Here is a 72,089-nt window from a genome sequence, read left to right as displayed (position 1 = left end):
TCAGGTTTTCCATGGCTGGGGAACTTTCCTCTGTGCTGAGAGACACAAGTTATAGAAGATTGCTGTTTTCACAGACCTCCTGGACTGGTAGTAACATCTTCCTCTAGTGACACAGAATTATTTGTTTCTCCTGCCCACAAAATAAAGGCTTTCTAGAAAAGTGCTCCTACCTATAAAATTGGAAAGCAGGAGGGTGAGGGGGAGGGAGCAAGTAAGTTAAGTTCTCCTGCTGCTGTGTTTTGGAAGAGATAAAAGCCCTGTCTAGCAAAGGGAGCACTGAAATCCCACCTCTGCCACAGGTCTTGTGAATGTTTAAAACAAGTGATCCATCTCTTTGTGCCTCCTGCTAGGGCTGCAGGGGTTGTGCCACTGCTTTCCCTCAGGAATGTGGTGGTGGGGGTCAGCTGGAGTTAAGGATAGCTGGGTGCTCAGCTTTCCTGAAGGCAAGAGCCAATAAATAGCCCAGACAGGCAGAACCTCTCACTGCCCCCAGGGAAAGAGCAGTGAAAGTTAAGAAGTAGCTCTGAGGACTTCACAGGAGGATTTCTTTCTAGGATAGCATGGGTAATCTCCTCTGTAACAAAGGGTTAAGGAACTGGATTGCTATCCCAGTTTAGAGACTGGATTAAGTATCTATTTATTGATGATCACTGGTACTGCTAGTCATGGCTTGAACCTGGATAAAGCTATATAGAGAAATAGGAAAAAAAAATCAATGTTGTTTTTTGACTGAAACAATACAGATAAAGTATACAAAATAGAAAGAGAAAGTAGAAACATCTTTACTTAAAGTGGGATACTGCTGTCATGGTTAAGAGTAATAGATGAAGCATTTTTTGGTTTTCTGGACCTAGCCTTGTGGATATATAAAAGAGGGTGATGGATGAAGCGAGCACTTGTTGCAAGGCTCCAAGCTGACAAGGAGGGAGTGGGGAATATAGTTCAGACAAAGACTGTACATGCCAGTTCTGTCATCCATATTATTAATGTGCTGTGTTTGGTCCCTGCAGAGAGCTTAAACTGAGTCAGGGGCAGGATGTGCATGCAGTGAACATTTCCTATGATACTGGATTCATAAAGCTGTTTTTTTATAACAGTCTTGGAAGTTAACTCCCCTCTCCTCTTTATCTGTCTTCCCTTCCAGAGAAGTCCAAAATGTTTGATTTGCCTTGAATTAGTTCCAGCATCAGTCACCAAATGTTTCACTTCTACTGAAAGAATAAAGGCTCACAAGGAAAAGGCAAATGTGTACTATCAGAATTGGTGCTGGTTAAAGACTTGTGAATAGTTTTAGAGTTTGTTTTGAAGAAAAAAAAAAAAAAAGAGGAAAATGGAGGCTTGATGGGAAGGGACTCAGGAGTAAGTATTTTAAAGTTCTCTGCTTGGCTTTTTTATTTTGCAATCTCATTCCTGAACTAGCAATCCACTTTCAGTGTTCAACCTTCTTTTGCTGTTTTTTTTTGCTCTTTAAAAGTTTCTAGCCTTGGACTGGTGCTTAAATGAACTTACTGCTGACAAACCCAGGGTGCTGCCTTGTTTGGAGTGATAACACTGTGCATGTTGTGAGCTTTGTGAATATTTCAGTGCATGTGAGACACTGGCCACTTGACAAGCTGGAAGTGCAGCTCCAAATTACAGTGGGTCTTGGTGGTGGATGCCAAGGCTGGAGAGGCAGGAAAGTATCAGAACCACTTCAGTCAGGAAAAGCAGCAGTGACAGCTCTTTTCCTCTCTGTTTTTTGCACCCTACTAACACTTGCACCTCTCAGTCCCTCTCATGGGCTCTGTCTCTCCTAAGGTCATGCAGCCAGGATTATTCAGCTTGTAGAGTGCAGGAAAATGATTAAGATTTGGGTGTACAATTCACTTTTTAAAAGTGTGGATAGATTTTAGGAAAGGGAGATAACTACTTGCACTGCATCCCTATTGTATACTGGATGATACATGGATTTTTTTTTCCTGTTCACCTTTGGCAATCATTCCCTTCCCTCCTTATCAATGGCATTGATAGGATATGGCAACAGAAGAAATCTTCAGTTTGAGCAAAGAATTTGCTGGGAGAGCCTGTTTGATGTTTGAAGAGTGCCTTCATCTTATACAGCATTTCATCATTTCTGTGCCCTTATGTGTGGCTAGGTCATCTCAGCATAAACACAATCACACAACCTCTCCTCTATGGCTCTGTGATGCCAGAGCATCCTGCTTTACCTGTTTGTGGCTAAAGCCAGCACTGCTGGAGACACAGATGCTTCTTGGGCTGCAGATGGGCTGCAAGAAGAGACCAGCCTCCAGGTGTTCTTTGTCACCCTGAGGGATACAGTGTCCTCTGGGATGTGGCAGCTTGTGGCATTCTCCCTGAGCTGGTTCCACGGTGTGTGAGCCCAGAGCTGACACTGAGCTGTGGTGCTGCTCAGGTTGTCTTTGGCTCAGAGCAGCTTGTCTGGGAGGCTGGGGGCAGTGCCAGGGGGAGGGAAGCTGTGCTGGGACATGGGCTGGTGGCTCCTCTTCTGCTGACACTGCTGATGGAGAGAAAGAACTCGCAGGCACCACCTCCAGCCAGAGGAGTTCAGAGTGTGGTGAGAGCTGCAAACAGATTAAAACAGGTTTTAGAGGGCACTGAACCCTTTCCTGCCTAGAGAGATGCAATGTCTTGTTCCACATTTGGTCCTCCCAGCTTTGGCCCATCTCTTGTGCTCACTCAGCAATTGTAGTGGGTGGGGTGGTGCCTCCCCAGAGCTGCCCTGGGGAGGGAAGGCTCCTTCTGCAGCCAGCCTCAGAGAGGGGCAGGAGCCACTCTTTATCAGCAGCACTGAGGAATGTTTTATTACTGGGGAAATAAGCAATTTATTAAAATGAAATGAAAGAATGGGGAGAAATAGGGGCTGTGTAGGGTAAGAGGATGTATTTATCCAAGCTGGAACATAGCCAGGATGCTTAGATTAATTTCTGCATTCTTTCAGAATATTCCTTGGGATCAGTAATGAGAACATGTGGCCATTCCTGTCTAGGTTATCTCTTTCAGCCTCTATAGGAGGTGAAGAAAGAATCCATGTTGCACATGGGCTCCAGAGTTTTACTGTATTTGGAACATTTCAGCTCAGCTCCCAAAACAAAGAGCTGGCTATTTGAAAGTGTTTGCAGCTCTGATAAAACTATTACTGCTAACTGGTAAAAGTTAGTAATGGAGCAGCTCATTAGTCAACACTACCTCTTTCTGTGTATTAAATGAAGAATGTTTTTCAAGTAGCAGGAAGCACCTAACAGTATCTAATTATAGAGAGTAGTTGGTAACTATGTCACTTCTATTTTAATGGCACAATCAATTTTATAGATGAAAGTTTGAATTCAAACTTAAGGAAACTGTAGCTTTAGGCATTCAGCCAAAGCTTGAATTACTGTACTTAGTAACTTGAGGGGGGAAAAATTATTTATAGAAGGTTACACATGTCTATATTTTTTATAAAGAATTCTTGATTGCTTTTGTTTTATGTCTCTTTGGAACTGTTGACTAGAAATCATATAAGAAAAAATAATAAACTAGATAGCTCAAACTTAAGTGGTCAAAAACAGGAACATATGTGTATGGTCTCAGAATAAATATTAATCAGGACTGTGGCTGGATTTTGGAGTGAAGCTATCATGGTTTGACATGATGGAAACTATTCAACTTGCCTCTTAACAAGAATGATGTTTATGTTTTTGTCTTATTTAATCTGAAGCTGTTTACATTTTCCTCTTATTTATTCCAAAGATATACTTTTCACTGAGGTATAGCTGAAGGGTTATTTAGACTGAATAGTTTTGAAAAGCTGTGTGATCTCTGAAATTTTAGACAAAAAACCCTCTTAACTAGTGCTGAGGTGTGGAACTTGAATCTCTCTGAACCTCAGATTTTGTACATGGTTAAACAAATAGCCTTTCACTGGCCCTTTTTCTGGGGAGTGGTGAAGGTGTAGTTGAGGGGTTTTATGTCAAATAGGACAAGAGCTCATTATGAACCAAAATATCAGAACATTTTTGCATATGCTAATATGTGTTTATTCTCAAAAAGCCTCATAAATCAGAACTGATTTTTCCAGTCAACCTAAACTTTGTTTTTGTTATGTGTTTGGGTTTTTTTTAGGAAATTTTTCTTAAAACAAGTGAAACTGTAGAGTATTCTTAAAAACATTGTTCTAGAGTAATGTTAATCTCTCTAATTTGTATTTAAAACTAAAGCTGCTGAGGATTTACTCTTATATTGGGTAGAGGAAGAAATAATCTGAAAGAATTTTCTAAAAAACTGATAATTAATGGAGTGTGTGGAGGAATGTATGAAGGTGATTGTTTCCTCTCCTAAGCACTGGCTTTTCTAGCTAATACCTAAATAAGGGGACAAGGCTATCTCAACCAGGTTCAACAAAATTATTTCCAATCAATCTAAACAAAAATCAGGGATTTCTGTTTTTGCACAGTAACCAAAATGAAAATGCAATACTGATCTGGCAGCACTTGAATTAACTGTGCTTAAGTGCACCACAGAGACTCAAAGGTCTGCATGTATATTCTATAATATACATGTGCTGTAATTTTAGTGACTAAAGGGTTAATATACATTAAAATATTTGCTGTTCTGTACCTGCCAGTTTAATAATATTTTAGGATTATGAGCAGAGGTTTTTAAATACGTTCAAAGCTTGCAAGCTGTGCATTCCAGGCTTTCTGGTAACAGCTGGAAATCCTTAATTATAGTTCACAGGTTACACATTCATGGCAAAATCTGTAAATAAACCCTGAAAGGCGAGAATTCCACTTCCATAGTTAAATTCTGAATGCTGCAGACTCCATCACCAGGGAATGGGCAAATAACTCTCCAATAATATTACCTTTCAGCACACCAAAAGATTAAAACATCCACCCCATGCCAGATTAAGAAAGGATTATGATGTTAGTATTTATGAAATACACAGGTTGCTTGTATTTGAAAAATATTTGAAATACTTGGATAAACTTGCTGGTTTTGAAATACTTGGATAAACTTGCTGGTTTCTTGCTGATTTCACAACATGGATAAAAGATGGATTGAACTACATCAAGCTTCCACTTAATGGCAAATCTCTCTCTAAATCTGTGTATTTTTTGCACTTCCTTTTGTGGGACTGAAACCTTATTCACCCAAAATACTAGGTGGTGGATGCAGAGCAATTGTGGACTGAAGTTTTCTGTGGTCTCTGCCTCCTGCAGTGCAGAGGATGTCACACACATCTCCAGCTCCCCAACCACCTTCAGGCTCAGCATTGCCTGGTTTCTTGCTCAGGCTTGCTGGAGGAATGGTATTGCTCAGATTCTTCATAATCCAAGCATTTATGCCAGAAAATGTGATTAGAGAATCCCCTTTCAGCAAGAGGCAATAATGCAGCATCCCAGTTGTTGAGTCCTTGACCCAGACTAAAGCTGACTAGCCACTCTCTCCAGACATCTACTCTCCCAAACCACTATGAATTAAAGTAAGGAAAATGGTTAAGATTTAAGGGCTAGGAATAATTTCTCAAAACAATGGTGGTTTGCTCAGATTTCTCAGTAGTTTTTAAAGGTAAACACATACAAATAAATAGAGCCAGGTGACATAATTGTACCACTCAATGGCAATTAAAATGCAAGCTTCCATGGAGATGCACCCACCAGTTGGAGAAACCTATGTCAGTCTTTTTCATTTTTTTAGAACTTCTCTGTTTGCTTGGATAAGAAACATTTAAGCTATTTATTTATGCACTTAAGGCAATTAAAACAAAATAAACCAGCCAGGAAAAATTGCAATTTGCCTATGATTGTCACACATCAGCCTTACCAGCACCAGTCAGTCTGAGTGTCCTGAGGCACTAGCAGATGTAATGTCTGACAGAAAACTGTTTTACTGATTTCCTGTTCCAGCAAATATAGGTCTTACTGAGTAACACTCATCATTTAGTTGGCAATAAAGATAACGTGAGGATGTTTGCATTTATAAAAGTGTGATTGAAACTGCACCCATTGCTTTCCTTTTCTGGTCCATTTTTGGAAAAGGCTGTTCTTCTTTGCCTTCAGAATTTGTTCTCTCTTAGTGAGACTTAGAAAATATGTTCTGTCTGCATTTCTGATCCCTCCTATGCCACTGTAACCCACTGATTACAAGGGTCATGCAGGGTGTGGGGGTGTTTTGTGCTTAGAACTTCTGAAACTGAAACAGTTTGTGCCTCTGAAATACTGCATCCAACAATTAAAACACTGCAAATTCAAACTGCTTATGCAAATACATTTATCTTCTCTTGGCAAACTCCTGTGCAGAGTACTTGGAAAATGTCTGTGCACTGCTGATGTCTTCCATGTGTTTGCTCAAGTGTGAATGCATCACTCTACCTATTTCAAAAAACGAGATCAGTATTTACAAGACGTCCTTTTATCTCCTGTTCTTGATGGGGCTCTGTCTGCAAAGGCTCTGCTGTTCCTCTGTGCAGAGGTTGCAGTGCCCTTAGCAAGCAGTGACAGCTCCAGACAGCTCTGGGGGCACAAACCTGTCTGGGGTGACTGTGGGGCCAAGGCTGCAGAGATGTGCTCTCCCCCCACAGGGATGCACCAGCAGAAATGCCTACACTGACCCTGTAAAACCCAACAGGTTGCCCAAAGATTAATTTCCTCTCCAAAGCTTTGAGGGTTCTTTTATTTTTATTTTTTATTTGGCACTCTGATGTTGCTCATGCTCAGCACAGCACCAAAACCAGATGTGGTGAAGAACCAGAGCTCAGGTGAATGTGGGAGAACAGTGTATTCACATGCCAAACCTTGTTAGTGCTCATTCAGGGGTTGGCTGGTCCTTGTACACTCTTCACTGCTAAAGGGAATGTGATCCAGGTAGGTAATGCAAATAATCACCACAACTGATCCCTGTGGTCCCCTCTGTATCTACAGGCCTATTTTTGGGATGGATCTTCTTGTGTAGGCTCCACATGTGTCCAGCTGGCCAAACCCTGTTCAATCTTCCAACAACCACCAGCACCTGCACCTCTCTGTGTGTTAAAATAATCCCTTGAAGGATGAGCAGGGCTATTCCCAGCACAGCAGTCCTGGGCACAGCCCAGCTGGGATGGTGCCCTCCTTGCCCCACATGGTGCACTCATTTCCCAGTTAAACCCACAGGACCATCAAAACAAATCATTCTGAATCCTGAATAATACTTTTCTAAAAGGGAGGTAGGAGCTTATTGCTACCTTGAGCTGTGCTTAAGAGAAATGTTACAATAGAGAACAAGGAGTTATTGTTCTAGAAAACAAAGTGCTCATTCTGCCAATCATTTTTATGCATTTGCCATTTACTCATGCTGGAATTCATTCTATTATTTGGACCTTGTGCAACAGAACAGGAGCCAACATACTCAATTGATGGATATTTTCATCATTATTTGTTCTTAACACTGTGCTTCAGACATAAACCAATTTATATAACCATTCCTAACAACATTCTGAACATTCAGTGCTTCAAATGTGTGTTTTTAACTGTTTTTATTGCACCTGGGATCATATTCATTGCACAATTAGGAAAAGCTTATATTTTTTTTTTGTTACAGATGTGGTGTTTCATACTTTTGCATATGCAAATCCATACTGAAAGGAAATTTCTTAATTTGTTGTGGTCGGATATTGTTCAGAATATTGAAGTGTGCCTTACAATGTGTGACCCATTTGCTGCAATTTGGCTGGTTGCTATAAGGGATTTACTGATTAGTCAAGAGGAATGAGAGAAATGTGACATTTAATTATTCTGTGACGAAGGAATGCTTTATCACAGGACAAAGGTACCCATAATGAGAACAGGTGGAACATATGAAAGCACATGGGAAAGTTCTGCAAAGGAGAGAGGAAAAATGATTTTGTGAATGGAATTTATTGGCATCTGTGTAAAAAGCCTTTAAAGCCCTTTAATTTACAGCTGTAAAACCAGTTTACAAGTGGAGGTAGCCAATACTTACAGCTTTAGTGTATGCCACTTGATGTTTGTGTGTTTGAGACAATCATTTCCACCCAGAGAAAAATCAAAGCAATCTGGTTTGTAGCACATGCTCCAATGGGCAGTAAGCTGTGGAGACCTTTCTAGCTGGCACTTGGTAAGAGTGAGTTGTTCCTGTGGAACAGGCATATTCTCTTAATTATTTATGGAGTTACAGGAAGGAGTAACAGGTTGGGAAATGGCAGCTTTAGGAAAGCAGCCCACCTGTATTTCCTGGGTAATAACCCTGATGCTGAATTTAAGTTGCTCATGCATATGATAGTTGTAAAATATTAAACAGAGTTGCATAAAACCCCAAACAAAAAAAAAAATACATTTCTGTCAGAGAATTGTCCTTAAAACAAATTGGATTTTGCTGTTTTCTTCACCCTGTACTCAAGTTTCAACAACCTCTGATGGCTTTAGCAAAGCAAATTGCAATGATGCCTGGGAAGCACAACCTCTGAGCAAATACTTGTGAAAATGACCTTCAGTATCAGGGCTAATGGAACAAGATTTACTCTCTGTTATAGCAGTAAAAAGCCCCCCCAGCCCACACTGATTTTGATGTAATGTTCATCTTTGTGCAGGGCTCTAAACAATGTCATTTTCCTGTGGGGAGGGAATGTGTTAAAAGCTAGAGCATTAAGACCCTTGGATATTGCTAGACACAGTCTGTAGTGTCTTAAGTAATTGATTTTAATACTTGATTCTTACATGGCTGTGCCCAGCTGAACTGAGAATGAGAAGAGTTGCTGTGCTGTAGAGATAGCAGTTTCTCCTCTAGTGAGGAGTGCAAAAACGCTGAAAGAAGCAGAGAAGGAATGGGGGGCACTGGTATATTTAATTTTTGTTCCTGTCCTACTGAGAAATCCCATCTGAAGCTAAATTGCTTTAAGCTAAATGTAGCTTAAAGTGGGAGAAAGGGTACTGCACTGTAAACTTAAGAGCTCACACACTTCTGGTTTTATAATTTATTCTCTGAAGCAGAGGTGCACGTGAATCCAGTCTCTGCCATGCACAGATTCCCTCTGCTGCTCTGAGATGCTCTTATTGCCCTTCAACTGCAAAATTGCCCTCTCTGGAGAGGTGTAAAGGTATATTTGCTGTTAATAGTGCTCTAGAGGCAAAGAAGAATTATTATGTCAATTTCTACATTCAGCCTTATTGAAAAAAATTATAGATTTACATGTGCACTCAGACACATACATATGTGTAGCTGCAGCATTACAAATGGAAGGTACCTGCTGCTGAAAGGAAATTCCTCAGTGTCATGCAAGTAAAAATATTCACCTGGGCAAGAAAGGAAAAAAAAAAAAAGGGAATGTCACTGCTTCAGCTTTGATCCTGCAAATAACTGAACGTAGTTTTCTGTGCATGGAGATGATTTATTCTTGTCTGCTTTATACCCAGTCACCCTTTGCTGCAGACAAGAAGATGCCCTGACTCTTTGATATAATGATGTCCTATTAAGCCTTAAAACAGGGACCCAGAAGGGTTTTGGTTTTGTGTTTGGCTTTTTCCTGAAAACATAACAAAGCCTAACAATTATTATCCTGTATGTTGAGCTTGCATGCTGCAAATACTAAGTCATTAACAGAAGCCCTTGGATTACCTGCTATTCTGTGGTGAGGTAGGGTGAGTGACTCATGAAACATCTTCTCCCTGATGTCTTTGCAAACCAGAGGTTGTTTAGCTCCCCATCCAGTGTGCTGATTGTGTGGAAAAAATCAGCAGACCCTGATCAACATTGGCATAATTATATTTTATTTACAAAACCTAATGACCACTTTTTATATAGTGGGATGTTCACAAGGAAATAAGTGAACTTCAAAAAAATATATTCACATGACGGTTTTAGTAAGTTTTCCTGGATTTTTGCAGTTTGACTCTCCTGCTGTGTGGTAGCTTTGGAATCAAAGTGTGTCAAGCAATGAGGTCATGGTGGTCAGCAGAGACAGTACAACAGTCTGGGTCAATGACTCTCCATAGCTTTGAAATTTTAAATTCATCTCACTTGATAGGAAGGAATATTTGTAAAATGTTAAGGCTTGTTTTCCTCATTTTTCTTTTTTATTATTTTTTTTTAATGTGTAAAACGTGAGGTTAGGAGATTTGTAAACCAGGTAAGCTCAGGGTTTGTCTGTTTACTGTGCCCTGTGTGTGTGCTCACTCCCTGGATGGTTCATAGAGAGATGGGGGTACTGCCAGGAGGATATTCACCCCACTGCAATCTGACTCTTCTTCCATGGGTGTCTCCTGAAAGTGATGTGAAGATGGTCAGACTTCTAAATTAAGCTTCAATTAGTTTTTAATTCTCTCTGCATTAGGCACCTGATGAGTCTTGTACAGCACCCAATGCCACGGGGTTTTGCTCTCATTTACACAGCCTTTTAAGTTCTCTAACACAAACAATAAACTCCCACTTGTAACCCTGGGACACTGAGCAGTTTCTCCTGGTCTATGTGCAGTGTTTGGGCTCAAAGTCAGGCACCTGGAATTTGGGCTAAGGCTGCTGACAATCCACCAATTGTGCTCGCAGCTTTGGCTGTGTAAACACCTGTGTTTCCAAGGCACAGATAGGAAATTTGTTCATTTTATATAGGCTACCAGGCAGCCTTCAAACAGGAGTGATTTTTAGCCAGCCTGGTCTTGCCAGTTTGATATGGCTTTGTGCCATGTGCTCGATTTAAACTTGTAACTTAAGTAGCCATATCTCATTTCCGAGCACCTGAGCCATGCAGAGAGCTGGTTCTACTTTAAACTTAAATGGTTTTGCAAAGCTCTGCAGCAGAGTATCCACACATCACAAATGATGTAACCTGACAGACATAAAGTGGAATTAAAGTGAAATACATGTGCTGGTTAAAACGAAATCATCTCTGTCATGAATGAGAAAAACAAGCCAGATGGAACTATGTACTTGGTCATGCATCAGAAGATTCTCAGACTTTGTAATAAAGTGTAATTTAATATAGGGGAAAGCCCTTCAATATTCAAAATGCAATAAAGTGAAAAATGTGATTTTGTAATCATGCTGGAATTTAGTATCAATAACTGCAAAATAAAGAGTGCATTGATGAGATGACATTAGAGCTTAAGAAGAATATACACATTGATTTATGAATGATTGAGTTGATATACACTTCAATTGTAGCATCACCAGCATGCTGACAAAGTGGCTTTATATTAGCATACCCCACACTAAAAGGAAGATTATATTGTTAGTGAGTGGAGTTGTGGCTAAAAGAAAGAGCAGTGTCCCAAGGACTTGGGTCAGCCAGCTCTCCCCATCTGCAGAAGGGCTCAGAGCTCAGAAGGGGCTCCAAGCAGCAACCCTTCACACACCCTTTATTCCCACCACTGTGCAATGGTTTTACTGGAGCCACTGGGAAGCCAGCACTCCTCATGGCTGGGATGCAAAGGTTCAGTGTCCCTGGGAAAGCCTTACCCTTCCAGGGGCAGGGACAGTGCACACTGGTGGGCAGCTGGATGGGAGAATGTGCCTCAGGAATTATTCACTGTGAGGCACAGATTAAACAAGAGAAATAAAGCTACAGGCTTTACTACTCTGTGTGACAAAGGCTGTTTGAGGTGGCTTGCACAGAGGTGGCTGTCTGCAGACACTCCTACCCAGGGCTGATTACTGCACCTGACTAATTTCTGTGCTGTGTTATCTGCCTCATTCCATTGCTTTGCTGGGCAGGCAAAGCCTGTGCTACATGTACTACACCAAACCCTTCTCAGATCACAGTGACAGTGCAGAATGTAGGGAAGATAAATGCCTTTGAACTTATATTAAAGCTCAGAGTCACTTCAGGTACACCAGTGACCAATTTTATCCAGCTCTTGGTATACAAATATTTTCTGTGCTCTTTTTGTCTTGCAATAGTAAACACAACTAACAAAAGTTCTTTCTGTACCAGACAGTTTAATCACAGCAATATGGTCAGAATCCAGGAAGAGGAGGTCTTAGGTACCAGAAGTCCTTGGGGATTTTTATTACTGGAAATGGGATCTTTGCCAGAATCTGCAAACTGTCTTTCTAGAGAAGACAAGATAAAATGGCCTTGTAGTATAGGATTGTGCCAGACTTTTAGTTGTCAGGAATCTGTTTTTTTTCTTTTTCCTACTTAGAAGACAGTCAACTTAATTTGTAAATCAGTTGAAAAAGAAATTAAAAAAAAAAAAAGGAAGGGGAGGGATAAAACCAGTGACATTTTAAGCTATAGAAGCCTCTGTGGAAAACAAATTTCTCTTGGCAATCAAGATAGCTTAACAACCATACACATTGTCAAAGGGAAAAATTACATTTTCCCTTAACAGAGATCATATACAGATGACTGATTTCTCTTTCAAGTTCAGGCACAAAGGGGCTGTTTATTTATATTCAGAATCTGACCTAGCTCTTGAAGAGATGAGGAATGGTGGCTAACAGGCTTTCAAAATGCTTCTTGGCAAGGAGTGCAAGATAACAATCAGTGTAAGTATAAATAGCTCAGAATGGTGATAACAGGAGTGAAGTTGTTGCTCCAGATAATTTGCAATGCTTGCCCACTTAGATGCAATCAGAAAGGATTTTTTTTACAGTCCATATCAGTTTTGAAGCTGCTTTGGATACCTGCTACTTTTCCTCTGCTTGGGATGTGCTAGGAGCCTGTGTCTACAGAAACACAAAGCATCATCTTCTTCTCCCTTTAATTAGTATAGATAAAACTAAAGGGTAGCATGCTCAGTTTTAGTGATCTACTGCTCACCTGTGGCAGCTTGGTGTGTAATATACCCACCAGTTCCAGGTGGTTTGTATTGGATTGTTTAAGTTACAAAATCATGCAAAATCTGGATGTGGTCAGCAGAGTACAGCTTATACCAAGAGGAAAGTGATGATGGTAAAGAACTGCATAAGAATATTCTTCTAATATTCCAGTGGTGCTGTCCTGATAGGGTGTTTGCCCTGCTTTGACTGTGGAGTTTCCTTTTAGCTGTGTCCTTTGCTAAACTGGTGCAATTTGCTGTGCTAAATGGATTTTCCCATTTAATTTTGAGATGAGTAGAAAAGAAATATTTTCCTTGGTTGGTCCCACTGCTGTCCATACACTTTGCTTTACAGGATTGTGGGTTTTTTGGAGATTGATATATAGTACCCCCAAAATGACAGAGGAAATGGTGGCTGTGAGATTTAGGCTTGTGTCTCCCACAGAAGTGTGCAACTGTGTTCTTCAGCTCTAAAACCAGTATCACCCTGTCTCTCTAACCTTTTTATAGCCCTACTGATTTAAGAGGGATTGGGCAGCATGGATGTGAAACTGCTAATATTACTTAACTGCATTCAAAGAAATTTATAGTTGACAAATAATTTTTTTTAATATTGGGAAATCTGAGTTCTGTCTCCTGCTATTATGTTTATAGATATAAAGTGGCACTGCTCTAGCCTTGCTTTATTCCTCCTCCAGAGCTAACAAAGAGGGTGATAGACCTGAACTTTGGAAAGTGGAGCATGACCTGGAAACTCAAGTGAGATGAATAAAGGTGCACCTCTCAAGGAAATTGCAGGACCCTAAAGAGCAGGAGCCTTATTTCAAAGGGAGTCTTTACTAAACTGTTTTTTGGTTGTGTTTTAATGGTATGTAATCTAGGAGCCTAGGTTTTACTTGGTTGACACCAAGAAAACAAGCTTGAGATTTTCTGGTGCCCTGATCAATCTGTGTGACTTTGTGTGTTTCTGCTGTCAGCTACACTGCAGGAACATGTGGAACATGCTCTGCAAAAAGCACCATGAAGATTTAGTATTTCTAACTAGAGATGTCTTGCAGAACATTTGTAAAAGGCTCTCTGAAGGTTGTTGTTCAAGCTGAATACTTGAAAATGCAGGTTTCCTTCCCAGAACTTTTCAGTGTGCAAATTTTCACACTTTTCAAAGTGTGGGCAAAGGAGCTTATTGATGTCCTTTTGGAAAATATTACTTGGTAAGGGTAGGACGATGTAATGGATGTGTTTCTAAAGAAAGGCTGAAACAGGAAGGCTTCTGAGTACCCCAAAATTAATCTTCAGACACCTCTGAAGATTTGTGTTTTCAATACAACTCTGCTGATGAAATAGGAACAATAGAAAAAATAAACAATTTTGAAACCTAAGGCACATCCAACTGGGCTGCTTTTTCCAGGCCACTTCCTGACTTGAATTTTCTGTTAAAACTACTTACACCTCGTTTTTATCTTGCTAGATTAGAACTTTCTCTCCTGAAGCAGTTAATTAAATGCTGGTTTTACTGTTAGTTTAATACCATGTCCATTAGCAGTTTAAGAATGGAGAAAGAAGATTAAGCAACACCTCAGACTGAAAAAGTTGTCACAGCTTATCAAGACTCCGAAGAAAACAAGGTTTTTTAGCTTAAGAAAACCTGAGAACACATTAAAATGCCTGATCTGGTTTTTTTTTTTTTTTCTGTCAGTGCAGGATTTCTTAATTTACAATTTCATCAGTGTAGTGCTGGATGAATCAGCCACAGATTTCCAGTGAACAAAAAGTAAAGGAATGTTCTTTATTGTTAAGACAGCATTAAAGCCACTAACAATAGAAGCTGAGAGAACTTAAAAGCAAGTGTGAGTTTAATGAATTTGTAGTGTAGTCTTGCTGATGAGACATAAAATGAAGGGCCTGACTGCTTATGGTTATTAACAATCCAATGGCTCTTTTTGTAGGGCAGGGCATGGTAGCCCCAGTGTCCTGGCCCATTTCCAAATATGTGTTCATTCTCCTTCAAATCTCCCTGAAGTATCAATTTGATATGGTTTTCTCTCCTCTTTTTCCTCTCATAAACCAATATGTACTGGGGCTACTGTTTCCCAATCCAGGAACAGAACTTGGTGATTCTCCAAAACAAATAAATGCTAAAAGTTATTTTTGTTGTTGTACTGCAAGTACTTCCTGACATACTTTTCCTTGCATCTGTGCTAGGAAGTGCAGTCATTTCAGTGCTGGCCCCTCTGTGGGATCCCAGTGTAATGGAGAAAGTGGATTTGTTCTGAATCACAACCTTCTGTTTGTTCATGCTCCCCTTTTCTGGCAGTTTGATATATCATCTTGCTATGGCCAATGTTTAATTCAGTATGAAATACCCTGTTTGTGTGTAGCAATATTCCTCCCTCCTTTCTTGCTGTATGGATATTTATTACTGAAAACCCCAGGATCTCTCTCCTAAACCTGGAGACTGGTGTGTACAATTTTAGGGTTTATCTTGAGTGTTGAGATGGACATGGTGGAAGCTTCCAGGAGCTTTTCACAGGAGCCATCCTTGTGGCCCCTTGCTACCAAAACCTGGTATTGGCTGTGCAAAACTAATACAATATTAGGGATATTATCTTTGATGCACTTGACAGTCTAGCTGAAGGGAAAGGATGAGTCCTTTTAAACGTGCCTGTATATTAAAAATACCTAAATGTATAGAAAGATATATAACTTGTGTATTTTTGGTTGGGAATGCTGTCAGATCTGTTAGGCTGGGGCTGTCAGCAGATGAGCAGCAGGATCTGTGTAAGACCAGCACCAGCCTGGGATGTCCAATGGACATGCTGGGCTCAGTTCAGTGATCCAAAAGTAGTTCTTAGAGATATTTGAGGTGTGCCATGATCCAAGGATTCCCCATGAGGCTGCAGGTACAGCAGAGCTACAGGAAACTCAGGCACTCCCAGCTGCAGCTGGGTGGAGTCCCCCAGGGCATCTCACATGGCACCAGCAGCTGTGTTTGGGCAATGGACTGAGCCTTTCACTCATGTCAGAGGCAACATTTTTACTGACTTCCCTGGGACCCTGTTTTTCCTTTATAATAAGAATGCAATAGTTCCAAATTAAATCTCACCATTTTCTTCTGCTCATCCTGAGATTATCCCTGCATGCTGCTGGCTGGAGTTGTATTAAAAGAGGTAATGAGAAATCCCCTGAATCTTTCATTGTTTTCAGAATTTGTTTCATGAGTTGTTTCTTTTAATGCAATAACCTAACTTCAAATTTTATCAAGAAATAAGTAAAGAAAATCTCTGAGAAAAAAAAATGTGGCAAATGATACAACACTGTCATGTTCTTGTTTCTAATAGCTGTGAAAATATATTGTTGGGCTTTCTGAATTGCTATACTCAGTAAGCAGCAAACACAATTAAAGCCAGAATATACTGCATCACAACACGTAGTAAATTAATTTATCTTGACAAATTTCATGTAGTTTAAATAATTCATACTGTACTTTTATTAAAATCTGAAAGGAAAAGTAATGAATTCTTGGTTGCATGATGTCTTACTGTAAACCTCTTGCATTATTAAAATTATAAATGTAATCACTTGAAATGGTTGCTTTTTTTTTTAAATAAAACTGTCTGAGGTGACTTTTTGTAGAGAATGATGATATGAGGAAAGTTGGAGGTAAAAGGGAGTGTTTAAATGTGATATTGCACAGATCCCAGGGCAATGCCAGGGCAGTCAGCATTGTCTCCACTCTGCACAAACCAGGGACCAGAGAAGGGGAGAGGGGTCAAAGAACTTGCAAACAGCTGTCCACAGAAACAGTGGCACAAGTGGAAACAATACTCTGTTCTTTCTCAAATTCTTTTTCTTCCCCTGCACTAGCACCCCTAAATTCCTGGGCAATGATTTTTGTCAGTATACAATATTTCTTTCCATTATGATTTCTCTGTGGCTTTGTCTCCAGTGACTTTGTTGACCACCATTGTACATGTTTGTGATTAATGCCTTCATCCTGCTTTTTAATCTAGTTTTAGTTTATGGACCTTGGGAAAAAATAGGTATTTCCTGTAGGAAGAGATTTGAACTCTTGCTGCATGAAAACTTTACCCTCTCCTCTATAGAGTCTCCTGAGCATAAGGATGGGAACAGCAGATCATAACCTCAGGTGCAATAGAAAGCAGCTGGAGAAGATGATTCTTAACAAAGAAAAGCTTGGGTTTGTGCAAATTCTAATAGACTGATACAGTGTTAGCTGAAAACATGTCTTATAGCAACAGAACTGCTTCTGGAGAGTGTGTTTGACAGCCATCATTGAGCTTAGACTTGCTGGAAAATTCTTCTTAGAAGTTCTCTTTTCCTATTTGAGGAGTGTGATTGTGAAATAGGTGAACCATAATCATCATCATAACTACGATATAAAGCATTTTTTTGCCTCCTAACCTTTTCTGAGAGCTATTTTTTGGAAAGCATGCCCTGAATGGGAGGGCAGACTGTGTTCCTCTGAATTCCTGGAGCTGTAGCTCTGCTCCTTCCCAAGGCCCTTCTCAGCAGTTTACCATGGGTTTTTTTGCTATTCACTGTGACAGCACAGTCTCCTGACCTTCTAAATGACATTGTCCTCACTCTCTTTCCTCTCACCATGCCCCAGTTCCTTTGTCTTCTCCCCATTTAGTTTAGAGGTGTTGATTTTAGCCTCATTTCAAATCCATTACAGGATCCAGTGTCACTGGCAGGAATTCAAGAAAGGCTCCATAATGCAATAGTTGGCCATTTGCAGAGGAGTGTCATAAAGAGATGCTTCCCCAAAGACCAGTGGCTTCCAGCCTCTTTAATGCTCTGTTCATTCTAATGGATGCCAAATTCACATGCAGTGCTCAAACTGCAATAATAACATACATATAAAACATGACTAAAATATTTGTATGCTGTAAAATGTTGCAGATTCTACATTCAGCAATGTGAGCAAGCTGTGCTGTAGCTTCCCACTTAAATACAGAAAGTCTTTTAAGTGTTTTATCCTGGTTTTGAAGAGTTTTTGGAGGATTTTTGTGTCCTACAAGTATTTATGAGATTTTTCTTTCTCTCACATCCCTCCTTGAGAGGCTGACATTTATAAGACACCTAAAAATCAACTGGAATGTTGACACTGACATTATTCAGGCATTGTGGTAAACCAGAACCTTGCTAAGGAGGTCACATCTGCAAGAGCTGACAGGCAATTACAGACCCTGCAGATTGCAGGTAAGTGGGACACTTCAGATTTTGTCCTTATTAAGAACACCAACTAAAAATAGCTTTGTCTATCCTTAGGATCTTGGTTGTATGCACACACAGAGAAACACGAACTCATTTGTGCAGATGCTCCTCTTGCAGTTGTTTGTGCTCACAAATGTAGAACTGGGGATGTAGCTGGATCAGCAGGCTGGCAGAAAGGAGGTAATAATGCCATTGGGGAAGTCAAATATTGAAATCCAGAAGAACAGGATAGTCTTATTCTTCCTACTTTTTAAACCAAACATCTTTCAGATTTAACCATATTTCAGATTTCTTTTTGGCTCCAATGAATTTTATTATCTTTATGCCATCTGTAGGGAGCTGATTGACCTCTGATCTTCCAAATGTGTCACCACACACCTGGACAGACAAGTCCAGGAGAGACAACCTGAGGTTGTTTAGTTTCCACAGATACAGTGCTATAGCAGCTGAACTACATGAGCAGAGTGATACCCTGCTCTTCCTTCAAGTTTGGTTTTGTTGTTGGATTTTTTTTTTTTTTTTTTTTTTTTAAACGCTTTGGTGGTTTTCTTACTTACACTTTTAGAAAAGTTCAAATCATACCCTGAGTGTGTCTTTGAATGAGTTATAGCCTCTTCTTGAGAGACTTCTACTGTTTTAAATCACAGGAAGTCCATCTGGTTTAAAAATGCCCATACAGTTTGCAACATGTGGACTAGATAATGATTCTCCTTTGGGAATGTAGACACCATCATTCATTGGCAAGTTTTCAAAACTTTTAATATTCTCTTCTTAACCGTGCTGAGAAGAGGGAATGAAGAATCTATTTATTCCCTGTGGGCAGAAACATGTAGTTAAAGCTGTATTCATATGGTTTCCTTGGTTTGACCAAAAACTACCTAAATCCCAGTTCTATCAGTCAGCAGCTGCGTCACTTTAAGCTCTTCACACAAGACAAATCACTGAATCAGTGAAATGTTTGAGTGAATCTTGAATCAGGGTTTTAAATGCAGGCAAACATTTCCCTGGAAGGCAGGCATGGCTTGGGCAAGTGAATCAGACTAAATTACACCAAATTTGGTTGGTTTGCTAAAGAACTCACCAAAGCAGCAGACTGGGGATAAACCACCTAAAACAGCTTCTTTGAGCTATTGTGGTTCATTGTTCCTCATAGCATGCTCTTCCTAACCTAGCTTTGTCTTGTGTTAGCTTTTAAACATGTGAATTATTACATATTTATTTATGTAATCTCTTTTTGTTCTATCTCTGGTGGATTTTCTGTAGTGTGTCACCAGTCCATAAGGATTTGATCTTCTCTTTCAAGTCGAGTTCCTTCTCACCTGCAAACAGGAACACCTAGCAACCATATCAGCCCAGAAGTGCCAATATTTTAGGGTGTTTCAGAACATTAATAGAAAACTTAGTTAAATGTGAAAATAAGTGAGGTTGCTTTACCTTAGATGTATCTTCCTACTGTAATGTAAGCTGGAACTGCTTCAGAAACAAATAAGTTGTTCCAATATTTGTTCAGCTAGAGGTTCTTCATGGCTGTGAATCACACAGTACATCATGCTGATAAAGTCATGAGTTACAGCAGCTCTCTCAAAAATCCTCTGGCTTTTATTCAACACTTCTGTGCAGAGTTTCTTCCATTCAAACCTTCCTGGTTCTAATCACCTTCTCCCCACTTATTTGCCACCAATATTTTGTTAGTTAAAAATTAAATTATTTATTTGGATAATCTGTTGTATTTGAAGTACCTGTCTCTGACAAAAAAACTCTGAACTAATACACCAGTTTTCTGTTTGAGTAGCAGATTAAACATACTTTGTAGCATAGATTATTTCTGGAAAAACAATCTGGGGGAAAAACTACTATGTTACCCAAAGTACCTATTAAAGTCCATTACTTTTTCAAGAGCAACTATGACCTCTTGATATGTGTGTATTAGGAAAGTTAAACTGAAACTTAATCCATTGGAATTAAATGTAGATTGCATAAATGACATCAGTTCCTTCTCCCAACCCTCATTCAAAATTGAAGGGGTCTTAATTTACATTAGAAATAGAAGTAAATTCAAATATATTTGGTTTACTTTGTATTGATTCTGAAGGAGAGCTTCCATGTGGCAGTTTAACATTAGTAACTTTGAAAATTCTGTCAAAAAAATGAATATATGGCAAAATACAGAGGATTGGAGTTATGCTACTTCATGGTTTGATACAGCACGTGTGTACTTGTAGTTTTCTGCTACAAAAATACAATAAGAAAGCTTGAAACATGTTCAAGCTTCACTTAGCTCAGAAAGCTGGCTTTTTTTCAAAAAGCATCTGACTCCTGCTGCTGGTGATCTAAACAGAAGATAAATTTGACAGTCATCTTTGCAGATGAAATGGGAAAAGCAAAGCTATGAAAGAGAATTATGGCAGCATCTGCTGCTGCAAAAACCAGGAATGAGCTGAGAGCCAAGCACGTCCTGAGCTCCCATTGCCACAGTAAATGTGGCACCAATGGAGGCTTGGGGAGAGCTGCCTTGGAGGGGGAATGGTCTGCAGGATAACATGGAATATTGCACTGGCAGGTGTTATCAGCGTGCTCCCTTATCAGTATATTTAGCTGATGTCAAATAAACCCTTCTGTGAGTGGGGTGAATCCCACCCTGTGGCAATGTCTGCAGGATGCCTGCATCACAGGCTGGGGCTGGAAGCAGCCCAGCCCAGCCCTGGCACTGCCCCAGAGTGGGTCCTGCAGCTCAGTGCCCCAGTAGCCACGAGCTGCAGGGCTCAGGCACTTGTGCTCTCGTGGCCAGAGTACACACCCAGCCTAGTTATGGTTACATCGAGCCAGAAACTATAAACAAATGTCTTTAATAGTCTGTGATTATCCAAATGTTGTCTGATCTGAAAAGAACAGACTCTACAGTTGCAAATTGGGATGAATTTGCCTTGTAATAGACACAAAAAAGCAGCTGGGAAAGGCAGTTCAGGAACTTTTGATAGATTTTGTCAAAAGTCTTATCCGAAGAATATGATGAGGGAACTTTATTTCATTCTCACTAGAGTTAGTGAGTAGGAAAAAGATCCTTGCCACATGCCCCAAAATCCAGTTGGGCCAATAAACACTTACTCCACTGGTACCCTCTAAGAGAAATTTTGGGATTTTTTTGGCAGGAGTTAAGGAGTAAGCTAAATAAAGAGTGGAACGACACTTCTCCCTATTTACTCTTCCAAACTCCTTTATTCTGTGGTTTTGGCAATTTCAGAGCTGTAGATAATATTTGCTTTATTTGTGTAATAGGCCTTGGTGAAAATCTGTTGTCTAAATTATGTGGGGATTTTTTTAGATTTTTGTTGTGTGTTATTTTTCTTTTTTAACTGCCCTATGACTTTGGCACACACAACATCCTGTGGCAAGGAATTCAACAATTAAATTAGGCATTGTGTGAAAAAGTACTTCCTTTTGTTTGTTTTAAACCTGTTGCCTGATAATTTAATTTGGTGCCTGCTGGTGTTTTTATGCTTAAAGAATTAGTAAGAACCTTGAAACAACACAGAAATCTAGTGTAAAACAAGACATAAAAATGTATGGGTATGACCCATGCATAGCTAGCATTCAAATTCACTGTCAATGACTAGGCTTGCAATAAGAAGTATATTTTTATAGCATTTTTATAGGAGTCTGTTGTGTAGTATCTGTCTTCAAGATTATTAATGTGGAGCCTTTTTATATCTTTCTTTTTTTAAATGTAGGATGCATTGCCTTGCACATCTTAAGCACAGGTTTATATTTTTCCAGGATGATTATAAAGCATGTATAGTAACAGCTTTCTAGCTTTAGAAGAATACAAATGGCAAATTTAAACACAATTTATTTGAAAATTCTAAGGTTGAGGAAGTTTATTTGCATTTCCAGTGGTTATCAGGTTTCAGGAACCCAGCTTGTGTAGTTAAGTTTTAAACTGGTCTGGAATTTTCTGTCCTACTTTGCTTACTACTACATATGTATAAGCAGAGGAATGTTTATGGATATATTTGAGTAGAGCAGGAGATTAATTTTGAGTCCTGTGTTGACCTTTGCTCTGCAATATGTGTTGGCTGGAATTGCACCAAGCTAGTGCCCAAGTGCAGCATGTTCCTGTGTCATGGAAAACTTGGCATAAAAGAGCAAAATTCTGAATCTACTGCTTTTCTTTAAAAAGCACAGTCCTCAAGATGCACATCCAGCCAGTATATTGCAAGTTGTGTCTGTAACATTTTGTTTGTTTTCTTAACAAATATCTTCTTCTGATGGAAATGCATCTATCACAGGATGGAGCTGAGCTTGGCTGGAACAGATTATGACACACCAAGCAATGTATAGTTTGGTTAATTAGTGAAAGCAGCTTAAAGAAGGGTGGTTTCTGAACATAAGCTGGAGCTGCACAGCCAAAGGGAGCCAGCTGAAGAAAGAGCTGCACTCAAAAGGCTCACAGCGAGCTTTCATTCAGCATTGCATGCAGTGCTAACATGATTTCAACTCCAAGAACTAGGAGATACATCCATACAATTTCCTTAACACTTAATTCCTTTAAAAGGAATTAAATTTCCTTTCCTTTGTCAGGGCAGTCCAGCCTACACAATTTAGACACACAAATATGTGCTTGTGGAAATCAACTAACAAAGGTTTAAGAATGCTGCTTCTAACATTACTTTGGCATAAATCTACAGCTGCAAAGCAGGAATTGCTCACCAGTTGTGGAGATGATAAATAGAGGTTATTATTACTCAGCTGGCTAAATATTTTGGTGGAACATAGTAACAAAGGACAAGGTTTGCCAAGAACCTCCCTGAGATGCACAGCCTTTCCCGCGATGGCTGTGTTGTGCACAAAGCAGGGCTGGAAAAGCAGCTCAGAAGACCTGTAGCAGTTTGTCCTCACATTGTATTGCTGCCTGCTTATCAGAAACAGAGCTTGGCTTGGCAGGCAGAGCTCTGCTAGTAGCACACAAGTGAGCCTGGAATTCAGCGTTCATAAAACGTGAGGCGCGCGTTCCCGACCACGAGATCCCGCTTGGGTTTCCTCCTTCTGTGCCTCTGAGAGAAATGTCAGAGCCCTTGTGGAGTGCTGAGCTGGAAATCATGTCAGAGGCTCATGGCAGGGCAGGCTGCTGCTCAGGGGAGCATGGAGCAGCTTTCCTTGCCTGCAGCCAGATGGGGTTGATATGAACACCTTCACCCAGAGCTGGGAGCTTGTAAAAGGAAGTGCAGGAAGGTTCAGGGGGAGGAAGATCAAAGAAGGAAATAATAATGAGCAAAAGGCCTGCTGGCTCCCCATAAGCAGGGTGGAAACAAGAGGAATTGTTATTTTAGTGGCACGGATTGCCCAGGTTGGAAGAGTTTTGCTGCCACGGTGCTTAACCCTGTGCTGGCTGGAGCTTTCTCTCAGAACTGCAGAAGATTGTTTCATGCTCTTGGGGTAGTTGCAGACCACCCCCTAATGTTCCAGTTGCTAGCTGTAAATTTGGATTTGCTTTGGATTTTGCAGGAGATTTGTATATTTCTAAGCATATTTATTTCTTGGCTCAATATTAAGGAATAAGGTACTTCAGGGTGAACTAATGCCAAAAATAATCTACTCCACTTTGCTTTCGTAGTGCCAAATAATTTCTAGACCTCAGCTTCTATCAGCTATATCCAGAAAGGTAGTGGAGAAATACCCTGTTGTTTCACCCACTGTCAACAAATATTGTTTTAATTAAAATTAGAATTTAAAGATTCCCTTTCTAAATATAGAAGTAGTTTTGGGTGAGAATATTTTATTTTATTCAAACGATTTCAACTTCTGGTATAAAAAATGCTGATAAAATTGATGCAGGAAAAAAACTTATTACAGCATGATGATGACTTCAATGTATTTAAAGATGTTGCTGGAAGCATGAAAGGAAGCCTTCTTCAGTCTCTCATTGCCTTGAAATTATTCCAATAAAGTAGCAAGAATATTACACATATAAACATTAAAACATAAAATTTGGCACTTACCTTTGTATTTTCCACAGAGCTCAGAAAAATCCTCCTGTGGGAAGTGCACTGAGAGTTTGGGAATAGGATCAGAGTGCATTCCCAAGCTCCCTGCTGATGGAAGGGCAGACCAGGACTCACTGGGACCACCTCTCTTCCCTGGGCTCCATCAGTGCCAGGGCAGCACTCAGCACACACACACCCTCATGTGAGAGCCATATCTGCAAATGGAGGGAGTTCCTAGAAGAGTGGTAATCCTGGAGCATGAACAGCTTTTTGTCATCATTTCTAAAGCCTTTCCAACATTTCATTCTTCAGAAAATGCCTGTGGAGCTAAATAGAATATCATACCCGGTCTCTGAGATTTCGGAGTCATCTTAGGGAATTGTGGCCTCAATTCCAATAATGGGAGCTCTTGTTATCAACTTTTATGGGCCTGCATGCCTTCTATGGAATAGTTCCTTAAATTTAATATTACTAGAATAAAATGAAATAAAACATTCTCAATTGAATTCTTCTATTTTGGAGGGTAATTTTTATAGATTCCTATTAAATTCTAGGCAGCATTTCAATGATGGAGGTTTATCTTGTCTTTCAATGGTATTAGACATAAAAGATCTCAGGGGGTGTCTCTGATGAGAAATGCTTGCTCTCTCCCAGCTCCAGGAGGAGGAGGAGGGTAGCAGAAAGGCACATAATTACCTTGGTGCAGAGCCATGCTGCTGCTGCTGCCACAGTGCTCCTGGCAGGAGAGTTAATGGTGTTCTTGGGTGCTGTGCTGATAATTCAGCTCACACAGAACTAGGTGTGGTGCTCTGAGATGTCATCAGATTATGCAAGATAGAAATGCTCTGAGATCTTACCAGCAGCTCTTTTTATGGAATCCTACTTGAAAGAAAGAAGGATGCTGTGGTAAGAATGCCAGTGCCCAGGTACTGCTGTTTTAATAGGATTGCTACTGAATCACCAGCCTGTTTAATTAGACCTATAAAAGTTATTTAGCAAGGTGTGGATTGGGGCTTGGGGGAGGAATATCAAGAGCACTGCATGTCTGGAAAAGTGTCTATAAAAATCCATCTATAAAAGTCTCTTACTATGTGGTCTAATTAAGGTCTGGATCCAGCACATGATTACTCTACAAAACAAACAGGTTGGTTTCTGTTTGACACACACTATTTTTATAACCTGATTACAAACTGAAAGAGTTTGTTAATTTAGCCTTAGTTTGGGTATACAGCAGAAAGCAGTGCTTGTCACTGGTTTGGATCAACCCTACTCAAGGCATTCTTTGGAAATAAACACAACCAAATCAAGTTGTATCAAATAACTGCTTTTTCAAACAGTTAATTTGCTTTTTCTTGTTGGTCTAAGGTTAGATTATAAACACATCAATGGTATCCAGTTTTTGCCTGCTGCCTGAGGAAAGTTAGCATATGCTCATGTCCAGAAGAGGGAAAATCATTTATAAACAGAAGAAAACTATGGAAGCTTAATGGTGAAACTCTAACAAGAATATTTTGAATTGCAACCACACTGAAGAGAAGTGTGGGATGGCCCAGCTGGGAATGGAGAATGGTGACCCCACATCAGTGCTGTCAGTGAACACTTGAGCATGAATTTGCCACAATTCTGGTGTTTGTGCTCAGTGACAGCAGGGCAGACATAAACTAACCCTGAAGTCATTTTGCTACCACTTACAAGCAAAGTCTTTGTTATATATCACAAAATTATTCAAAACTTTTGATATTTGTTACTCTTCTTTAGGTCCTGTTGTCACTGGGGTATTTCTTAAGGATGTTTATGAGAAGTGTTTGTTTTTTACAGTGAGGAGGGTCAAACACTGAGGCAGAGCCTGCTAAGCCCTGTAAGAGGTACAGTTACAGTCTGGCACTGAAGTTAGCTCTGCTTTGAGGGAGATGTTGGCCTTCAGGACCTCTTTCAACCTAAGCTGTTGTATTATTTTGTATAATAAAAACCAGCATAATGAGGCATAAGATGGCTGACCAAAAGACACAGCCCAGAGCAGCACTGATTTTTTCAGACACAGGGGTGGCTGCAGTCAGTTCAGTCAGTCCCAAACAGAAGAGGCAGTCTCTGGAGCTGTTTTGGTGTTGCAGTCCTTGTTCAGAAACTTTTTAGGGCCGTGAGGTGACACTGGCTCACCTTGGCTTCCCAAATGAGTAACCAGCTCCATGCATTGAAGGTGAACCCTCTGGTTATGGCTACTGTACAAAGTGTGAATGGCATCCCAAACACTATGAGATGTCATTTCCAGTACCTGATGTTATTGCAGAAATTCATTTGAAGTCAAACAAGTCTAAATCTAGCACAGCTGATCTGTGTTTTCCAGCACAGAGGAACAGGTTATTTTCAGATGTTCTCTAGGCTTGTTTTGGTGTGTTCTCATCTTTATCTCCTATATTCATCTCTTTTGCTGCACTGCTCTTATCTCCTGAAGAAAAATCTAAAATAAACATGTCAGTGAGGTACCAGATGTCTCAGTAGCTTCTCAGAGTGAATGAGAAATGCATTGTGCAGGTAGGAAACAGTACTTCTGCTTCATGGAATAGGGAAAAGAAATTGTAACTTAATCTGTCTGTGACAGGCTTCAGAAAAAGTGGGGATCAGCAGGTGGTGGGTTACTGGGTGAGAACAAATTTATGGCCTAGGAAAAAATAAACCTGGTAGGATATAGTAGGATTATTGAAAATGACAAGATACAAGGTTCTGCTGGATATTTTTTCATTATGGTGAACGCTGGCTCTGGTTAAAAAGATTGTCTATCTGGCTCTAGATCAAAAACCTGGCCTTTGCTTGTTGCAAGCTTGTAAAATTCAAAAAGGAAGAAGAAAAACCAAGAAAAAAATGTATGGTTTTTTTTTCCTGTTTTCCTGTCTTTTCCCTTTCCTCCAGCTTCCCACACAAACTGGTTCTTTAACAGTTCTTTAGTGCACAAGAATTGTTCTACACCAAGCAAGTTTCTAAGTCCGAGTAAGTGCAAGTTCTATCAGTCATTTCCAGCAGTTTTCACTTTTGCTTTTTCACTTTTTTCCAGCTATTTCTCCAGCACAAGGAGCAGGTTTCTAAGAGTGATCTAATGCTATTGCCACATGGTTTCCTGAATGCCTGGGAGGGCTCTGCAGGTTAGATTCTGACTGATGTTCGTGCTGGCATTTGGTATTGTTAAGGAGGAATTTAATGGAGCTATGCTGATTTATATATGTGAAGTACAAGGTCTTTCATATGTCTAGCTTCTACTGTTTTATAGTTGCTTTTTTTTTTTTTTGTGGCCCAGCAGCCACAGTGGTTTCCTTTCATCTTTTCCTGTGTCCCATGGGACAGGGAGATGCTGGTGGGGGGCAGCCCTAGGCTGAGCTGGGGGCACTGCAGTCCCAGTGGGTGTCCCAGGAGCAGTGGCTCTCAGGGCACTGTCCCCAGCCCTGGGGCAGGCAGCAGGAGCAGCTCTGTGCCCTGTGGGTCAGAGGGAGAAGCTGCAGCTCTCACCTCAGCCCGGGTTTTGCCCAGCCTGGTGATCCTCTTCTCTCTCAGCTTGGTTTAAACCTGTCTTAACTCCCTTGGCACCCACAGAGCCTGCCTCTGCCACGGAGAGAAGTGGCTAAAGAATTGGCATTTTCAGTCCTGTTTCCTCTTGTTATTCTCCCAGCCTTCTGTTTAACCCTCCTTGCCAAAAGCACTCTTTGGTGACTGGCAAAATAATTGGCCAGAGGAGGTGTCATCAAAAATTCATCTCAGATAATTAGGCATTGAGCTATCATTATCCTTGAGGTTCAATTCATTTCTGTTTTCATTAGCTCTGTGCTTCCCTGTGGCAGATATTTCTGATAATTTCTGAGCAGGGAGGGGGTCATGAGTGCTGCCATTCTTTCAGACGTGCTTCTCTTGCCTGTCCTTGTTTCCTGGGCAGGAGCTGTGTGAGCCAGGCTGCACATCCATCATTTCCTCTTTTACAGGGCAGAACTTTCACCAGGCTTTCATAGGGAGCTGACACATTCAATGCCACACAGTTTGTGAAGGAGCATTTCTGTTTTTCCAGCATTTTCAAATAAATGTCATTTCAAACAGCTGTTGATAGCGTTAAGAAATTCCATTTGCATTTTCTGTCATTCTAATTATATAGTAATTAATCTGTGATACAATGGCAAATTAATGTTAGAGTGAGGTCCTTGAAATTTTTTTGGTTTATATGAAGCAGTTCTCTTTTGATTATGAGTCCTTATGTAAGAAAGGAATATAACAAGACTTCTGCCAGCAGAGCCTTAGCACTTTTAAATTTTTTAATGCAATGCTGAAATTTGAAAAATAATAATTACTGGCAATTCCATAGTGAGGAATAATATGCCTTAGTCTCTGATATTAAAAAAAAAAACCAACATTTTTAAAGCGGCTGTTCTGTATTTTGCAATAATAAATAATTCTGAGTATTAGAGCTGGCAAAGGAAGTAATTTGTGTATTTTTTAAAAAATCCTGATACTTGGAAATATGTTTTCATTGTTATGAATAATCAGAAGCACAAAAATATTTCCCCAAAATACACACCTAAATTTTTCTCGAATCAACTGAAATAGTCATGGGAACGTAATTTTGGAAGGGAAGATGTAATTACTTGGTATGATTGAAAGAAAATTAATTTAGGATTAATATCTTACAGAAAATAGAGAAGCTGATAAAAAAATCAGTATTGTATTTGGAGGAGGTTTCATTGTAAGTATTTATCATATTTTATTAGGCACTTTATGTCCTGAAAGTGTAATGTTGTTGAACTGCATTTATGTATTTAAAATTTATAAATATTTTAATGTATCTTAAAAATGTATTTGTGTTTTCTGAACACCTGCATGCTCAGCCTTTTCCAGAAAATTATGTCACCTGCCTTTAGAAGCCTAAAGCAAGCAGTCAGCAGTAATCATTAGCCCTGATGCCATTGATTAAAATGTTCATGGCTTCTCTCTCTGGCTGTTGATTGCTTCCTGCCAAGAGAGGAGGAGTGGTACTTTGGAGATGTGGAAATTGTCTTTATTAAAATTACTTCTCTTCCTGTTGTCTTTGGTTCTTACTTCTGAGTTATGAGCAACAGAACCACCCATTGTGTAGGCACGTAGATTTCCCAGAGGTTGTATTTCATATTTTTCTATTTCACATTTTTCAAGGATATGTCTTTTTTTTTTTTTACCCTTTTTTTCTTTTTCTTTATTAAAATAAATCTTCTAGGACATCTTCTCCATGATGAGCTACTTTATTCACATTACCCTGGGGAAACAGTATGTTCTTTGGTAGCCTTAAACTGGATGGAGAGATGAGAGAGGGTCACTCATTCTGCTCTAGACTAAGGAGGCAGAGTGACCCTTTTCTGCTGTGTTGAACCTAGTCAAAGTTTCATTCCAGTATATTAGCTAGTAGATTGATAATTTAAAATGTCATGTTCTTTCATCAGTATTATCATATATATTTGCAAGCCAACTAATGATGTGAAAATGTTTTAAAGAATAACAAAGTGAAGTACTGTGAGTTGTGAATTTTCATTCTTATTTTAAAAATATATATTTATCTTTAATAAAAATAAAAATAAAAATAAAAATCACCAAAGAAGCAACATCTCTTTTTAAAAAATGTCATATATTTGTATCTTGAAAGCAAAGCAGCCTTTAGAATAAAACAATATTGAAGAATTCATGGGCATGTTCAGTGTTAAATAACATGGTGAAAGGACATGGAGACCTTCATCTTTCTTTGATAAAGTAAAGTATTTTTGAAATGAACATCTTATCAGATCAGAAAAGCTGTAATATTGGCAGATCAGCACAAGTTGGTTATGTCAATCTGACGCTTGATCATAAGCAATGTACTTTTGGTAAGAAAGAAAGTCAAAGCGAAGGACATCACAACTTTCAGAGGCAGTGCTCCAAACTCAGAAAGATGGTATTTTAAAACATTTTCTCTTTCCATTTCAAATACCAATTCTACTCATAGATCCTCACAAAATGAATTCTATTCTTGCCTCAATCTCTTTCCTGGATCCAGACATTTGACTCTGTATCTGCTAGCTCTGGAGTACATGGCACAAGAGAAGTTTCAGGGTTTTTCTCCAGGACATTGCTGTAAAGAATTTTGTATCTAAGCTGTAGAGTTGACTGCAAAACCTTTCCTAATTCATCATTTTAATGATCTGGGATTTAATTATTTCTAAGAAACTCTTGTCTTTTAGTGTCTCATCATCACTAGTTAAACTTTCATGTGTGATATAAATACATCTTGATTGATAAATGAGAGAGCCTCTTCCCAGATATTAATTTTACTGTTGTTTTCTTGCACTACAATCAAGTTTCCTATGCATTTTGCTAGACAGCTGCCCTTGAAGGGTTTTATGTATCTGTAATATACGGAACATCACTTTCTCTGTCCCTGCTTATGTCCTGTGCCCTGCTTAAGTCAGCTTCAGAGCAGGTATCTGTATTGTGGAATAGATCAGACATAAGTTATGTATTAGGCAAAGCAGTCAGGCTATATTAATTCCATCTAATCAGTGGCTAATTTATGGCTTTTGCCTTGCAGCATAGGTGAGGCAAAGCTTGCATTTGCCCACAGCATCCAGTGTAGACTTTTTTTAACCTGCATCACTGCAGGTGAATTCAGTATAAACTCTTGTTTCACAGAGATTTCCATTCTGAAGTAGTAATTTGTCAGGCAGTGTGAACCTGTGCCCTTTAATGGGAGGCAGTTTGTATATACTGCATTAATGAGCATTTTTTACTCATCAATTTATCTTGGATACAAAGAATAGATACAGGGCTTTACAAATTATAAATTAAATGTGCAGGTATCTCCAGCTCAGACCAATCTATTAGTTAACATTCTTGCTTCAATGACAGTGACTGAATCTGCTTTCAAACCATTTTATATCCATAAATCTTGAGGTTTAGAATGGCAGTCAGAGCTCAGAAGCCCTGTGAAATCAAGTTGCCTCTGAAGTTTCTGCTACTTCTTGGGAAAGTGTTTTTTTTTTTTTCTTGTACTTGCTTTTCAGGCTGAAAGCAAAAAGAACAGAAGGATGAAGCCATATACTTTTCACCTTTAAAAGGATATTGCTCATTTTATTGTGCTTGTTTTCCAGGTGTGCTGTTTTGAGGTGAATGCATTGCAGTACTGAACCTTTGAGAATAACGAGTGACAAATGAGTTGAGTTTGTGAATTCTTGTGTTTTTGCAGCCACCATGAATTTCAGAGGCACCTGCAGCTTGTGTGAACTCACCCAATTGCAAAGTGGGGAATTGTTTCCTTTGGGTGTTTCTCAGGAGAGCTAAAGCCACGGCCCTGGGGCCAGAGGAGACCCATCCTTGCTTTCTGCTGTGCCTTGGTACCCAAAGGGAGCACAGAAACCCTCAGGACCACTCCTAAGGTACAGCTGAGCTGCATTAGGATCATCAGAAAGTTGCAGGCTCTTCCCAAGATCCCTAAGTAGCTCACTTTAAATGGAATGTTAAAATGCAGAAATTGTGCTGAAAAGAAGTACTTGTCTTTCTACCTGAACACATAATAGTTGAGATGAAAATACTGGAAATATTCCTAATCTCTCCTGTGTAGCTCCCCAAGCAGGAAAACACATGGTGCTTGATTGGATAGAAAAGGTCATTTGGTACACGAGTCCCAGGCACCCCAAAATCAGGATAAAGCTTGAGGAATATCTTACCAGTTATACTTGCTCCAGCATCCCAATTGTCCCAGTTGTGTTCATATTCAAAATGCAGATAAATGACTATGGGATTAACTTTCTGTGACACTCAGCAATGGCAAGGTTTAGGGTGGGATGGGCTTAGAATATTTTCATGAGGATTTTCTGAAAGTTGTTGGGAACCTTTAGCCCTGAACCTGGTGCTGCTTCTTAAGTTGGAAGTACACACAGCAAATAGGATAAACCCTGAAATTCAAACTGTTTTTTTTTTTCTCTTTCAGACAGACTCTTGCAGGAGATCCAGAATATTTCCCTGGGCCTTGCTGGATAGTCTGGCATGAGTTAGCAGCACACAGATCATCTTTGCAAATACAGATATGGAAACAAAAAGAGTAATTTTTTGAGACTATTTTCCACTCTCATCAGAATTTGCTATATCATCAGAAAAAAAATATATATTAGTAGAATTCTACTCATATAATAATAATTTAATTTGTACCTCATTCTTGCCAACACTTTTATAACATACTAATAATTTTATCTTTATACTTACCTTAGATACTGTATTCTTCTAAATAATGATCCCGGGGCCTTCTACCTGGTTGCCATATTTTGTTTTCTTGGCTGATATTTGGGGTTTCTGCTGTTACCTCCTCCTTTTTGTGTCTTCTAGGCACTGCCCTTCCCCATGACCATGGGGGGAAAGGGGAACCAATCAACCAAAAATGAAAAGTGGAGGTATTCCTCCCCCCATTTTCCTTGGTGGTAAGATATAAACTTTGCCAGCAACCTTTCCTCCTTTAAGAAAGATTAAACTGAATTGACTGGAATGAAAAGTCACAGCCAGTTTGGTTCTGCCAGATGAATGCTTGTATTTACTCAAGCAGCAAAAGAGCTCCTGTAAAAAATAACAAAAAACAGGTGAGTAAGCAGACTGGGTAGAAACAGGAGCAAGGTGTGAGGGAAAGGAAGCAGTAGATATGACATAATATTTGGAGTCCAGCTACACTGAAATCTCACTTTGGGAGCATCAGAAGCTCTTGATCTAAAAGCCAGAAGCTCACATTTACTGTATCTGGGAGTAGATATTTGTATCTGCTGCAGATCAAAATTACACTTATTTTGTGAGTATATTTACTGTATTTGTTAGAATGGCCAATTTACTGCAGAAAAGAGGAAACTGTGTCCCCTTCTCTGAGAAAAATGGTATCTAATAGTTGCAATCTATCTTTTTTAATAGAAGGGGTGAGGTTCTTATCCATGAAACGAATGATCTTGTATAATTATAGTACAACTGACTTAATTTTTTGATCACAAATAATTTAGTAAATTTAGTGTCTCACTGTTTCTGAGGACATTTCCTTGGCCCAAGCTAGATCACATTGATCTGTCAGACCCTGATCTGTGTCAGCAGCTTTTCAGGGGCCTGTTTGTGTTTCAGCATTCCTAAAGATTGTTTCTGCTGTTTTCCTGTGTCCTGGTATTAGATTATGTTCAAAAGATGTAGTGATCCCCTAAAATATTGTTCTCTAATGTGCATTGTCTCTTTATGTATCTTCCAGATATTTTTAAGATAAAGTAAAATGGTGTTGGCAAGAAATTTTTCTTCTTTCTATCCACATTACTTTGGTTTGAATAGGAAGATCTATTAAAGAACAGATGGAGTAATTTGGTAAATAACATGGAGGACTGTGAAAGGAAGTTATTTCTAAAATCAAAAGCAATACATTTTTTTATGAGGATATCTGGCCTGGATATGAAATGAATCAGAGAACTGAAATAAACAGGAAACTTGAAAATTAAGGTCTCATGCAATTAGAATCACAGAATCAAAGCAATGACTTGGGTTGGAAGAGACTTTAGAGTTATTAGTGAGATTAGTGGGAGCTATTTTCATTTATCATTACATCTCTCAAATGACTACTGGATAATGATTCTGTGAAATTGTGTTTGAAAAATGAAAGAATGATTCTGAGGTAGATATCAAATTGTTTTAAAGACAGAACTCAAGACCTGTTCTGGGAAAAGAAGATGATAGTTATGTTTGGTTTTTGGTTTATTGTTTGGTTGGTTGTTTGTTGTTTGTTGTTTTTTTTTTTTTTTTGGTCCAATATGATGATAAGTACAAATACTGCTGTTAAAGAAGTCCATATTTATTCCTGTTCACCAGAGTAACTATATACTCCATTTTGTGTCTTCCCTCAGCCTGCAATTTGCTATTTATAAGGCATATTTAAGAATACTGGTGTTTCCCTTCTTCCTAGAGAACATTAACCTGACTATTTTGGAAGACTTTTGCAGTAAGAACAGAACTCAGAGGTTTCCAAACCACCAGAAATCCCATCCCAGCACCCAGAGCTGCTGCCTCTTGTGCTCCAAACTGCAGAGCTGGTTCTGCAAGGAGCTCCTGCAGCTCCCAGCACCAATGAAACTCCTCAGCCCCCAGGAGGATGCCAGCACCTCTGGTTTTGCAGCCCCCAGCTTACAGCACAAAAAAAAGCTTTGCAGGGACCTATCCAATTGTTTGCAGTACAGCAGAACTGTTTCTTTTGGATGGAGGCAAGTATTTGACTTGGAAGTCTTAACTCATTGATATCCTTTGGATATCAGGTTATTGTGGGAGAAAACATGTCCTGCAGAGCAAGCAAGCACAGGAGAGGAACAGCTCAGTGCAATCCTTTGGCCTACAAACATGGTAATGCTTTCTGTTGAAATAATCAAATATATTCTATGTGTTGAGGATTATTTTTCATCTGATTAAAAGCTAATGAGGAATATGAATACCAAATATGATTTGTCACTTGAATCAGTAATTAATAATCACAGACTGAGCTGTCTTTAAACAGCTGGTTCTAAATAAGCTGGGTTCATGCTATGTCAGCTTTAAAAATTTGAAATGGATATCAAGGGTGCTTTCAAAAAGCCTATTGCAGGAGTAACTGTGTGAGACAGAACTAGGTGGATGCATTAATATTTGAGCTGTCAGATTTGCTATTCAATTTACATGTCAAGTGTCAATCTGATGGGCTATCTTGATAAATCCCTACAAACTATGCTCCTACTCAGTGCAGAAACTTTCTTGTTTGACAGTTCACATTTAGAGACTTCTAGCAAGGCTCTTTTTCCTTTGAAACTAAGTGCAAGGTAACATCCTAGGACATAAAAAAACGTCCTTGCACATCAGAGAGACTCTGGAAGCCCAGAGATGAGTGGTGGTGTGTGGGATCTGGGCTGAGGGAGGATGTGCAGTGGCACTGTGTCCTGTGTTCTGGACCCCTTCCTGCCCTCAAGGAGATTGTTATCCCTTCTGTACAACACTGCCTTTAATGGGAGTTTTCTGCATCAGCTGCAGTAATTTCACCAGGCCCCAAGAAAGGAGGTGAGTGTAGGCTTTAAGACATTTTAATTCAGAAAGGATTATTATTTGCCTTTTTAACTATTAGTGTCTTATTATCAACTATTAGTGTCTGGGTGTTTTCTCTTTCCACTAAAGATTCTACCCAGATTCTTGTACTGTTTCAAAGAGGCACAATTAAGTCCTCATAGTGAATAAAAAGCTGAGAAGTTACACTTCTCTCCACTGGCTGAAGCTGCAGGTGTTGCAGCAATATTATCCCATCATTAGGTCATATTACCAGCAACATGAAGGACAGCTCCTTGTCCCAGATCAAAAGACTATGGCTACACTTTGTGCTTTTTTATGCCACTCTGTCAGAATGTGAAATCTGAAATACTTCACCTCACATTTGAAAAAAAAATCTCTTTTTTATCTTAAGAATTGACATCCTCATTAAACATTCAGCTTCAGATAGCAACACCTCTTCTAAATATTCTGCTGTGATGGGTTAAAGAGGTAAAAAAAAAAAAAAAAAAGGACATATGTTTTAATATTTAGTACAAGTACTATGTCTCTTCTTTTGATTGATATTTTAGAATATCAAATAAACTACTAAGGAAGGTTTATTATTTTATGCAAGAAATTGTGTAATACATTTCTGCTTTACAGGTCAATATGTGGAAATGTACATGACAAAAATTTTATCACATCTTGTGAATATATGGTTACTTTTTTTTGCTTGAATGCCAGGTAAGCTCTCTAACTAAGGAGTTTAATTATTACTACTGAACATTATTATTAGCCAAGATTATTATTGGAATAAAGTGGGGCTCATATTCTTTTGTGGAAAGAGAGAGAGGTTTTTCTTGATATCAAGATCAAGTTTAGTCCTCTCTTTTGTCAGAGAATTACCAATAGATTAAACCAGAAAGGAAGTGAAGAGAAACAAGGGCAGGGGGGTTGTAGAAATAAGAAAAAGCAGAGAGAGAAACAAGGAAGGAAAGAAAGGAAAAAAGGAAAGGAAAATGTAGAGAAAATAGGAAAAATTATTTAGGCATTGGTAGTGGAAATTGCCATCTTAATCCTGAGTAAACCCACAAGCCAGTTTAAGTCTCTCTATCCTCTGTACATGCCTCTAGCCATGAAAATGGTTCTGCTTTGCTGAAAATTCCACATATTCCTGCAATTCCTGCCTTCATGCATGTCCATGACTGCCTTGCCTCAGCTCTGCTGTGACCTCTTGGTGATGTTCTCAGACTGATGGTAATGGATTATGTGATGGATGATTGTGTGATCAGGACATATGTGGCAGAAAATTTATACCCACAAACAGAGTCAAGTGGGGCTGTGGAACTGTTTGAACTTGAGTTTCTCCTGTACCAAGCTGGTCCCAGACTGTTCCTCTCACAGGGGCAAGGACAGCACATAACCACTATATTAATTTAGTCTCCTTCTGCCAGCTGGTTTTACAAACTACAAGAGATGATGGCATGTCCTTAATATTCTTTGGCAGTGCAATATTTTTACTTGGACTGTCTATTCCAGAATGATGCTTCTCTGATAGAATGGCCAGTCAATCTCACAGCATGATAGAAAACAGATGTAAGATTAGGATGCAAAGTAGTTTTCCAGATACTTGGTCCCAGCATGCTGAACAACCCAGCCCTAGAGTTAACCAGGCAAGTGCTGACACATGTCTTATAGCAAAATATCACTCACAGCCACAGTTCAAAGGCCTTGCTACCCTCCAGGGCAATTAATACAGCATCACATTCAATGGTGCTTGAACCAAATCCATGGAACTCTCAGGGGAGGAATAGGGAAGCAATCTCAGGGCTCAGACATGAGCAGCATGCTGCTGCAGCTGAAGTTTCAGTCCCCAGGAACACAATTCCACCCTTATGAATGTTTTTGTGGCCGTGCATTATAAAAAAGCAGATTCTTCTGCCATTAACATTTTTGACAACAGTCTCATTAGGTTCACTAAATAAAAGCTCAGACTCTAGGTGTGGATCTTCACTTTTCAAAATATTTAACACAAAAGAAGTGCCAAGCATTTGGAAACTGTCTTTTGAATGAGAAGTTTAAAGACCATTAAAAAAAATAATTAACAGATTTATGCTGTACTTATGCATTTTTAAAAATTAAGTGATATGTATATATTCAGTGATGGTGTTAGTAATGCTAACACCCAGCCATAATAACTTTTGCTTCAAGTAAGTACCTGAAGTGATCACTTTTCATTTTAGAAATTACAGGGAAATTTGAATAGTAATGGTTGTATTATGCAGCATTTATCCACCTAATGATGCTATTGAAAGTGCTGAGGCGTCTCCTGGTATAATTTAGTGCTTGGTGTGAATGTGTTTTGATGGCCAACCTGTGTCTGGGCTGCCAGAAATGAACAGTGCCTATGATACAATTGTGTGGTGCTGGAGAGTGCAGGGAACACAACAGGTGGATTTAACTCCTGATTTCACTCCAGCAGTTGGCACTTCAGTTTGGATTTGTTAATTTGGGGATGATGTGCTCCCAGGGATCCTGCTGCAGGGGCTGGGGCAGCTCACAAAGCCAGGCAAGCTACGTGTGGGTGCACTTTGCACTCTGCTGAACATGAATATTGAACTGAATATTTTTATTCAGGCAGTTCTTGGGAATTCCCAGACTGGTCATATTCAACAGAAACTAATAAGTAGTTCAAGTTCCATTGTAATTAAATGTAGCATATGAAAATGAGCAAACAAAAGAGTAAAAACTTAGTGCTTTTACTATTCAAGAAAATTATTATTTCATGGTGGTTCCATGCACCTTTTTTTTTTTCTTTAAGGAGAAGAAGCTCTGCAGTTCAGCAGGGGACATGCTTACATTCTGTCCTATAGATTAATTGCTTATGGTGATCATTTTATTACCAATGTGCATGCCTGTATTCATTTATTTTTAAATTACTTTTTTTTAATGGATAAAACATTTGCAGATGAAAAAGGTGACTCTCAGCAAGTTTTTTTGTTTGCTTATCTGTTTTGTCTTATCTTCTTCTTTAAAAATAAAAAAATTATTTATGATCTGCAGGATGAGTTCCACATCAGAATCTCCATACCTGTTTTAGTCCTCCATTAATTCCTCTCAGGTTTCAAGTTTCTCTTGTAACCAAGCATGATTTTTCTCACATTGCCATGTAGTTCTTATGGAGGTGGTCAAAGGTTGCTGTTTCAGACTGCTAATTACAAGAGAAGAATTTCAGAAACCATTTTCAGCAGTACAAGAGATATTAACTGAGCCTTTGTAGGGAGGAAATGGTTGTGATATCCAATCATATTTTTTATACCAATATATCAGTCTCTTGATCACATATTGGTGCTAGGAAGGTCTGTCTTTACATTTGCAGATTATATGACTTTAAGGTAGGAATATTGCATAGAAATTATTGCTTTGATTGCTCTGAATATTTTAAGGTGTCTTATTAGTGAGCATAGCTGAGGCTGTTGGACAAAATACTTTCTCATGTTTTTTTTACTGGAAAATATTTGCTTTCCTCCAGTGGGAAAGTTGGTTGCCATCTATAGAGCATCTTTCCTATAAATCATTACTTTGATTATTTGTGCTGTCAGTTAAGCAAATTCATCCCTGCCTGGTCACTAAAACAATAGTTTGAGGATCTATTGTGAGCTGCTTCCTTCTTTATCTTTCACTGCCAGAAGTTCAATGCAAAGAAATGCAAAAAGACTTCTTATAATTACTAGTTTGGAACAAGCAGTTGATGGGCTAGAAATTGCTTAGAGAAAGTCTTTGTGCAGTATTAAGGCATATTGAGATAGAATGTATAGCAAAGTCTATAAATGGCAAAAAAATTCTAGGAAACTACAATTGTTCTGAAGAAAGTAGCCTAAAATTATTTTTAAAAGTCATGATTAAAAATTTAAAATGGAAATTTTTTTCTTTGCTCATGTATTGTCCTTCATTCTCTGTAACTGATTGTGTTTAATGGGCCTCTGATGCCTCCCTTTTATATGATTTTCCTTTCATAGCTCATATTACTTTTATTGCCTCTCTCCAGATCAAAGGCATAGGAAGAAAAGAAAAATGGTGACTGAGAATGATGTCTGCAATCTTTCACATTTTGGCATTATTTTTATAAGTATTCTAACATTGATTTAATGCAGCTTTTGCTAGTTATAATTTTAGGAGTCACTATAGATAATTCTTCACCCTCCTGGATATCCCAACCTTTCATACATTTATAGAAGTTAGAGCTTTGCAAGCCACAGTGATAAAAATTCAAGCCAAATATATTTAGAGATTCTAAATGCATCTCAGTTTCTTTCTTTAAGTTTTATTTGCCATCTGGCTATACAAGCAAGTGCAGTTGGATTTTTTTTTGTTTGTTTGTTTGTTTTTAAATTTTACTTTTATTTTGAAAATTTGAAAGCTAGAGGCATGACTGTTTCTCTAAAAGAATGCCAAATTATCACATGGCTACAGGCACTGATGATTTTAGGCAAAAATTACCAAAGATTGTGAGTGAATAGTAATCCATTGTCTAAATTCTGCTTGAAGGTACAGCTCTATTGAGCAAAGGGAGGGAAAAAGTCCATGGGGACATGGTTTAGAATTTATAAAATCCTGGAAACCATGGCTGTTGTATTTTCCTCTAATTTTCAGCATAGACATTGCCGCAGGTACTCGTAGCAGCAAAAAAATTGGATAAATTTAAGTACTTCTGCAGCACTGCATCATTTTCCAAGAAATGTGAAAAACTTTCAGTAGTGTTATTTCAACAGCACAGTTCATTTCTGTAATTGGCCAGACTTCTGAAAAGTCATGGATTTGGTGTCTAGTAACAGCCTGAGCTATCTTCCAACTCAATAAAGCAACCTGTTCCAGGCTTGACCTCATTTTCATATATACATTAGAAAAGTCAGTGATTGTAAACACAGATGGTCCAACACATCATGTCATGCTGCTGCCCTTGTGTTGGAACACAGCTAAATCTTGCATTGAGAATGAGGATTATTATGTCAAATGAAGCACTTAATTAAGAACAGATTTCAATATTTAATGACTACACAGTAGCTTATTAAAATATTTGCACTAGTGTTTACGATGTTTGGTGGATTAAATACCAATATATTTGTTAACTGTAGAACAACTTCCACTGCTCTTGCATCACTCTTGCATCAAATCCAAGCATGCTACAGAGGCTCCCTAGCCTAGCAAAGCAGATTTGATCTTTGTGCATGTGGGATGGTGTCTGGGGAACCCAGCATGGTTTGGGAGATACAGTGAGAGGGGACAGGGAAAACCTGAATGGAGAATTTGGTAACATTTCTTCTGGGATGGCTACATTCCCAAATCACAAACAGCTGGGTAAAATCTCAGTTTCCACCTTAGCTGAGCACTTTCTTCACTATTTAGCATTTGGAGGGTTTGGGGGGGTCTGTAGAGATTCCCACAGCCACACAAAGGTGTTCTCACGTTCACAATCTCCTGCAATTTATTCCCTGAAATCACAGATTGAAGCCATGGGTGGTTTATCTTCCTGAGTTTAACCTATGAAGCTTATGAAGATTGCTATGTTTCAAACTGGAAGGGCACAGTTGCAATTTAAATAGATGACATTTTAACTTAGCCCTTGTAGAACCCACTGAATTTTTCCCTTGTTTAAACTAGGGCCAGGAGACATTTCCCTCTCCTGCAACCCCTTCATTGTCTCGGTGCATGGTGAAGATTCCTTGCTGTATTCATGCCACTGGCTTGCTAAGTGATAAAAATAAAGACCAAAATGTCTCTCCTTTCCAGGACAAAAATGTTTCAGCATTCTTTTCTAGAAGCTCATTTAAAAATTATAAACAAATATCTCATCACTCTCTTCCTTTGGGCCCTTTCCCTCCAGATGAAAGGAAGAATTCCGCCATTCAGTTCCCTAAATGCTGCTTCTCCTGAGGAAGAAACTCTTACATATGGTATTGTGCACACATACTTAGTGCTGTGGTCCTGGGAGAGATGTCAGCAATTTATACCTCCATCTGCAATCAGTTATGAGCACCTGCATCAGCTCAGCCATGCAATGTGTGCAAGCCCTGCCCCATCCCAGACTGACATTTATGGGGCAGCCCAGTGCCTTTGGAGATTGACTCAGGCTCTTGTCCATGGCCTTCCATGGGAAATGTGGTCAGTCAAGGGCACCATCCACCCCAGCAGAGCATCCTTTGGGGGAAAAATGTGATCTGGTCATGATTAATCTGAAAAAAAAAAAAAAAAAAGCAGCATAAATATTCATAGTCTGAGTGACTTGTTACAGGCAGTTCAGAGAGCTCTGCACAACATCATGGATCCTCTGCTGCAGATTTTTGCATGCTATGGTGGTGGAGCTGCTAGGTGGGGTCTCTGTCAACAAACAGCTATCACTCCTCATGTATATTTCTCATTAAATCTAAGCTAAACTCTCATTTTAAACAATTTAAAATGAGACTGTAGCTTGTTGTCACCAAATGTTAAGTTATCATAAAATAAATATTTAAATTTCCACAGCAAAGGTTAAAAGCTTGATGGAATGATAGTTTTGGACAGCAGGAAAATTGGAATGTTTATGAAATCCAGCAATACTCCTTACAGAGTTACACTCTTTAGAGCAGTTGTTTTCTCAGTTTATCTGGAATTAAATGTGGCTCTGTATATCTGATTCTTCTCTCAGTCTCATTGTCAAAGGAGTAAAAGACATTATTGCTTCTCATTTTCAAAGGAGTAAAAGACATTATTGCTGCTCAGTGCAAAATCTTAATTTTTTCATTTCCATGATACCTTCCACATAAAAGTCTCAAAGACTGCTGATTTTGTGATGCAGCTTTGTAGCACCCTTGGAGACCAGCAGCATCATGATCAGTGTCTGAACAATAAGACAAGTCAGCCAAAGAGAATTTGAATAACTAAGCAGACAAAAAAGCTTGTGGCATAGCCAGAAAGAGAATACAGGGCTATTTTATTTAGAGGGGAACTGTTAATTTTCAATTTAATTTCTTCCCAGAAAATAGTTCCCAAAGCAATACAATTTCAATCATTCAGAAATGGTTTCTCAGTTTGACTAGGATTTATGAAGCAGTTTTAGATAAAAGTTGAAAAAAAAGATTTGGGTTTGATTCCTAGGTGCTGAAATGAAAAATTTTTGCCCTGTAGAAGGTGAGGTGTGTCCCTCCCATAAGCAGGAGGGAAGGAGGGCTGTGGAACCCATGAACATGACATGAATTTTATTGACTGGATGCAATTTTTTGCTTGTTAAACTGCTCACACAGTTTTGTTCCTGAACTTTACTCATATGTATTTTCCTTTCCCCTGGGTGCTTATCCCTAAGAGCATATGCTGGGGTGCAGTGAGCTGGTTTGGTTATTACTGCTGGAAGAAAACAGCAATAACATTTTTGATTTATGTCACCTGATTGGGCCAGATTATTCTGCAAATGTGCAAGTCACTGTTGTTTCTGAGTAACCTGTAAGGGTGAGCCAGGTGTTACAGCTCACCTGCAGCTGCACTGAGACTTCCTCACCTCCTTGGAATCTGGAGCAATTTCTCAAAGACAGAGTTGTGGATAATGCCTTGTGGATGACACAAGCCAAGACATTTAGGAAATCAATTTGAGTTTAACCCTGTTAAAAGGAATGAGAGAAGGGCAGGTTTGTCCTATCATGCTATAGATATGTGGTGCATTATATAAGTTGTTGCACAACTGGAAGTAAACTCATGAAGTTTCACTGTTGATTTATCCCTAACATTATAGCCAATCATAATAGCAATGAAATATTTCTTCTATTTATACCAGTCCTGTCATGAGATCTCAGCTTGATTTCCAGACCTTGCATATTAGTACAAAGTTACTGAGGTATGTAATAATTACTTTGGAAATCTAATTATTTTTCCTGCTTAAATGGTAGAACATACTGCAGTGCTGAAACATGGGAGAGGAGTAATTCACAGCAGATAATTTAAGAGTTTTTTACCCCTTTCTCTGTGCAAATATTTTAAGCATCTTTTGCTGCAATTTGCCTGTCTAGTGTTTTTTTTTTTTTTTTTTTTTTTTTTTTTTTGTTATGTAGCTTTTTCTGTGTGAACAAGTTCAGGCCGATTGATTTTTAACAATCTGCTCCATGTAGATGACATTCACATTGGTTTTTTTACCAAGACTGTCTGGCAATCTGCTCTTTTCTAATTCTAATGCAGTGTTGTAAATGGTTTAGTACAGGGGCTTTGTTCTTTCAGGCTGAGGGAGAAAGAAAAATTAGAAGATGAGTCAATCTTGGAAGTTTTGATGTTACTATTTCTTCCTGGTCCTGTCCTAAGAAAAAAACATAGGACATATGGACCTGGTGTTCAAATTATCCTGGATGTTTATCTGGAAGAAGATATGATTTAAGCTTTGCAGCTTTCAGGAAACCTGAGATTCCTTTCTGTGCTATCACAGTTATGCCATCAGATTGCAAGTGCATTCACTCACATGGCCCTGTTTGAAAGATCTGTCAGATCTTTCACTGGTTTATTGAATTCCCCTGGGTGCCTGGGCTTTGAAGGTGGATATAATTTTCTTAATCTCTGTAGCCCTAGATCATGAGCACAAGCTATTACATATAAGTGCCTTTTAAAATGCTGCTTTTTTGAGAAAAACTACATATTTTTAAGTGTCTTTTTCATCTCAGACTGAATAAAACAGCTTTCTTGGGCCTATCAGCAACCTGAAATGAATTCACTGGCCTTTTTGTAGGCTGTGTTATGTTTGCATTTGCCATAGTTGTTCCTTCTTCAATGCTTAAAGGAATATTTGTGCTCTCCTTTTTGTTTTTGTGGAGACAGAAGTTAAGAATGACTAGCACCCAAGGGAGGTAGTAGCAATAAAATCACAAGGTTCAGAGGAGCAGTATTATTTTGGCTAAGAAATTTGGAGAGAGTTTAAGCTGTAAATCATGCCTGGGGGCTACTTCTTATGTCAGCTGCAATCTTGGAGCTGTGGAGGAAACAGGTAGTCAGAAATGGAACTGGAGAGGAAACACGAGAGTGAGTTGTGAGGGATCTCAGGAGGAGCTGGGGTGAAATGGCTTTGGGGACTAAAGCAGATTTGACAGGCACCAAAGGGTGGCAGGCTGCATTTGAACAGCAGTTCCAGAGGTTCAAGTGTGTTAGAATCTGGCTGAGGTCCCACCTGACAAGAAAGCACTGGGGAAAAGACAAAAGCCACTTTTTCCATGCTGGTTCTGAAGTCTTTTGTGGTGCAGAGGTTCACAGATTTGGAAATAGCTTGGAGAAAGTTTTTTCAACAGTTTTACTTGGAATCTCTTTTGGTGCAGGCAGAACCCCAGGGTGAATCACAGAGTTTATTTGCCTTGCCTACAGAGACCAGATTGGTAGTTGGAGACAAAAAGGGATGAGTACTATGTTTCTATCATTTGATAACAACAGTGTTTGTCTTGCCTCATGTGGCTTCCAGTTTAAATACACTCTCCAGAAGAGTTTTGTTTCATTTTTATGGAGCAAAAATAGATGTTTGGGGATTTGCATTTGAAGTCCTTGTAGAAAAGTGTTGGCACAGCTGGGAACTAAACTTTGAGCTCCTCATTCCTAGACTAAAGACTATTCTTCCTGTGTTTACAGATCCTTCACTGATGCAGATAAATGTTATGGTATGAAATACAATTCAGCTGATTTACATCAATAGTGAACTGACCTTTTACAAAAAGATAAAACTTCAGAGTTTCATTATCCACTTGAAATCTATTTTGATTTCTAAATGCAAGGGCTGTAATCCAGCAGAGAGAATGTCTTTTGCATACTGAAATTCATCTTGTTTCATTCTATATCAGTTCTATCTCATAATAAGGTTATACAGAGGGAAGGTTACAATTTTTGTAGTCATACAGCAGCCTGTTAGGTATTTGGATTCCACCCTTGTGTCTGTTGACCCTGTTAAGTTGGTTTCTTACAGAAAGACACACTATATGTGATTCTGGGCTGGGTGAAGAAAATTAACTAAAACACCCTAAAATTAATTGCAGAACCATGCTCACTGAAGAGAATTGATAATGAAAAACATGATGAGGAAAAAGAAAATAATGAAGAGAGGGATGATAGCAGAACGGCATTTAAGAAGAAGCGAGATTTGGATTTGATCTTTATGGTTAAGAGGCACTTGCTGTTACTTTTAATGATTCAATAATATTGAAGTTCAGCTCTATGGGAAGTTCCTCAGTTGTCTGTTGTTTGAGAAGACTGTAAATAAACCTGACATATGTATTTTGGAATCTTTTGTAGTATATTTAATTTATCATTTCAGAGTGGTAGCCAGGAAAGGATCTGACTGAATTGTGGGGTGGGAGAAGATTTTTTTCTCTTTCTTTTATTATTAATAATGATTGCCAGCCATATGCCATTTCTGGTGAACTTTTGATTCTTTCTCTTCTGGGAGCAATATTTTTTGTGGCATTTTGACATGTTTGGCTGATTCTTCACCCGACATTTCATTAACTCATTGGTCTTGATGTTTTTTCTCTTGCAGGGATGAAAACTGAGAGCAGCATGTTGGTGTGCAGCTAGTGTGAGTGAGACCAGGTTTAAATTCAGTGACAGATTCCTGCCTCCCACCAACCTACTGTTCCCAACATGCTAATGTGTCTTCTGGGATTCTGACACTGCAGTTAGAGTTTGGCTAATAATACAAGCCATACACTCTCAGCCCTTGTCCATGCCTGCTATTCTAGCACAACCTCTTGCATGAGAGATTGGTAAACCTGACTGAAGAATTGATTTGGCTCCAAAGAATCTGGCAAACACACCTACTTTGTTTTTCAGCTAAATCATTTTTGGTTTTGGCTTTTGGGATTGCTGCTAAATCATTATAATGCTCTGGAACAAAAGGGTAAGGACTGGCAACAGGGAAGAGAGATTGTCATTATTTCACCCTGAACTGAAAGCTTTGTGAAAAGGGAGGAGATACCTTGAGATATTTTGCCTGTATTGCTACTACTAGGTGCCATGACAAGCCTGTCATTCTTCTTTAAGCTAAGTGCAAAATGCTTCCCTAGACTGAAGGCCTCAGAAATCCTCCTCACTTCTGTTTTTGAAATTATTTCTAAAAGAACATTTGTCTAGTGTTGAGCACTTTTATAGAGATATCTTAAGAGTATTTTTTCTTTTAATCCCTGTTTTCTCCTTCACTGAGATTTAGCACATGATACACTCAGGGAACATGAAGAGACTCTTTGTTGCAGAGGAAAACAATGCACCTGCAGTAATGTCATATATATTATAGACTATCTGACAAAGTCAATCCTGGCTGGGGTGCAGAGAACAAACTCAGTTTCTGATGAGGGGAAAGAAGAATACTGTGTCCTCCTTAGTGCTAAATAGGATGGAAAATAGCAAAGATTTTTACAGGCAATGCAATTAAATCTTTATGTAAAGGTTTCTAGAGGTCTCTGCCTGTATGATCCTCTTTTTCTCCAGTGTCAGGCTAAGATAGTTGAACTGCTGATTGATAAAACTGTGTTAAACTACACTGAACCTTATCTAAAACTGGAATACTGGAGGACTACTCAGTAATTTTTTTTAAATTGTTTTTTTTTATTAATTAGAGATAGTTTTTCAGTGTGTGCTGCTGACCAGAGGCAGGATCAACTGCATCTACCTATAGCTTGAGCTGTGGGTGATTTTCAGATCTGTATTTGACCTCTATTCCAAAGGGCCAAGTTCCCATTTTGAACTACATCAGTAATATTTTCATTTTTGACAGTCATAATAATTCGTATATGTATATGTATATGTATATGTATATGTATATTTAATGTTTAAACCTTCCCATTAAGACTGTTGGGTGTGGCTTTGGCTCTGGCATTGTCTCAAAAGGGACATTACACACTTACAAAGGTGGTATCCCTTTTTGGCAGCACCACAAAATCACAGGCACTCAAACACAACTGAAGGTTATCAAGGTTTCTGCCTCCATGCAGAATAAGGCAGAATTTTGGCTTTTATCACTATGAAATGACATGTCTGCCTGCTGAACTGGCTGAATCCTTTTCCTCTAGCACATTGCCTGTTCTCTGTAGGTGCCCTAGGGAGGGACAGAGGAAATGGACTTGAAATGAAGGAAGAAAAGGACTAGGAGAGAGGTCCAGGAAATAACATCCTCTTAAAGACTTGAACTTTTTTTAGATTTAAATTAGAAATCAGAATTATTTGGAAATCTGAAGATGTGACTTGGAAAATTCTGGATATTGTCCAGAAAGGAGGAGTGGAAGTCCAAAATTTAGGCAGATTCAATAGTATTTGGTGTAGGAGTCGGGGACAGTACCAGTTCTGAAGGAAGCCACCTAGCCTAGATTTATAACTGAGTTGGGTTAAGACAACAGGTTGTTCAGGCTGAATAAAAGATTGAGATTCATTGAAAAATTCAGAACAAAATGCTGAAAAATGGGAGGGAATAATTTTCTGTCCATATCTGGCAGCTGAGGCAAGAAATTATGGAGTTTTACTGTAGCAAAACACATTTAGACACAGAGCTGAGATAAACCTTCCTGGGGAGGATAGTGCATACCAGAATGGATTGCTGGCAGGACTGGTGAGACTCCACAACTCTGCAGAGGAAATCTTGAGGAGTGCAAACTACAGATCTGTCAGGAATGCTGTAGATACCATGGCTCTTCCTTGGGGAAGCAATGTGGACTGCAGGGTTTCTCATGTCCACTAGAAACAGATTTTTATTTTAAACTGAAGTAACTCTGGCTGACTTTTTTCTTCTTTCTGCTCAGCTGGGAGATGGAGATTAAGAAGGTGGAGCTAGTAAGATCCCAAGATAACTCAAGTGGGAAGGGACCTCAGGGGGTCTATTGGCCAAGGGGTTCCAAGCAGGGTCAGCTGTGAGATCAGACATGGGCTTCAACCACTCCTGAAAACCTCCAAGGATGAAGACTCACAGGTAGCTGCTGGTGCCTCCCTCTCCCAGCTGATTCTCACCTGATAAATGTCCATCCTCTTCCTTGGCTAAGGGCAACTGAGCCCCCTGCAAAGGAGTTCAGGAGAGTTCAGCTCTCTAAGGCACTTTCTTCCTTTACAAAATGATACAAACCAACGAATGCAAGATTTTTCAGACGTAGTTTTGGATTTTAATGTTCCTGTGGAGGTGTTGGGGGGTATTGGAATGAAAAGAATGTTTTTGTTACTTTAAAAATTAAGGGAACAACTTCATGGAGAAGACCAAAGTAGAGGAACACAAGGTAAACAGCTACCTTGGGAACAACAGATGCATTGAATGAGTTGGAAGAAATGAATGTAAAATAGGGCATCATGGCTATTTTTGTATCAAAGGGAGAATAATGCATATTTAAAAGAGGGGTTTTCATTATTTCTCTCCTACAGTGCTTATTCTTGTGTTTGTTATAATTTTTCTAATTGTTCTATAATAAGATTGCTATGAGCAGGTACTCTTGCTCATAAATGGATTAATCTGGCTTCCCCCAAAGACAAGGAGACATTTCTATTGATTCCAGGGGGAAATGAATTAAGTCCATTCTCTTTAAACTTGGCACCAGCTGTCATCACTTAGAGCTATTGTTCAGGGGACGGTAAGTAGAAGAAAAGATGGGAATTAGTGTCTGATTGTGTTGCCCTAAATATGCTCTGGACTCGATCCAAGTTAATTTCGTATTTGTACAAACTGTCCAACATATTGAATTGTCCTTGTCCAGTGGTTTCTTTCCTTTGCTTGCTGTCATTCTGGACCATTTTATTTGCTTTGCCTTCCCATGGGCCCTCAAGCTCTCTGGGCCCTCATTTTTTTTGTGGCCTGGAGAGTTTGTGTCCCTCAAACTGGGGATGGAGCTCCCATTGTACGATGGGTTTAACAAGTACCACGTGTCCTCTCGAGGTTTCCCTGCCCAGACCAATCCTGTCCTTTTGTTGCTTGGCTGGTCTAGTCTCCTTCTTTAGCAGGCTGCTGAGTTGAAAACATCCATCCAAAGCCCCCATTCCAGTGGGCTCCACTGCTGGAGGCCCATTTTCTCTAACAGCTGGCCCTACGTCATTGTAAAATTCTAAACGCTCAAAACTTTTGCTCCCGTTCCCAGGGGTGCCGCCATTAAAATTATTTTGCATTCACTACCTGCCAACAGGGCCTGTAAGTGAGCCAGAAAAGCAGCAGATTAGGCATAACTATGAATTCTGAGTGGAACAGAGGGGTTGGAGATTGAATTTTTAGGTGGAAAAAAACGGGTCTTTCATGAGAAACAAAACTGAATACAAAGTGCTCTGTGGGGCCTTTATATTGAACTGTAGTTCACAATTAACACCTCTGCTGTTTTCTCACCATGGGAATAAAATTGCCCCCAAAAGTTCATTGTGTTAAGATTTGCCCTTCACATTTTGGAGATCTTCTTCCAGCCAGATTCTCTTATTTCTGTAGGCAGAGTAAGTCATTGTGGCTTTCTATTTAAAAAGAAGCTGGGTATTAACTGCACCAATCCAGTCTTTTCCCTAGGCTTGTAATCAATGGATGCAAAGTTTTAATCCTTTCAGTTTTACAGACCTGCAGAAATGAGTAATGAGAAAAAAACCCTCTTGCATATTTTCACCTCTAAGTGCCCAACTTCCAGTGTTGTGAACAGACTGATTGTGTAGTACAGCAGATGCTGGGGTCTTTCATCCTTCATAACAAGGAAGGAAAAAAAGTCAATTACACATTTGCAACCTGGAAATGTTTACTAAGGAGTGAAGCTATCTTTCTATAATGAATATTTGCAATATGATTGTTTCAATTCTTAATCATCATGAGGAGCATGTCTCTTCCATTTTGCTTCTATAACCTATGCTTGTGGGAATGGCAATTTGATCTTTTTTGTGATGCCATTTGTTGTCAAATATGAGCTTGTGTTTCTAGTAACAGGCCATTTCTTTAAAATGATTTATCTGTTTTCCTTTCTCCTGTGATAACTTGGGCTATGTGCTAATGATTGCCTGCTGATGTTGAAATGTAGTGTCACTGTTCATGTTTGGTTAAATTGAAATGATTGTACTTTTCTTTCAGTGTTTATTTCTGCTTGACAGGTGGGGAGAGAGAACACTTGGCATCTTTTATTTACTATTAAAGTTCACCTGACATTGTACTGTGCTGTCTTTGGAGCTGTACTTATCTTAGGTGCTTGATAATGGAAAGCTGTTAAGAAAGGGATAATTGATAATTCAGTTTTGTGTAGCTGTATAAGATTTGACACCAGTGTATAAATACAGAAAAAATATTTTGGTGGCAGATATAATGGAAGAATTAAAATAATTAAAAACAGGGCCACTTATCAATTTAACCTTAAGAAATGTTCCTTAGAGATGTGTTTACAGTGGGAATCTGTACAAGAGAACCAGAAAGGAAAACTCCAACTAAGCAAAGGCAGGGAACACTTTCACTCTTCATTTATATTTGGGTTTCTTCCTGCTTTCATTCTTGAGGAGAATACAGGAAAACAAACCAATTCCTATTCCCTTTCTGATAATCAACATATAGAAGCAGTAGCAAGTGCCATAAATAACAGCTGGAACATCTGGGAACTGAAATATGTGCTGATGTATGATAGAACATTAAGTGATGGCTTTAAAATATTATTTGGGATACATTTTGTCTTTCTCGACTTAACTTAGGAAGAAAACAAGAAGGCAAAATAATTGAAACAGGCTTTAAATGTGCTTGGCTTTTTCTTAAACTGCAATTGAAATAGAAGTTTTATATATGTGTGCATGTATATATATTTTTCATGGTGTTTGACAATGAAAACTTCTTGTGTTTAACATTCTGTGTTGCCTGTAGTTTAAAATTCTTCAATCAAGTGAAGGAAAACATGCCAATACAATCATGCTGAAATATTAAACAAAATGGCATATTCCAACCCAATACAGATATCAAGACATGCAAAAACATTTTAGCCTTTTTGGTTGACATATTTCACTTCTTGTTCTTCCTACTTCACAATGCTTGACTTGAGCTGTTTTCTAAATTGTGACAAAGCCCATCACTGAGGTTTGGAGTTCTTGGAAAGAACTGCACCGTGTTACAGCAAGAAAAGAAAGTAAATTTGGTAACATTTCTCTGGGTAATTCTTACCTCAGAGCCAGTTTGAAATATGAGTATACACCTGTAAGAGAATACTTATGAAAAACCCAACACATGGAGCTGGAAAATTTCAGGAAAAATCTTGGAATGACTGATTTCAGAAACACAGAAAGTCAGCTCACAGCTGAACCTGTAAAAGACAAGAAAAAGATCCAGGGTTTGTCTTTTACATGATTGCTATTGAAAATTTTGCTTGATGAGACCTTCTGAATAATTGCCATATTTTGGCACAAGCAATTGTACAATTACTTTTGAGCAGTCTCTCACACTTCACTTATGGTGCCAGCAGTCACAATTCTTGACCTGTATGTGAATTAATTTCTTTTTGATTTTGTTGACTCTGGAAAATTTCTCTTTCCAGTCAAGAGACAGAAAGGATGATTGATCACAGGCAGAGCTGCTGCTCCTCCAGGTACATGATCATGTCCTTATGTGTTTCATGTTCCCAGAAGGAAGAAATGAAAATTCTGGTAAAAGTGACCTTCCCTGTGTCATCACAGTATTATTGATGACAGAAATGTTTCTTTTATTTGCTTTCCTCATTACTGAATAATCTGTTGATGTTGCAAATCCTTCCCCTGCCCAGTTCATGATATTCCACATTTTCATTATAAGATTTAAGCTAACCTTTTTGCTCAAAACCCCAGACCACACATAGTTTATTGAACAGGGATGATACACCATGCTCTGTTATTTCTCAGATTTGGACTAATCATAGAAAAAAAGTTGTAGCCAAATGCAGGTTAAAATGCAACTTCTTTTTTTAGTGCTTCTTGTAGAATTCATTTTCAAATATAAATCTATGCTTATGAAACACAAAGTTTTAAGTTTCTATTTTCTTTCTCTTTGATATAAATCTTAAAATTGCATTCATACTTTGATATGAGAAAAAGATAGATGCCCTTTATAAGCTGCAGTCAGGGTGGCATTAAATATAAATAAACCTGGCAAGTGCAGGTACTGAGATTAGTATGACCTTTCACAACTTAAAATGCAGTTTTGTCCTTAACTTTGATCTGCACTGATGTAGAGTTATTAATAATAATCATGAGATTGTCTTTGCCTTCAAGAGAGGTTTTAAAACAATATGTTTTTATAGCATCTCATTTGGTGGTTTCTGACTTTTTTTGATAGGGTTCAGCTCTCAAGTTTCACTTAAAAGCAGAGGTAAACAATTGTTCTGAAGTCTGACCTTCAAATACAGTCACAACTGGGATTTTAAAGAAAAACACCCAAAACAGTGAGTATTTTGATAAAATACTGCAAAAATTCCCAGATAACAACATGATTTAAAAAAAAAAAAAAAAAAAAAAAGAATTACCTGGTATTTTTTGATTTTTTATAATCTAAAAGTGGTTTGTAACCTGAAGAAAATAGGAGGTAATTCAGGAATGTGTTGATGTATTTTCTTTTTCATGGCTCTTTTCACATGACACCTGAATGGAGGTTACCCCTCAGCAGTCCAAGGAACTCTCCAAATATCTGTGTGGAGGTCACTCACACAGCTTACCTGGGAATGAATAATGCAGCTGGGAAAAGAATAACATCCTAAGAGCTGCAAAGAAGATATTTGAGCAGAGTGACATTCCAGTGATCACCAAGTATAGCTGAACTCTGAACATTTTTATTGCTGGATTGGTCCTTGAGGGGGAAAAGTGTCTGAAAAGGTGGATAAAAGGTGGTACTGACACAGGGGATGGTTTATGAGCTATCCTTCATAAAATTTTATTTCTAAGAGCTCTCCCTTCCAGTTATGGCAAGCCCTTATTTTTGTTGGTTTTTTTTCTTCATCCTTTCAAAAACATCAACAGCTCCAAATCCCTAACTAGAAACCAAAGCAACAAAAATAAAACAAACAAAAAAAAGTCCAAACCTGAAAAGCACAGAAGAACCAGTTTTAACTCACTGTTCTCTAAAAGCTCTGCTCTGGCTTCAGCCATGCTAATGGGCTCTGAAGGGTGGGCAGACACAAAGTGCAGTTCTCAGAGACATTTGGTTGATTCCACTTGGCTCAGTCACACCAGGACTGCTTTAGTTCACCTGGGAAGTCCTATATTTGCTAGGGAAAAAAAAAAAGAAAAAAAAAAAAAAAAAAAAAAAGAGAAAAAAGAAGGGTCTTGATTTCCTTGGAAGATGAGTATAGGCTTGAAGAGATTTTACCTTATATCATTGCTGTCCTGAAAGCCCTGAAGCAAACTTCATGTAGTGCAGTAGCAGTTTCATTTACTTGGTTGCCCTGAAAGAGAATTAGATTATACATTTCTGTAAGGTGAATAAGACATGTCTGAAACACTGGTTTTTTTTCAGGACTGGAAAATCAAAAAGGTGGATCAACCATTGAACAAGTGATGGTCTTAGAAGCAGTGCTTTTTGAGGTCTTGCAGTGCTTTTCACCCTTTTCCTTACATATTTCCCATAGTTTCTATGCCTTTAGTAAGACTGTGGCCTTGCTTATTTTCTACAATAATACTTCAAGATGACTTTTTAAATAGGAATGGCTAAACATTTTGCAAATACCTGTTAAATCTCATTGCATTGCTTGTGAGATTGAGGCAGATATTTGTGGAGCTTGCACATTAAAAATATCATATTTGTATCTAGCATAAGAAAAATAACTATGCTATTTTGTCATTCTGAGCAGAAGAGACAGTTCATTCATTGATCAAGATGGACAAACCTATTGAACATGAAACCTATTCTTCAGCTTTATTTGTGAGGAATTTTTCAGCTGAGAAGTATCTTCTCAGTCAGGCCAGGGAGAAAATCAGATCAAGGTATTTCATCTGGAAAATGTCACATTTTGGAAAATATCTTGGAGAAAGTTGTTTCAGGATTTTAATATTGCAGAAATTTTCAGTTTTAATTTTTTGGGTCAGTCATACAAATGGGTTTTGGTGTAGTTAAAACCTAGTGTCCAGTCAGGTTTAATTTTTGTCACAGATTTTTATGGAGGCTTTCACAGTAGTGCTGAGAATCACCAGGATGTAAATGGTTAAAGGGGCTAAAATTCTTCTGATAGCCTTAATTCTGGCATTGCTTAATTTTTTTTTTTTTTTTTTTTTTTTTTTAGCATGACCTTATGAAATGTCTCCAGTTGCTGTACCTCTAACTACAGAGATTATATTCTATGAGCTCCTTGGTCTCTGGAATTTGTACTCCATTCCTGCCCCTGCAGAGCTCCAGATCAGCAGATCACACCAATCCTTAATTTGGATGGTAAGGGAGGGTCAGCCACTGGAAAAATTGTGTTTTCAGGGTGGGAGATGGGGAGGGGAAGAGTGGAGCTGCTGTCTGGTGCTGGGGGCAGAGCTGTGGGTGGCAGACTCACTGCAGTGAGGCAGAGCAGAACCTTTTTCCTGGCCAGCTCCATTGCTGTGACCCTTCTCCCTCCCCAGCAGCCCCTTTCCAGGAAATGTGAGCTGAGGAGCTGCAATGGATGTCAGGGTGTCTGGGGTGTTGTTTGCAGCAGAGATTTGAAATCTGAGGGTGAGGATCCCATGAGATCTGTCAGGAGTGTGCCTGTGCCACAGAGCATCTCTGTCCCACAGATACCTGCCAGATGACATCCAGAGTGCCTCATGTGTGCTCTGTGCATGAGATACTTTGTGGGTGCTTGTAGGCAGACTTTCTATCATAAAACTGATTCAATCAAAGCATTGCAAATTCCTAAATAGCCTCTAACAATAATAGCTGCATGTAAAGCAGGACAATTATCAGATGGATTTTCAAGACATGCTGACAGTCTTCTTACTGATAACATTTTCCTTTTCAGCCCTGAGGTCATATTTTGTCTGTATGTTTTGCTGAGTGCCTTATAAGAACTCTATAAATAAAAAGTTATAACCATGTGTTTGCATTTTCCTTGATTAAAATGTGATGTAAATGTATTTAAAATGGCATGCAAATGATATGAAGGCTCCAGGCATATTTTTTCCAGCAAGACCCTCTGCATTGTAAAGGTTGTTAACAAAGCAAGGAATTTAAAAAAAAAAAAAAAAAAAAAAAAAAAGAGAGAGAAAAAAAGAGAAAAAATTAAGTTGCTACTGGAAGCAAGAGAAAAGGAAAATGAAGGAGACTTTTACAGGTATAAAATGGGTTTAGAAACAAGAGGAATACAAAAATTCATTCATTCCTTGTGACTATCAGGAAGAATTACTGTATCCTTGGGTCTTTTTCTAAGGCTTGCTTCAGAAGCCCATACTGTAATGTACACTCTATTTTCTGCTGGTTAGAGTTTATGTATTAGAATGGAATTAGCTGAAATATCTTTCTGAAAATCAGACTGAGTATAGAAGGAATTTATGGTTTCAATTCTTTCTTGTCTGGAGTTTGACATATCACAGTTTGGTGGTACATGAAACAGTGATAGGAACCTTTATGATACAATTTTGACTCAGGGTTATAAAATAAGAGAAAAAAAATAGTGCCTTAAAAATATTCACAGGTCTGTTTTCCCAAAGGGGTGAGTACAAAGTCTGTCAGCATGGGGCTCAGCATTTCCAAGCTCTGCACCTTCTGCTTTATTGATGTCATACTTGGGTTTTTTTGAAAGCATGTTTTCTTGTTTTCTGCTCTCTGTGTGTGCATGCACGTATAAGGATGTGTGCATGCATAAGTATGTCAGTGTGAACAACATGAAATGACTCTTCTTGAATCTCTGAAGGATGGAAAACCAGATATTGCTGAATTACAGCCTTTAGACAATTCCTTACTGGATTTATATCTGCATATAAAAACATAGTAGGATGGAATTCTTGGGTTCATTCTGCATGCTCTACACCTGCTTGTTTAGTTTAACTGCCCTTAGAGCTGCCTTTGGTCACTGACTTGGCATAAATAAGGCATCAGAATCATATTACTCAGCCAGTTTTGCAATAGTTTGCTGGAGGGAGGCATGGGGGCTGTGAGTGAAATTGTCTAAAGGCACTTCCTTGTTAACAAAGAAGTCAAAACTTGCATAAGCCTTCCTAGCTGGCACAGGAAATTCACAGCCATTCAATCCCTGCTGAAGGAGTGTAAATCTAAGCCAATTGTGGATAAGACAGCTGAAGGTTAGAATGAAATACTTCATCAGGTAGTTTTACTTGAGCGAGAACAGAATTGTGATCCTGATTTTAACTTTTGCATATTCATTTATCTCACCACAAATCTAAATATCTCTCATTGCAGCAGACTGTGAGTTTAAGAAAAGAAACACCTTTCCTTGGGCTGGAAGATTTTAAAAGGGAGGATGTGACCTTTGAGAAATCTTTTTTTTTTTTTTTTGTCCACAACCAAAGGCTCAGCAGTTCTGGGATGCAGCAGGGTAAGTCAGATGCAATGTGCTGCAGAGCTGATCAAATTCTGTGGCAACTGGATGCACAAGTTAAGAGCTGACCTGGCAGGTACTGTTCCCAAGGCACTTAATTGTTTCCAGCAGCTTTTCTTTTATTTGCTCTTTTTAAAGAACAGTTTTCCTGGGTGACAGAGAAGCCAATGCAAATATCCATAATGAATATTGCTTTAGGTTTCATTCAGAACACAGGGCTTCCCTAAGAGTATGTGAAAACTCCAGACATTTCCCACAGCTCAGACTGAACTGGAGTAAGAGCTGGCTTTACACTAGAATAAATAAACCCCCGTGAGAGCAAGCCAGGTTATGTGCAGGTACCTTCTTGGGTCAGCCACCACTGAAATGAGGGAGATTAGGAGAAATTCCCTTTATGGTGCAGTGTGGTGCTCTGTTTTCTCCCCTGAATGCTATCTTGATTAAATTAACTGGGGAAAACCTGCCAAGGTTTTTTAAGATGTATAAAATAAGGTACACCAATAAAGTCAAAAGGTATGTTAGTAAAGTTCAACATGTTTGTACTAATAACAGCAGTGATTCAAGAAACTCACACTTCTGCAGCCTTTCAATGAGAGAACTTGTTCACTAGGTGTGAGTGAGTCACATTGCACGCATGTCCAGACATTTCAGGGTTTTATGTGCAGGAGGCTAATGTTGTCAGAGTGCTACTGAGCTCATAAGGAATGTAGAGGGAAAGAAATTCCTTTACCAAGCCCTGTATGTTTTTGAGAGGCAAGGAAATATGTAGAGGAATTCATCAGATATGACCAGTATATTTAAATTGCTTGCAATGATAACAGAAGGAGATATTAATAACAGATAAAGGGGTTCTTAGTTACATACTTAAAAGCTTATTTAAAGAGCCTAGATTAGATCATAGATCAACACAGCCTCACTGGAAAAAGCACTCGTCTTACACATCAGGCTGCACACTGCAGCACTTAACTGAGACTTTGGTGAGATAAAACTGTTTGGCTTTTAAGTCAACCTTGAGATGACTTTCCCTTTAAAAAAACCCAAACCACTTTGATTATGTATTTGGTTTGCATGCTAAATAAGCTGCTCAGCTAAAAATATACCCCTGCAAGGAGCTTATGTCATCTCCCCCGAAATGTGTGACAGAGAGTGAAAGACAGGCAAGGCAGAAGAAGAAATATGAGAACCCAAGTTTTAATTTTTGTCAGGATGAATTGGTAAATTTGTATTAAATTATCTAATGCCTAGAAGACAAAGGCTTTAGCTTTTAGATGACAAATCTATGACAGCTAGAGGCCAGATCTACAGGTAATGTGATCATGTACAGTTTGGGGAACTCTGTTCATTCTATGCTGTTTCACACCAGTTCCAATGCTCATGTGTAAACCTCATGACCTTTCTGCTCATTTTAAAAAGCACAGAAAAGTCAGGTATAAAAGCAATGGCACCTGGGACTGACTCCTTCACCCCATTGTGCACCTTCAATAGGAGCTCAGCTTCAGCTGTCGTGGGCTGTGAGCTGATCTTCAGAGCCCATGAGCAGTGACCCAGATCAGATCACAGATCTGCTGGATCTCCAGAGCCCATGAGCAGTGACCCAGATCAGATCACAGATCTGCTGGATCTCCAGAGTCCATGAGCAGTGACCCAGATCAGATCACAGATCAGATCACAGATCTGCTGGATCTCCAGAGCCCATGAGCAGTGACCCAGATCAGATCACAGATCAGATCACAGATCTGCTGGATCTCCAGAGCCCATGGGGAGTGACCCAGATCAGATCACAGATCAGATCACAGCTGTCCCTGTGCCCAGCTGGCACACGAGGAGGGTGGCAGGTCCAGCAGATGTGCACTCCCTCCTGCCCTGCTGGAAAAGGATGTGCCCTCCAGATAAATCCAGGCACTGTCAGAGCTGACACCTTTCCTGGGAATTAACAGGAGGCAAAGCTCTGAAATGCCAGATTCCCAGTAAATTCTCTCAGCTTTTCATTAGTTCTCTGGTTGTAGATACTAACCCCAGGAGACCTCTAAGGGCTTTTTTATTGTTCCAAGGAACTTGTTAGAGTAATTTAAATAGATAGGAACACTGTGTTCTCTGGATGTGAGGTGGAGGAACTATTATTTTACATGAAGGTGGAGCTTCAAGAATAGGGAGTGTTTAAATTTAGAACTCTCCACTACTGAACAGCACTGCCCAAGGGCTGTGGAGAGTGGGGCAGTTTTTAAAAGCCTATTCTTTTTTTTTTTTTTTTTTTTCTCTTTTGTAATCTCCTCAACTAAACAGAGGTCAGAAATGGAAAAGGAAACCTTGACAATGCAGCCCAATCCCTGGGGAAACAAGACTGATTAATGGACAATTTTATGGCTCATTTGTAAAAAGGGAAACTAGCAGAGTACTTGGTTTACTTTGTCCACATGATTCATATCAGCATTTAAAGAAAAAAACAGAAGATGTTTGGATATCTTGAATACCTTGGGAAAACAAGCAAATAGCTTATAGACATCTGCAATGAAGATGGAGGATTTATTACAAACACTGCATGTACTGGAATGGTCAGACCCCTGTAGATTTTCCTTTAGCCTCGTATTCTTCCTGTCAATTTATTTCTGAAGATCAGTTTGGAGTTTAGGGATGGGTTTCCCTCTGAGAGAAGCAGTGTTTGCAACTGGCTTGGGGGGTTTATGGCACTTGGAGTCTCTCATATCTCTTTGTATGTTTGAGCTACCATGGTTTGAGTTGCTGCACTGCTGACTAAGCCTGGAATTAGAGCAGCAGCAACAAGCAATTATGGATTTCTGAACCTCACTAAGTTAGCTTAAGAAGCTCTGGCTTCTTTCTGAAGTTTTGATCCAGGGTTATCTATTTCATATCCCATGTGTCTCCACCCCCAAAAAAGAAGAAAAAAAAAAAAAAGAAAACAAATGGGAAGAGATAGATTAGCTTCTGCCAAATTGTACACAGAGTGGCTGTTTTTGGCACTGAACTGACAGGACTGAGCTGTTGGATTGTTTTCAAATATGTTATGGCTATCATAAGATGTCAGCTGACTGGGAATCACACAGTGGGAAGAGTAAAAGGTGAAAGAGAAAAATCAGAAACAAAGAAGAGGTATTGCACAAGGAAGGTTGAGCTGGGAGAATATTGGTAGATGTGAAGTACCAAATACCTCTGAGATTTTGCCAAAAAAATGCAAGAAAATTATATAAACCACAGAGGAGCATAATCTCTTTAAAGTACACAGAGATCTGCATGTGAATATACACAAACATCCATTACACACATGTGGTGAGGCTCAAGACAGTGCAAGTGCACTGGGGTGAAAAGCTGTACTGAAAACTTTTGTGTTTAACACCACCACCTCCTGCATCATGGACACTGATGTTAGTTTAATGTTACACTTGTCAGCACGAGATTTGCTTCTCTTTTGGTACATGTATCTGACTTGTGCTTTGATGAAAAGTTGAAGAGTGCCTCAAGGTAAAGAAAATACATTCTTGGTAAATGCACACAGAACTTGACTCTTTATGGATCCCTCTATTTTTGGTAGATTCTAATTGTGATTGGAGTGTTTTCACTGAATAGTTGAGGTTGGAAGAGACATCCAGAGGCTCTGGTTCAACTCCTCTGCTCAAGGCAGGATCAGCTGCAGCTGGCTACCCACATGTGACCAGGATTTTGGTTATCTCCAAGAATGGAGGCTCCACAATATCTCTGGGCAGACTACTGTAGAATTTTCCCCCCACCCAAATAAGTGCTATTTTATGTTTGAATGGAATTTTCTTCTGTTGATTTGGGTCCATTGCCTTCTCTCCTGCCACCTGTTACTGGATATCACTAAGAAGAATCTGGCTCTATCTTCTTAATCCTCCCCATCAGGTATTTATTTTTATTTGCCCTCTTTTCCCCACCCCCCTCAGTACATTCCCCCACCCTTTGTCTTCCCCAGTCTGAACCACCACGATCCTCTCAGGTTCTCCTTAGCACTGCAAGGTCTTTTCCTCCTTGTGGCCTTTAGCTGGATCTGCTCCTGTGTGTCCCTGTGTCCTGTCCTGGGGAGCTCAGCACTGGGCACAGAGCCCCAGGTATGTGCTAAGAGGTCTAAGGTGTGTGTTATCTCTGGTTTCATACCCAACACAGCTGACTGGTGGATTTCCATATTGAGCTTTATTTTGATTTATTATTATTTTATTATTATTTTATCACTGAGATGGCCTAAATGTCTGTCTCTCCAGCCCTTTCCTGACCTGTGGTCTCCCTTGACCCTCCAGTGTTGGGGCTGCCTTACCAATATTCATACATACCAAAATAGTATTTGCTTTCTTGTGAGGCCACCTTATCTCACCAGACCTCTTCGATTTTCATTTAGCCTAATTTTGTATACGTTTGTACAGTGAATTCCTTAGTCTCTTGGCAGAAAATTGAATTGCTTAATTGAGCTTTGTTACTCTTTCATGCAACAATCACAGTTGCCTTTGAGGGATTGTCCTTGCCTGTTGTACAGTCTTGTACATTGTGGAGATCTTGGCACTGATAAAATGCTTTTGGCCAGACTGGATGTGTGTTATTTACTCCTATTCCTTCAGAGGCAATTATCCTAAGGTTGACTGTAGCATCAAACAAATATCCAAACCTACAAATGCTTCTGATCAGCTTTTAGCTGTCTGACAATGCTGGGCTTAGTGGCATGTGCATGTTATTGGGAGCAAGCCATGGAGCTCTGGAGGGGATTCAGAGCCAAAAGTCAGCAGCCTAAATGGATTGGCCAGAAAGCAGGAGCTGAGCATTTCTCCATTCAGCACTGATGCTGTGAGTGCCTGTGAAAGGCTGGCCCTCCATATTTCCATGGGCGTTTCAATGCCTTGGGGTGCCATTTCTCAGAAGAGAAGAGCAGGAAATCTGTGCTTCTCATCAGCTTTCAGTTGCTAGGAATTGGATGTGTCTTGAGGACAAGATCTCCTGTTGTTTCTCCCTCATAAGGGACTTTTTGAAGGAAACACTATCTTGGAAAAACACCACCACATCCATTGAAATAAATCACGTTAGGAGGGTTTCTTGTGGGATGCTGTATGCAAGGCTTGTTGAGCAAGATCCCTTCTGGGTGTCCATCTCCCAGTGTTTCCAGGACACATTTTACTGCAGAGTAATTAAAGGCTCCACCTCAGAGGCTCATGAGGAGTGGAAGGAGGCATTGCCTGAACCATGGTGTGCCCCACACTTGTGTTCCTATCACTCTCCTGATAAGCTCGAGCTGTTAAACTCCAGCTAACCAATCTGTAGAGCAATTTACTACCTCTGTGTCATTTTAAGTGGGCTGTCTGGCTGGAGCAGGATGTATTCAAATGAAAGTTAACAAAGTATGTTTTCTTTTGAGGATTTGTCTGCTATAAAGAGCTTGGAGGGAACTTTTGAAGGGGCGTTCTCATCCCGTTACAGCTGAAATATCCACTGTGCCTCCCACAGCTTCAATAACTGCAGTTATTTTCATTTCCAGCACATTTAGAAACAAACAGTGTTGAATCTACTTTATTTGATGGGAGAGGTTCATAAAGAAATGGCAAAGGGCTTGCATTTTTTAAATATTTGGCCTTCAGATATCCTCTTCTTTCCAGATCCTTTAAGCCATGCTCAGGTGACCCTTACAGGCTGAGCAGCAAAACCCTGCTGGGAGAGAGGGGCCCAGAGCTCCACAGCCTCCCTTGTGGTCCCTGCCAATCAATGCCTGCTCTCATTCCACAAAGAGCCTGGACTGTCTTGGCAGGGAAAGCTTCATGGGATCAGGTATAATCCCCTGAGGAAAACAATTGTGTACAATAAGAACTTGGAGGCATGAAAGGAAAAGATTTTTGACTCTTCTAAGCAGCTCTTATTGATAAAAACTGCATCTGCCACTTTTCTCTAGTTAGCTTTCCATTATGTGAAAAACTGTGGAAAGCAAGGCTCATGCCATTCATAAATGAGCTTATCCTGTAATTGAAAAATAAAATAAAGTTATTTGGCTGCAAACCGGATGTAAGCTTGGTGGCTTAGTGCAAGATATTTGTTTTCTTGTGCTGACTTCTCATATTTTCCCCTCCCCTTACCCCAATCCATCTGTAGAAATGTTTTCTTTTCTTGTTACCTCAAAGCCTGAATGTTGCAGATTCTGGGTGAAAGACTTAATTAATATCCTTTTTCTCCCATCCTTCTGTAGAAATTCAAGACTTACTAGTCCAGAGAATGTGGGATCTTGTTGTCTTTCCTCTTTTTTTTTCCTTTAAGGATGTTCATGTTGAATTTTAGAACTCAGTGTTAGCTAACAGTGACATGATGGTAAAATACCTATTTACTTTTTGTGTGACTGCAGTAGCTTGTTTCTAAGCTACAAATTTGTTTTTTTTTTTTTTCCTTTGCTGATGAAAGAGCCCTTGAGGATATTCTTAAATGCTAGTGTATAGGATAGCCAAACCCTGCAGGTAAATGATACCTGTTAAAAAAGGAACATTGAACTTATGGTATACATGCTTGAAGTGTCTTTCTGTGTGACTGGGGTGCCAATAAGAATTTCCCAGACACTACTCAGGACTGCAGCTGAGAAAAAAAGGCACTAAACTGATCCTTTGTCTGCTCTGACTGCCTTGGAACTAACTTAATGGACATTAATTTTCTTTCCCTCAAATCCCTTAGCTGGCTGTGCTCGTGCAGGTGATGGGCAGAGCCAAACTGCTGCTCTTGCCCCCATCCAGGGTAAGCCCTTGTACACTGCTTGGAGTTTTTGGGCAGAATCAGAGCTGGGGGGACCTTAATGTCAGGTCATGAATCTGCCTGACCTTTATTCAAGCCATATTTTTTAACCCCATGCATAGATTCTCCTGGTTAAATTATTGAGCTTTTCAAATCTCCCCTAGAAGGCAGAAAATGGAGCTGCATTTTGTCTCTCTAGCTACCAGAGCTCCAACTTACACCTATCCTACATTCTTGTAGTCTTAAAATCCTACCTGCTTCCAAGGAGTCTAAATGAGTCTGAAGGGCAATTAAGCTATTCTATTTAATCTCAGCTGTGAAGACAGGGCTCAGAGAGAATGATGTTTTTGACATCTGTCACTTGCACAATCACCTTCCAGTGCCAGCAGAAGGAATCCATCACCCTTTCTGATTAGAGAGTGATTTTAGCTAGCACAGTTACAGGGTGATACCAGCTACAGTGACAGATATATATCCTGGAATGCTTTCCCAGTCCTGCTGTGTTTATAAAAGGGATACAATCAAGACAATGTTTTATTTTTTATAGTCACATTTCTAGGAGGGAAAAAATCCTATTCTTCCCACAAGTAATGTTTTGATACCCACATTTAAATGATATTGAAATTACATCTATTAACTGCTAAAAGTAATAGATGAGCATTAGTATTACAGAAAAAAACAACTGTAACAGGCAAGAACTGCAGTAGGTCTGGGAAATTCAACATCATCAATGTATGATTTGTCATGTGGGGCTTTTTTGGTTGATGATTATTTGTGATAGAAGAAATTCCCAGCTTTTTAAAGAAACAACACTGAACAGGTTTATATCCTGTCATGTTGGTAACACCTCTTCAAAATCAGAGACAAATGAAACCCACAGTTAAATTAAGTATTTACTCTAAATAGTATCAATTAATTTAAATAAAGTAATAAGCAAAACAAGTAAATAAATGAATATTTAATTTGAATAAATTATTAAGCCCACATTATTTTAACTATGAACCAGTTCTGAAAAGTGGGGGACTGTAAAAACCCATGAGCTTCAATGGCTTTGTGATGAGTCAAACCAAAGCTTCAAATCCAGACATTCCTGAGCACTGGAACATAAAAAATAGGAAACTGGCTATGGATTTGTGGCTTGGCTCTATGTTTCAAATAAAGAAGAAACCTCTTTCCCCGGAGAAAAATAATGTAGAAGTCATTGAAAAGAAAGCAAAAATCAGAGGCCATCAAGAGCTGTTTAGCTGTGAGCATCCTGCATCATATGGATATTTGGGTGTCAGTGCTCCCACCTGAGGATCTGATTCCCTCCCATGTGCACATGCTCAAGGTGGATGCAGTGATGTCCCATAACCAGGCTGCTGTCTTTGTCTGACACACCTGTACATTCAGACTTTGCTGAATGACAAAGAAAGATGTGTGGATTGTTGGTAAAAAGGATAAAAAGGGAGAGGTTTTGGTCACTGTGGTGTGAAAATCTCTCATTGTTATGTGGATATGATGACCTAAATATCCTAAGGATGCTTTGGATGCTTTTATCTCACCATCACCATAAAATTAGAAGACATCTGATAAAAAAATGCACCAGGGGTTTTGTTTACCTCCCAAAACAATACCTGATAAGTCTGTTGGAATACAGAGTAACTTATGCTGTTCTGCAGCTGAATCTTTCCTGAAGATTTTCTCAAGCACTCAAATTGCACATGCACAAAGTCAGCTGATCTTTCATGAAAATACTGTGGTAATGTTTGATTAGCTTTACATCTTTTGAGTGTTACAAGAGTGTATAATTGCTTGTTTTCCTTGTGTGTCAGCAGCAGCCTTTTTAAGAGGGAAATTTAGTAGAAAATTTACCAGGAAAGCTTTCAAACTTAGTGGAGCAAGGAGGCCAAACTTACCTTTTAGTATAGGAGTGTGCTGTTGATATATTTCCTGGCTTTCTCAGCCTAAACATCTAATATCAAATCTTGAGTGGTCTGCAACAAATATAATGAAGCTTTAGGGGCTTAGAAACTAAAGTATTGGTCTCAGGAGGAAAGGGCTGTACAGCACAGCTTGTTTGTCCTTGAGTTCTGCTAAAAGCTGGTTAAAAATGGGATTTGAGGGGCTCCTTGTTAAATAGTGGGAATGTTGCTTTGTAGCTGACAACTTCTCCTGCCTTACCTCTGCTCTGAAATGTGCTGAAGTCAATTGAAGGATTCTTGTCACCTCAAATGCGTTTGGGATTTTGCCATATCAGCAAGGTGTGGGAAACAAAGGCAGCCTGTGTCTGGTACTCAGGAATGAGGAAGAGACACCTGTAATGTGGGTCTTGCTCTGTCACAGTTTTCATATCCTTTCCATGCACTCATTCTTTATTTTCATGCAATTCATTGCATATCACTAAAGGCAGCTGCAGTTGTGCAGAGAGTGGCAGGAAAATGAGAGGAATTAGTCCCCTAAAGCAGTAAATGTGGATTAGGGCAGAGCAGAGCCAGAGAAGGCTGGAAGCATTGTTTATGCTGAAAAGGGCATTTTCTGGTGCAGGTTGTGTTTCCCACTGTCAGGGGCAGGGAGCCCAGTGCCTGGCTGGCAGTGAAAGCACAGGGGTGGATGGGCTCTGGTGCACCCAGGGCAGGGCTATCTGCTGCCTACAGCCAGCATGGAAACGGCACAGACCCCAGGGACACACCCAGGGGGAGCTTCAACTCATCAGACCCCGTTTTTCAGACCAGCTGCTGAGCTCTGAGCCTGCCCTTATGCTCCTTTTAAGACTGGCTGTGCTCACCAAGGTGGATCCCACTGTTCCCTTCACTCCTGGTTTGTACGTGCTCTGTGCTCAACCCACTGTGAGCTAAAACCTGCCTGTGAGCTCTGCCTGGCCAATTAACTTTTTGTGGTACCCAGGGAGCCACAAAGCCTGAGCAACCATGGTTTTCTTTCTTCAGTTACATTCATTGTGGTAGCAAGGGCAAGGTAGGAACCACTAAAGTAATTTGATCCAAAGCTGTTGTGGCAGAATGCTTCTGTGATGAGCTGCACTGTGTTTGCTGCCAGGGTGGGATGATGCAAATAACTGAGAGTTGGAGCAAACAGGTGAGTCAGGCTGCCTTTGTAAGGACAAAGAGGGGCAGTTTCACACTGCATCCCTGGTGGAGGAGCAGCCTCCCAGAAGTGCTGTCATTAGAAAGCACTGAATGAAGGAGCATTTCAAACAGCTGGACAAGGCAGGAGGCAGGCTGCTCCAGACAGTGGGCAGGTGCAGAGGACAGCAGGAGGGCAGCAGAATCTGTTGGAAAGCCTGCCATTAATGGTATTTTTATTAGTAATTTTATTAGAGGAAGGGTTTTTTATTATTATTGTTTTTTCATTAGAAATAATAGTGCTTGTGTGTGAAGCACATTTACATATTGTACCCCAGGACTAGATTTGCTCACAGTCTAAAAGAGCATATTGTGCAGTGCCTTATATGTTTGGGGCTTTCAATGGCATTTTGTTTCCATCTCAGTGAAGTGTTCCTTATTTGGAAAAGCTGGCTAATCTGTGTCATTTACCTACATAGTAAGTGGTTTGACATTTCTAGATCTAGGACTTGGCTTTAGAAAAGAAAAAAGACTATTGTGTATGGGTTCTTTTGGGGTTTTTTTGGGGTTTTTTTTGTTTGCTGGTTTGTTTTGAGGTTTGATTTTTGTTGTTGTATTTGTTTGTTTTGTTTTTGTTTTTTGTTCAAACACTGCTTCAGGTGTCATTTGGGCAGATTAAAAGCTGTCAAATTAAGGAAAAAAAAAAAAATCTGTGCTGAAGTCCTGTAGAGAATTCCTACAGGATTAAAACAGTTATCAGAGTCTCTTTCCTCCTCTCACATTCATGTATTTGGCCTTACAAACACACATTTCCCTCTACCAGCACTGACCAGCTTTTGAAAAATCTCCTCTGCTGAAGTTTTACAAATGACTGCTGCACTCTTTGAAATGGCTGTTCCAAGTGCAGGTGTCTGCCATGCAGGACTTCACCAGAGGGGTGGTTAAGTGCCCTGCCTTTGCTGCAGCCTGCAAGCTGCTTTACATTGCAAGAGAGAAGTCAAAAAGTCAATTAATATGCTGACCAAGACAAAACACTTCTTTGCACCTGTAGTCAATCCCAGTGTGGACTCTCTTATGAGAAAATTATTAATAATAACTATGTTGTAGGCCTCATGTCATCTCTCTAGGAGATACTTAATCCTACAAGTTGGATCAAGAATCTAATTTGCTTTTAATCAGATGGGATATAGCTTTGTGTATGAGGAAATACTTCTTAATCTTTTGCATTCTGGAGGGCAGGCTGGCAGTCCAAAAGCCATTGTGATTTGAGGACTCATTCAATGCTGGCAGAAGTGAATAAATCCAGTATTCCAGGGACTTAGAGTGGCTCCTGTGGTTTCCTTTGCCTGTGCTTTTAGAAAGTGTTTCACTGAGATGCTCAGAACAATCTGGGGAGGGTGGGCTGTGTAAGAAGGACCATGCTGGTCCCAGGGCAGCTGTGCAATCCCTGCACTGCTGGTGTCACAGCTCTGCACTCTGGGAGGGTGGGCTGTGTGACAGGGACCATGCTGGTCCCAGGGCAGCTGTGCTCAATCCCTGCACTGCTGGTGTCACAGCTCTGCACTCTGGGAGGGTGGGCTGTGTGACAATCCCTGCACTGCTGGAGTCACAGCTCTGCACTCTGGGAGGGTGGGCTGTGTAAGAAGGACCATGCTGGTCCCAGGGCAGCTGTGCAATCCCTGCACTGCTGGTGTCACAGCTCTGCAATCTGGGAGGGTGGGCTGTGTGACAATCCCTGCACTGCTGGAGTCACAGCTCTGCACTCTGGGGAGGGTGGGCTGTGTGACAGGGACCATGCTGGTCCCAGGGCAGCTGTGCTCAATGCTGCACAGCAGTGTCACAGCCCTGCAGTGGTGTGATGGTCCCTGCAGGTGCAGGATCTGTGCAGGGCCATCCCAGACACAGCTGTGCCCCTGCAGCCCCCAGTCCACACCCTGTGCTGCACTCAGCAGCATCTCATTCAGTGGCAGGTGCCAGCTGCACTCAGGGAGCTGTGAGGACATCAGGGGACAGGGGGATGTGGCTTTCAGAGTCAGAGAGAGCCCCAGGGTGTGAGACTGATGATCACCCTCAGCTCAGGCTTTCCTCCACATTTCATTGTACACCTTGGCTGCTGTAAAAGGCAAAGTGAAATCAATTTCTATGTGTGTTCTTCCCTCCAAAGATTAGGAGGTGATTTTGCACTAAACTCTGAAAAGCAAACTGGGATCAATTCTGAGCCTCCACATCTTAGTGTAAAGTAAGTTTAGACTAAGCAATTTAACTTATTTTTGCTTTTTTTCTAAGATCAGTAGGAGAGCAGGATTTGGCTCATTACACTTCATTTGCAATGTGGGGAGGTTCTGAAAATTCTACTTTTAAAAAGCTAGATGCAGTCTGTCATTTAATTTGAAGAGTCCCTTCAGCACCAAGATTCAGGTAAGAACCAATTAATGATAATAGTATTAATGAACTTTTCCAAATGCACATTTCATTTAGCTATAACGAGATAGTTATCTCTGATACACTGAATATCAAATCAGCTATCAAACTGGAACAGAGATTAATGAGTCAGATAGATAACTGAATATATGATACTTTAACCTTAATATGGGAGTTTAAAAGTCAAGACTGACTCATCAACCTGAGCAGATAATGTTTAAATAAACACTACCTACAGAATTCATAGTCCAGGGGTTTTTCTATCAGTTGTAGTCTAAAATAATGAAAGAATCATATTTGGTTTTTCCTCTGGGGAACATGCCCAGGTGTAGACTTTAGGAAAATGCTGCCTTTACTTCCTTTGTTGTGAGTAAATGCTGAGCATGCTTGTGGGATAGAGGTTCTTCTCAAGATACATGTGCTGTGTCAAAAATGTTCCAGCAATATAACAGAAATTACACTGAATGAGTAAAGAATAGGCTGTATGTTTTATTTTTTCACTCAGAGCCCAGTTTGGTGGAAGTGGATCGTCTCTTTCCTGTGAAATTATTTTTAATGAGCTTAATATAATTTCTTCTCTACATACAGCCATTTGTTCACAACCCTGGCCAGTGAATAAGAGAAAATTATGTATTCTTTGAATCATACCAGACACAGCTATTTTCTAGCTTCTCAAGGGCATATTTATATTAATCCTAACAGCAGCCAGGCAAAAAGCCTGAGTGACAGAGCAGGCTCAAAGTGTCCTTTGTGTGTTAGGACTGCTCACCCATATAAGCTGGGTCTGGCCATGGCAACGCTCAGGAAAGACTGGACACTACAGCAGAAGCAAGAAGGCAGAACCATTTCCTGGGATAACCTTGGGAAAAGGACAGGATGAGAGATGAACAGGGAAAACAGGGCTCTTTAACCCCCAAGAGGTCAGCCATTAGAGCAGGAATGAAGGAAGGGGATGCTATGGCATGGATCTCACACTGCAGTCACACATCCCTGCCCCTCTGCTGAGGTGTCACACACTCAGCTGAGCTCTGGATATGCTGCAGACATCAGCAGATGTCTCAGCAGTGCCCAGGAGGCACATTCCCACCCTGCCTCCTCTGCTGGATCAAGGCCACACCATGGCTGCTGTGTCAGAGTGGCACTGCAAGGTGAGGGGCTCACATCTGCCCTTCTCCCTTCCCATTCCACCCAGGAGCTCAGCCCTCAGAAAACTGCAATCTTCCTCTCCTGCCAAGGGAACTTTACCCCTGCACAGATAGCAGCTCTCCTCGTGGCTTTCTGCTGCCAGTAGCCATCTATGTCTGCTCCTCACTCAGTTTTGTGTCCTTGTGACACCTCAAAGTGCTCCACACCCAGTCCCAGCTAAGACCTATGGCACTGCTAGTCAGCCACAGTTTAGATTTCTAGAAAAAGCAAAATGAACTTGGAAACCTGCACATAACCTTGTTCCTTGATGTGAGAAAGCAGCAAAGGAAAGTGTGACAGCTGATGAGATGAGTGGCACAAAGCTGTTAATGGAAATCCATGGCAGGCAGGGCTTTAAGGGAATCCCCACTCTGGTTCCTGAACAATGCATGAGCTTGAGTTGGTATCTAATTGATATCTAACCTGCCCTTTCTGGGCCTTGGGTTTCCCTACCTGAAATGGGGACAGACATTCTCTTTCCTGCATCAGGGAGTTGTTGAAATGAAACAGTGTGCAGCACTTTGGATTCACAGCAAGTAGAACTGCAACAGGTAGTAAGCAGATTTACATTGTATTAGAAGAGGTAATTGTAGAATACTTAACAACAGATTTTGTTTCAGAAAAGCAGCAGAACAAATGGAGATTTAACAGATATGTTTTAACAGAAGAATATTTAATTCTCTCAGCTGACTATTTTCCATTATGGGCTAAGCAGGTTCAATTCAGAAAAATTCCAGTGACTTGTATGAAGAAAAAAATCATTAGCTGAGAATCTGATTGGTCTTTCATTATAGATTTTATGTGAGTTTTATAGCCTACATGGAAGAAATGAGACAAAAAAAAAATAGTTTCCTATTATATTAATCATGAAACATAACTTAGTGTAAAGTTTGTTTAATTGAGAGTAGTATTCCTATCTAAATATTTATTACCAAAATGCATCAACAAATTACTGTCTTAAATGTGGTGCAGCAGGTGGATCCCTGGCCTCTTTGAGCAAGCTCTGCAGGAGGTGTTGGAAAGGGAAAATAGGAGAAGTGCTCTTAGATGTTCAGTTTGTGGCTTATAGGGAAAGCATTGGGCTTGGTCCAAATTTACATCTCACATGGCCCCTAATACTGAGACTGGGAAGTGACTCCTCTTTGCACTTTGTGAGGATACACAGGAAAAAAAAAGGACAAAGTGGTTTGGAAAGGTCTACTGTGTGGCTTCTAAGAAATGGTAAAAAATGTGCAGGAACACAGAAGGATCTTGGCTAGCCTGAAGGAACCGTGCTGGGAGCATCTCAAGGGCTGTCTCTGGGTGCAGGGATTCTGAGTCCAAGGCTGGAGGAGGGCTGGGCTGTGTTCTCTCTTCTGCAGGGGTAAGCAGGAGTCCAAAGCACAGGAGAGACAAATTGTTCTGCCCCAGGAGCAAGGAGGGAAGCAGGAAATGCCTGAAGACAAATGTCAGTTTTTGTGGACTCTTAAATCTCATATTCATTTATGTTCATTGCATTCACAATGTTTTCAGAAATTCAAGGACTGAGTGTTGGAGGCTTGTAAAATGATCGGGGCTTTGCTTTTCTTTGTTTGCTTTCTCTTGATTATAAATGACCAAGCCACTTCCATTCTCATAAAAATTAAAATTATTTCAGTCAAAGCAGACAACAGTGCTGCTTTTTATGCCACAGATTAAATTTTCTCTATCAATACCAACTCAATAGGGAGTGCTTTAAACTTCATGCTTTAAAACAAGAAACCCCTTGAAAATGTACCTAAAACAAATAACAAAAAAACCATTCCATTGTTTTCAGCTAAAACACCATAATTGTTCTGGTTGCAACTTAAGAATAGCTTTCCTTAGATGACGATAATTAAATTCCACTAATTGTTTGAACACTGCTATGCTTTAGTGAGTTTCTGCTCAACAAAATACCTGGGAACAAGTAAGAGAACACCTGAAGGGGAAGATGGTTAATGGTGGGTTTCAGGTGCTGAAAAATGCCTCTCTCACTTGGAAACAAAATCTGAGCAAAATGTCTGGTAAACAGCATCAGTGGAGGTTGGCATGAAGCAAAGCAAAGGACTGGCTCAGTGGACTGACTACTGCCAATTAAATGGTTTCATGCACTGTCTGCCTCAGGTAATGAGGTCTGGTGAAACCTTTAGGCCCTGGGCACCCGTTAGAAAAGACAAATATAGCTGGTAGGGAAAAAGCAAATTCCATTGGGACATCTTTGATTTAAACAGAATCAAATGGCACGCTGCCATGCCAGTGGCCTTTCATGGAATGCAA

This window comes from Oenanthe melanoleuca, chromosome 9 (assembly GCF_029582105.1).
Source record: "Oenanthe melanoleuca isolate GR-GAL-2019-014 chromosome 9, OMel1.0, whole genome shotgun sequence".
In the NCBI taxonomy this organism is placed as follows: domain Eukaryota; kingdom Metazoa; phylum Chordata; class Aves; order Passeriformes; family Muscicapidae; genus Oenanthe; species Oenanthe melanoleuca.
This window is presented reverse-complemented; position numbering follows the sequence as displayed.